At 34.7% G+C, this 54,397-nt stretch overlaps 1 protein-coding gene and 1 long non-coding RNA gene across 2 annotated transcripts; one reads left to right on the forward strand and one right to left on the reverse strand.

The window, feature by feature from the left end:
• On the forward strand, positions 16,034 to 32,693 carry LOC109710320 (cyclin-dependent kinase 17-like). Its single transcript, XM_020232834.1, has 7 exons — positions 16,034 to 17,397; positions 19,563 to 20,844; positions 21,323 to 21,602; positions 28,633 to 28,740; positions 28,854 to 29,132; positions 31,371 to 31,514; positions 31,852 to 32,693. The coding sequence occupies exons 1-7, from the start codon at positions 16,530 to 16,532 to the stop codon at positions 32,038 to 32,040; spliced, it is 3,150 nt and encodes a 1,049-aa protein (XP_020088423.1). The 5' UTR covers positions 16,034 to 16,529; the 3' UTR covers positions 32,041 to 32,693.
• Positions 37,247 to 40,337, reverse strand: LOC109707795. The gene is made up of 2 exons (XR_002215574.1): positions 39,906 to 40,337; positions 37,247 to 37,586 (listed from the first exon to the last, which is right to left on the reverse strand). It is a non-coding gene; the product is annotated as an uncharacterized LOC109707795 (long non-coding RNA).

Consider the following 54,397-nt stretch of genomic DNA (forward strand, 5'->3'; position numbering starts at 1 on the left):
ACAAAGCCAGGCTGGTGCCTCTAAGGAGCACCGGAAGGCCTCCGTGTCGCTGAGCCGTTTCGATGATTGAGGCTTCGAATCGACGATGGCGGGCCGACGAGTAACTGTGTGGCCGGGCGTGTGGATGTACTTCTATTCTATCTATGTTGTATTTCTACAAATATACATAATAGCTTTATATTAAGTCCGTGAATAACTTAGATTACTTACGCGGATATTAGGTAGTTTATCTAGAAATAATTTTTTTGACTTGATTTTTCCGGATATACATTTAGACATCTTACTTAGGTCAATTATATGAAATGCTAGGTGTTGAACATTATAATTATGTAATTTTAATTAAAAATATTTCAGATTACGATAATTAAAACAAAAAAGGATTCAAATCAATAATTTTTAATGGCTGAAAATAAAAATCCTATAAAAGTGGTGATATAGCACTAAAATTTTCGATCAGAAATGATAGATCTTGTTGTAGATAGTATAAAGATTTTCTATCAAAATTCATCTGATTTGAATACTTCTACACGTTAACTTGAAAACGTAGATATCAACCATTAAAAATTATAGATTTTGAATCCTTTCGATCACTAGGTAAATGATATCGAAAAATCGCAAAAATTATTTTCTAGAAACTTCAAATGCGCTAGATCAAGTCTAACAGAGCCGATCGTCAATTCGAAAATTCCATCATCGAAAACGCTCAGGAGCACAGAGGCCTCCGTGCTCCTGAGAGCACAGCAGCCCTGCTCTATTATATATTATAATATATATATATATATATATATATATATATATATAGAGAGAGAGAGAGAGAGAGAGAGAGAGAGAGAGTTAGGCTGGTATACTATCGTTGTCACGGAGGCCTCCGTGCTACCAAGTTGTTTACAATGATGTGCTTTCAAATCGACGATCGCTCTTTAGATTTGATCTACCTGTAAAAGGTATTTGGAAACAAATTTTATAATTTTTCAGTATCATTTACCTATCAAACTAGCAGTCTAAAATGAACGGCTGAGAATAAAAATCTCATAAAAATGATGATAAAAGACTTGAATTTAAGATCAAAGGTACTGATCTTACTCTAAACAGTCAAAGAATTTCTCTAGAAAAATTCATCAATTTTGATTGTTTTACAACCGTTAAATTCACAAATGCATCACATCTACCTTTAAATTGTCAATTTTGAGACCTTTTAATCACTAGCCAAATGATGTCGAAAAATTATGAATTTAGTTTTCAAATACTTTATAGTGTAGATCAAGTTTAACAGAGCCGATCGTCGATTTGAAACCGCATCATTGAAAACAATTTGGTACAGCGGAGGCCTCGTGCTACCGATAGTATACCAGCCTAACTCTATATATATATAATATATATATATATATATATATTATAATTATATATATATATAGATCCGTTCAGTACTTTCGAAAGTACGGGAGGCCCTGTGTGCTTGTAATCTGTTTTATGATAGGACGTCCGATTCGACGATCGGCTCCGTTAGGTATGATCTATCCTATTGGAACTATCTAGAAACCAAATTTTATTTTTTTGACATCATTTACTAAGCGATCAAAGGTCTAAAAATGACTATTTAACGGCCGATGTGGCATATTTTTAAGTTCAAACGGTTAGAAGTATCCAAATTACATGAAAATTTAATAGAAAATTCTACTTAACATCAGTACCAAGATTAATACTTCCGATTTAAAATTTGAATCGTTTATTACCGTTTTTATGAGATTTTTATATTTCAGCCGTTCATTTTAAGGCTACTTCGTTCACGTAGACAAAACGAAATCAAAAATTATGAAATTTGGTTTCTAGATAGTTCCAGTAGCGTAGATCAAGTTTAACGGAACCGATCGCCGAATCGAATGTCCCATCATCGAAAACAACTTACAAGCACGGGGCCTCCCGTACTTTCGAAAGCATAGGAGCCTAGCTCTATATAGCTAGATTGGAATACTATTGATAGCAAAAGGTCATTTTTGCTATCAAATTTTTAATCCTTGATAAGGAATCGTAGTATTAGGATGATATTAATCCTTAGCGTTGAGTGGTCCCCCTAGGGTTGAGTGGTCTCCACTGAGTTTTAATATTTAATCTAATGGTTAGAAATAATGAAAAGAATTAATCCAAAGACTAAAAATTTGATAGCAAAAAAGATTTTTTGCTATACCAGAATTTAACCAACTCCCTCTCTCTCTCTCTCTCTCTTCTCTCTCTCTCTTTCCATTATATATAATATATATATATATATATATATATATATATATATATATAAATTGAGTTCCTATACTTTTAAAAGTACCAAAGTTATTGATACTTGTAGATTTTTGGCCATTGATTAAGAGATGTGCGGTTAGGATGATGTGGCCCTTTAGGGTTGAGTGGGTGATTGATTGAATAGTATAATCTAACAGGTGAAAATGATCAAAAACGTAGATCTAATAGTAAAAAATTTATAAGCACCATAGCCGGACTATATATATATATATATATATATATAATATAATATATATTATATATATATATATAATACAAGTACCAAGTCATTAGTGCTTATAGGTTTTCGGTTTTTGGATAAAGATTTGTAGGTTTAGAATAATAATGGTCGAATATAACTCTAAGAATCTATTTGAAAAAAATTTGGAATGTTAAAAGGATATTTTTTATATTAACCTTTTAAATAGGGTAAATAAAAAAGTTCGAAACTTTTCGAGGATATATAATCAATTGCCTCTATATTATAATATCAAGTCAAACAAACATAACGTCTTGTTACAATCATGATGTAATTTGATTATGCACTAGATAATGAACTTGTGCTAATCCATTTGTATAAACAAATCCACACCTTCAAGTTAGGTAAAATTGATCACTATATTTTCTTTGAATCAAGTCACTAAACTTTAGTTTCCACTTCAATCAAATTATTTTATTAAGTTTCTCATAATTTTTTAAGAAAAATATTATCTGTACACCTATTAATAAGTATAGAAAAAACTTCAAATACCACCCTTGTGGTTTCACACTTTTTTACTTTAGTACCCTGTGGTTTAAAGTATATCAATTTAGTACCCTGTGGTTTCGCATTTTCTCACTTTAGTATCCTGTGGTTTAAAATGTATCAATCTAATACCCTGTGGTTTCATTTTTTCTCTTTTCGTTTGCCCTTCTGTTAATATTTCGTTAAATTATATACAAAATACTTTAGATACCCTACCTAGGTTTATCGAATATTTACTTTAGTACCATTTAGTTTTAACTTTATCAACTAATTTTTTTTAATTTCCTCTGTTAATATTTCGTTAAATTATTTTAAAAAAACTTCAGATATCCTATTTAGGTTTATCGAATATTCACTTTAGTACCCTTTAATTTTAACTCTGTCACTGATTTAGCGAAAAAATTATTGAAATAGATAATAAAAAGATTAAAATGAAATCACAGGGTACTAACTTGATACACTTTAAACCACAGGGTACTAAAGTGAGAAAGTGCGAAACCACAGGGGCTAACTTGATACACTTTAAACCATAAGGTAGTAAAGTGAGAAAGTGTGAAACCACGAGGGGTATTTGAAGTTTACCCATAAGTATAAATCTAACAACTCATTCATATTAATTAAGGTCCACAAAATCTGGTCATTTTTCAAAAAAATAAATAGTTCTTGGATGAGCGAGGTATAAAGTTTAAATCTAATCTAGGAGTGCATAAATAATATTAGATTAATTTCATACAGATCTCTGCAAATATAGTGAATGACAAATATATTCCTATAAATTTCAACTTTCATATCTTATTCCTGCAAAAGTCCTGATATTTACAAATATGTCCCTCTGATTTATTACCGTTAGAGAACTGTTTATATTTTTAATTTTGTCATCACAAATATGTCCCTCCAAAAGCCATAACAGTATAATATAAGAGGGGTAAAAATCTCACAAACTAATCAGGATTAAATATTTAACCTATGCTTAACTAAATTTTCTAACGGATACTAACACCAGGGACATATTTGAAAACATCAGGACTTTTGTCGGAACAACATATAAAAGTTGAACTTTGTAGGGACATATTTGTCATTAACTATATTTGCAGGAACTTGTATGAAATTAACCCGATAATATTATTCATTTTTCAAACATATATAATAGTAGTGATTTCATTTACCGCATCATACTTCATGTTTTACGGATAACCATTAATCTGTCACATAGAAATAATCTAACTACTAATTTAGCTATCAAAATATCTTCTCGAGATGATGTAACAATTAAACAATAGAAATATTGAGATAATTTAATAGCTAATTTGACTATCATTATCCTGTAATTTTGCAAATATTTCTATTATTACTTACATTAATAAAATGATGAAATTAAAGCCCAGGTGATCAAATTGAAATAAAAATAAAGTTCAATGACTAGATTGAAAATAAATAAATAAATAAATAATAAAGTTTAGTGGTCTAAATAAAATTTTATTTTATAATGTGTAAGTTAACAAAATGTACTCAGACCCCCTCAACTAATGCTGTTTTGAAATAATCTCCTCAACTTTACGGTTTTTTTCTTTTTTTTAAACCTCTACTTTTTTAACTTCTATTTTTTTTTTTCAGTTTGTATTAATATAATTAGTACAAGCTAAAAATTTATAATATTTAATGGTTCTACAGCTATAAATAGTCCATTATTTTTATTTTATTTGTTGAAAGATAATTAAGTTTATAAAATTTAATATAATTATTAATAAATTCATTAAAATATCTAATTAAGTTTTTTTAGATTAGTCGATTCAATAATATCAACAATTAAGAATATTTTAATAAAATAGTAAGGATAAACTTTAAATTGCCTCCCTGTTGTATAACTTATTTTTACTTTGTCATTCTGTTGTTCAAAAAGTTTCTGCTTGTGGTGTTTATCTCATTTTCGCTTTGCTACCCCGTTGTTTAAAAAGTATAACTTTGCCCTGCTATGGTTTAGCGCATTTTTTATTTTGCCATCCAATAATTTTTTTTAAAAAAAAAAATTTACTTTTCCGTCATTTTTCACATAAAGTTTTTTTTGGTGAAATAAAAAAATTAAATCACAGGGGTCAAAGTGAAATTTTTTGAACCACGGTATAGCAAAGTGAAAATAAGCAAAACCACAGGGGAAAATATGAAGTTTACTCATTAAAAAAATAATGTTGGACCTTGACTAATTTTTAGAAAAATTCTATATCAAGCTGCTAATAAATGGGCTGGGCTTACCAAAGCCCAACCCTTTATGGATGTAATTGCCTAATTTAGCCCAAACCCATTCACACTCTTAACGGGTCAAAAAATGGATCCGATTAGGATTCGGATCAAATAGTATTTAATAATCTGCAAATTTGCAGCATACAACCTATTAGTATAGTTTTGATTAACCAAAGAAAGAAAAAAAAAAATTTGAGAAAAAGGCAGCATGCGAATCGCTTTATTTATTATTTATTTAGGAATTGAACTAAACTACTGATTGAGGCAACTAGGCCTCATAGAGAGAGAGATGAAAAAAAGAAAAAGAAAAAGGAAATCTACTTAACACAGTAAAGATTCCATAGGTTTTTTATAGGGTGAATCTCCACCATCATTTGACTTGTGGTGTTCTTTTTTATTTTCTTGAAAATTCTTCTATTCCGGTCCAACTAAATAACCCAACGCAAAGAGGCAATTGTTGCTAACTTCCTACCCCCTAAGGCGCCACCTTTGAGTCTGTTCACTTTGTTGCTAACTTCCTACCCCCTAGGGCGCCACCTTTGAGTCCGTTCACTTTCCAAAACCTATTCACTTATATGCAATTATGAGAGACGTCTTACTAGGTAATTGGCCCTTCAACAATAGTCTAGTAGTTTCACAACCCACGGAAAGGTGGTGGACCGTCTCTGGCTCATCCATACAGAAAACACAAACCTCCTCACCACGCCAACCCTTTTTTAGAAAATTATCCACTATTAGTACCTTTCGTGTTAAACTATCTACACAACAATTTTAACTTGATCAGTGAGTTCTTATCTTCCAGAACAAAACTTATGTCAATGATTCCACCATCTTATAGAAAGTTATAGAGCAAGTTAATTGAAAACTTTTTGGATCGGGCCTATCTCCATCTAACTTCCTCCCTTCTATTAAACAACGTAATGTCATAAAGCGACTCTTTTAGCTTCAAGATCTGATCTCTATTGTGCTGTGAGCATGGGATGAAACCTGACAAAATCTTACGTCACTTCCACTCATTTCCTTCGAAATAATCCCTCACATTGCAAGTTTTACTCTCTACCTCACTAAGAATGCTACGGTAGGGAGGACCGGCCACTCCAGATGTTCGACCAAAGGCTCACTATTTGTCCGTCTCCAATCGAATAAGTAACTCCAGACTTAAAATGAGTCATAGTCGCTAAAACACACTCTGCAACAACTGTGAGTAAAGTCTAAAGGAGGCACCTTCTCTAAGCATCTTTCAGGAGTTGTAAAGACTTTCAATAAGAGAGCCCCACTGACGGATCTTATTTGAGAGAAACCTCTACTACCATTTCGCAAGTAGAGCTAGCTTTAAGTTTTTTAAATCCAAAAATACTAATCCTCCCTTCTTTTTACTTCTATAAACCGACTTTCAATGCACCAGACATTGTCCCCAACAACATAAGTCCCTCCTTTCCAGAAAAAGGCCCTCCGGAGAGCATCTATGCAACGTATAACCCATTTGGGCGCTCAAAAAATTGAGAAAAGGTATGGAGGCAGATTCGATAAAATAGAGTTCACTAGGGCTAGCCTGCTTCTCTGCGAAAGTAGCTTAGCTTTCTATCCTTCGATCCGTCTCTCAATTCTACCTATAATGGGCCACCAGTCTTCCTTTCGAAATTGTTTGCTTGTATGAGGTAATCCAATGTAGAGAATTGGGTAAGACCCCGGTTTGCACTCTATGATCTCAACAAGTGTCTCACCCTAATGGTCACCTCTACCCAGATAGAATAACTCAGACTTATTCCTATTTATCTTGAAACTAGACGCCCATTCATGAAGAGAAGGTTTCTCATTTGTCTTTTCTTAGCCTCATAAAAAAAGATTGTGCCATCTGCATATTGAATAATAGCAATCTTTATTTCTCAAAAAAAAAATAAATAATAGCAACCTTGCAATCCTCAATAGGTCCAACCCTTCTTAGTAGATTATTACTTTTTTTTTAGAGAAATGTAGCATGCTACTCGCTTCATTTATTTTTTTTAGAAATAACTTAGCTGAAAACGTGAATCAACTAGGATTCGAACTTAGGAGCTGAGATACCAACCATCAAGCCTTTTACTACTTGCGCTAGGGACAGTCGGTCTTAATAGATTATTGCTGATAGCTCTTCTCATCATTCTTGCCAGACCTTTCGCCACCAGAAAATAGAGATGTGGGGAAAAAGGATCACCTCGGAGTAGACTCTTTTTAGCTTTGATCCATTTAGAGAGAATCCCCTTAACCAAAATTGCAACTTTAGTGTTAGATATGCACTGCTCAATCCAACCACACCACTTGTTGTTCGCCCCAAGCACATCAAGATCTTTCTTAGTAAACCCTTAGCTCACTCTGTTACAAGCCTTCTCAAAATTAGCTTTAGTTCTAACACTTTCCACTCCTATCCTTGACCACCAACTAACAATCTTGCTAACAGTAGAAAAGGAGTTCAGAGTTATCCACCCTTTTAGGAAAGAAGCCTGAGAAAAGGAGATGATCTATAATTTCAAGTCTGTTTGTGAGTACCTTGGGTATGATCTTTTGAACACTGTTGATAAGATTGATAGGCGCTGAATCAATATCTAATTTAGCTCCCTTTTTCTTGGGAACTAGGCAAATTTAAGAGTAATCCATACGTCCAAAATTCATTCAATCATCATACAAGTCCCGAAGATATTAAATAGGTCTACTTTAACCACCTCTCAGAAGCTCTAATAAAACCTCAAGTTGAATCCATCCGATCCTAAGGCTTTTTTCTCGTCTAATTGAAAAGTTGCCTTTCTGATTTCTTCCATAAAAAAGGAAGAGGTGAGTTGCTCAAGACAAAAAATTGATCTACCCCTAAAAATATTACTTCAATCGCCTCAAACAATGCAACTTAGTTTCAAATAGTTGCAATCTAAGTCTCAAATAATACAATTTAGTCTAAAACAGTGCCTATTTTATATGGTACAATTTTATTTCAAATAGTTAAAAATGATGTAACTTTTTCTCAAACAATGCAGCTTAGCCTCAAATAGTGTAATTTTGTTTCAAACAATGCAACTTCTTTTTCTTTTTTCTTTTTCTCTGCTTCTTGGCATTTCTTATAGCGACCACGAAACATATTGACTTTTTCAGGAGAATAAAAAATATAATTTTCTTATTATTTTTATTTTATTCTTTCTTTCTTTCTTCTTCTTCTTCTTCTTCTTCTTCTTCATCCTCTACATTCTTTTCCGTTATCGCACCTCCTTTGTTGCTCTTTGCCACGGTTACTGACCCTGTCCTGATACGCTCTCCCTTCCTGTCATTCTCAAAGCCTGCGGCACCCTCATCGCCGTTGACGTCCATGACCATGCCCTTTGTCGCAGTCTTACCTTCACAATCTATGGCATGTCTGAGCCGACATCAATAGAAGCATAGGTGAGGTAAGAGAGAGGAGTGCAACATCGACGTCGGGGCAGTGGAGATGGAGGAGAAGAAGAAATAAGAGGAAGCAAGAGGAGGAAAAGAGAAAGAAATAGCAAGGAGGAAGGATATGAACCTGACAAAGAGACGAATGAGGAAAAAAGAGAGGGAGAAAAAATATAAGAGTATTTTAGTTAGTTTACTAAAAAATTCGGACCGAATTTGCAAAATCCAAAAAAAATAGCCCGTTATTGCAAAAACTAAAAATTGGTGGATTTTTTTATGCAAAAAGTTTAAGACATATAGCAATCAAATATCATTTAACTAATGTATTGTATAAAAAACTAAATTATTTAAAATATTTAATTAATTTTAAACATATTAAAAATATTTAATTAGCTTTCTATATTTATAAATAAATTAATAATTATATAGTGTATATTATTTCGCAGGACGAGTAGTATCCCCACCCCCTACCCCAACTAGGGGTGTAAACGGGCCGGGCGGCCAGTGGGCCGCGCGGTCGAGCATGACTGCGGGATGGGTCGTGGCCCGGCACGGGTACTATAGCACCCATGCCGGGCTGGCCCGTCCTAGCTCCATGGGTCATGTTGGGCTGAGCTACTACGGCCCGAAGGCCCGGGACAGCACGGCCCGTCCCGTGTTGGATTTGGGCCGTGCTGGGCCGACCTATTTTTTTTAAAAGTAGTAGGTTGTAGCCTACATGTAGGCTTGGCTGGCTTTTCTAGGGCCTATATTGCCTCGGACAGAATAATCGTTGGGTCCTCTTTTTTCTTTTTTTTTTCAAAATTTTTTTTTTATTATTAATTTTTTAAAAAAGGTTAAAAAATAAAAAAAAAAAGATTTTTTGATCAAAATGACCATAATGCCCTCATTAACATTCAAAAATTTGATTGTTAGAGAGGGCATTTTGGTCAAAAAATAAAAAATATTTTTATATATTTTTTTAAAAAAATTACATTTTTTTTAATCTATAACTGCTACTAAAAACATCTAAATTTATCATAACAAACAACTCTTCATTCATCTTCTTCTACAAAGATTAATTCTTCCTACTCTTACACTTTCAATTTTAATTTTTTTTCTCAACTTTCAAGTTTACTTTACAAATATTTTTAATTTTTTTCAACATTTTTTTTTACAAAATCTCTCCTCAATTTCACCACACAAAATTTCAATTTCAACACAATAATTAATCTCTTTTTTTTTATTTTTTTTATTTTTAAATATTTTTATTTAATTATTTTTAGTATTATTGTATTTATTTTTTATAACAATGTCGGATGAATTTTCTCATATAGATTTTTCTTATACTGATTATACTCATGAATATTATGTTAGTAATCAATCAGAAATTGTGTCACGCCCCGGATTACTCGTTTCCCCGGGCACGCCGACAAATCCGCCGTATACAAAAAAAATTTTCCTGTATACGAAGCGACAGCTGTACCTGTAATCAAACAATACTACAACCAATAGTATAGAGCTGTTAGAAGAAATGATATATATAAAACAGAAGTTCACTATACATACAACATCCTGGTGTACAAAACACTCGCTCCAGCGAGATACAACAAAAGTATGTATATGAACTCAAAAACTACCACTGCCTGTAGCTGATATACTCTAGCTCAGCAGCAACTGGGAAGGGATCTAACTCGCAACTCCCTTTCCACGGTTCGTATTAGCAGCAGCAGCAGCCGAAGAAGAAACCTCTGCAAAAGATTCCAACAACTGGGCGTGAGAACTACTACAAAAGTAGTCCTCAGTAGGTACCGCTACCGACTTCAACGGCTCACCTACTAAGTCTACAGATGTAAACAAGTATAGTAAGAAAACTGAAATAAATCTACAGCTATATGCACCTATACTATCTTGGTCGAACACCAACAATCTGTAGGAAATAGTAAAGCCTGACCCAATCTCACTAAGGACTGTGAACACACTCGTCCCGCCTGTCGAAGCTACACAATCTGACACCAAACCAAGTCGCCAATGAAAAGCAAGTCCAAGCAGGACTAAACGACACCAACGCAAAAGCATAAAGCCCGACTCCGGAGTGGCACTCGTGAGCGCTATCCAACCGAGTATGCAAGCGTATCTCTGTCGAGCTCAATCAAGCTCTCACAGGCTATAGTCAAGTAAACAGGGTCTAACAACTGAACTCACGTGCCCTCGGCACAATCTGATGCAAAAATAGCAATCTGGGTCTACCGTCAACCTCAACGACACCCGACAATCCGGAACAGCCTAAACACTGCTGTAAAAATACACTCGGCACCTCAGCACGAGCGTAAATATATTCTACACTATTCTGGGTATTCATCGCCCACAAACTGCGGCGATACTAACAAACTACTGCTCACAGAGCTAAATCTGGTAGTTTGTTCAAATGGCGGCGTAGAAGTGTCAGTTTTCTCCTAAGTCAAATCCAAGCCCAACATGCATATTTTAGCTAATTTTTTATGCTCCAATTCAAGTTCATAGGCATGAAATTTCAAGAATCGAGCTAAACAATATACCAAACAAAGCTAAAAATACATATTGTCAACACATATAGCATTAGGAGGAAACCCGTAGAATTCGGTAAGCATCACTTTAACCCACCACGAAAGCACGTCCAACAACGGCGAGAAGTCGAAAGAAGCGAAACCGCATGCTCGCCCGGCCTCCCCACGACGCTAGCATGACGAACGCACACTCGAACGGCACCGCGGCACGACATCGGCGACAATCTGACTCCACCCGAGCTCCTCCTTACGTACGGCTGAGCACAAGAGGAAGAGAGAGAGAGCACAGCAAAACCCCTCCTCAGCCTCTCTCTCCATCCTATATAGTGTAGAGGGGAAAAGGTGACACAAACGAGGCAAGAAAAGACCAAAAAGCCCCTTACCTACCCTAGTGTACCGGTACCACTCCAATGTTGTACCGGTACCCCGCAGCAGAATGGCCAACCCGAGAGCAGTCTGTGCAGAAAAAATGCACTGGGCACCGGTACGCCCTTGTGTGGTACCGGTACCAATTGCTGAAAATATGAAATTTGCAGATTGCAATGCTAACTCTCTGCTCTCGCGTCCCGCTGAGTCTACTTTGCGTCTATTTCGCGTCAACAGGACTCGGACTTTTTCCGACACTCTCTCTAGAGCCGTCGACAAGCCTCAGCTGCTGAATTCCAGGGTTACTACAAACTGCAACTGGTGGTTCTACACAAGATGACGACGGCTCGCAACCTAAACCAAATTTAGACGCAAGTTCTAAAAAAGCGTCTAAACAAAGAATAAGCGAAGTATGAAAGTACTTCAATATCAAAGAAATTGAAGGACAAGACATGCGAGCTGTTTGTACTATATATGGAGTTCATTATTCTTGTGATAGTTCCGATGAAACAGGTCATCTTAACAGGCATATTTAGAAACATCAGGTAAAAGAAAGTAAAGAAACAAAACTATCACAACTTGCTTTTACTTCTAGCGGAGTTAGTACATTTCAATCGAAGAGAACTTGCTTGTATATTGTAGGAGCTGAACAGCCATATAAATTTGCCGAATGTCCATATTTTTAACACTATGTGAAAATAGCTTTGAATCCCGCATACAAAAAAATTTCTCGAAATACTAGTCGCAAAGACTCAATAAAAGCATTTCTTGAATATAGACAAAATTTGATTTCAATTTTAGAAAATATGAATTCAAAAATTTCACTCACTTTCGATATTTGGACTTCAAGAAAAGAACGTAGTTTTATATGTATTACTGGACATTGGATTGATTCTAATTGGATATTACAAAAATGAATTATTGGTTTTCAAGAACTTGAGTTTCCATATACTGGTATTCATATTGCTCAGGCTATTGAAAATGTTTTGCAAATTTATAACATTAGCCAAAAAAAATTTTCAATTAGTTTTGATAATGCTAGCAATAATAGAACCGCAGTTCAAATTTTGAAAAATAATTTGCATCCTATCTTAAATGAAAAATTATTTCATAATAAATGTGCATGTCATATTATAAATTTGTGTGTATACGAGGGATTAAGAATAATTAGTCCACAAATAAAAAAAATAAAAGATTGTGTTATGTTTATTCATAGCTCCGGTCCAAGAAAATATGATTTTAAAAGTTTATGTAGATAATTGGGCCAAAAGTATAAAAAAATTTATTTTCAATGTTCAACACCGATGGAATTCCATATATAAAATGTTGCATTATTATTATGAGTATAGAAATATTTTATCTATTTTCTGTAATGAGAAAATACAGTATAATTTCATAACTAATGAAGAATGGGATATTGAACAAATTTTTATAATTTTTTGCAACCAGTTTATGAGTCAACCAAACTTTTGTCAAGAGTATATTATCCTACTTCATGTTATTTTCTTAATCAAATTTTACTTATGAGTAGTCATTTTGTTGAATATAGAAATTCTTTTCTTTTAGGTCAAATTGTTTTTATGATGGAATCTAAATTTAAAGAATATTGAGAAGAAATTCCTATTGTACCTCTTTTGGCCTCTATAATGGATCCTAAAATTAAATTAAATGGAGCATAAATTGCTCTTACTCAATATAATGAATTTTTAGAAATTAATTCAACAAATTATTCAAATAGAAAAAATATTTTTCAAATAGTAAATAGTATTTTATGTGTGTATGGTGTTTATGTAACTACTTCGGGTAGTAAACGACCATATTCTTCACAGTTATAAAGCAGCAGCAGTAGTAGTGGTAAAACTAGTAAAAATATAATTTTATCTTTAGTAAGAAAACAAAAACAAACGGATTTTAATGCACCTTCTTTTAATGAATTTTAGTTTTACTTACAAACCGATTTTTCAAATCTTTTTAATGAAGATGAATCAGAAAAGATATTTTAGCCTGGTGGAAAACACATGAAAGTACATATTCCATACTTTCTGCCATGGCACGTAATCTACTAACTGTGCACGTTTCAACAATGGCATCCGAGTTTGCTTTTAGTGCAGGTGGAAGAATATTGGATGATTATAGAATCCGGCTTAAGGAGGATGCAGTAGAGGTTTTAGTCTGCTTAAAAGATTCGTAAGCTACAAAATTAAGAATACAGAGTTCATGAGTTTACATTTTTAGATGAAACAGAATTAACTACCTAAAAATATACCAACACTTGTGGCATGCTAGAGTGCAATCGCCCCAATCTCCTCACTGTTGCTTATTAGTCTTTGCACCTCTTCTTTTTTATTTGGTACATCTCTTTAGTAGGTACCTCTTTTTTAGGTAAAAAAAATGATGTAATGAAGAACAAAATTATATTGAATTTTTTTCTCTATTGTTTGCTAATTGGTTGTATAAACAATGCCATTTTATTTTAAATATATTTTTGATTTTTTGGATTTTTATATTTTTCTCCAATGTAATTATATAATATGACTAATTCAAATACCAATTTTATTATTTGTGTTTTAATTTTTTAATTTTATAAAATTTTTAAATGANATTTTAAATATATTTTTGATTTTATAAATATTTGTACTTTCCTCCAATGTAATTATATAATATGATTAATTCAAATTTTACATATTTTTTGTGCTTTTTTTTTTTTCAAATATCAATTTCTCTTCAAATAATAAAAAATTATGAAAAAAAATTAATATTAATTTTATATTAAAAAGATAAATTTATTGTTTGTGTTATAATTTTTTTAAAATTTATAAAATTTTTGAAAGAGTTTTAAAAATGATGGGTATAATTGTGTAAATTAAAAACTATAAGTTAAAAAGTTATAATTTAAACTCTTTTTCTTAAAAAAATAATTTAAAATAAAATATAAAAAAAGCTGGAAAAAATGCCTATTGGCTATTACCGGGCTGGCCCGAAGCCCAGCCTAGGCCCGGCCCGGCCTATCTTGGGCAGGCCAGGTGTCGGGTCGGGCCGGGCTGAACCTTACACCCCCAACCCCAACCTAGGGATGTCAACGGGTCGTTAGGTCGGATTTTCAAAACCCGAACCGGACTCCAAACCCGAAACCCGAACCCGATGGATTTTAAAAATTCATATCCAAAGCTGAACTCGACCAAAACTCCGAAACTCGAACCCAAAAATTCGAATCCGAAATAATTATTTCTGTTTTCAATATTTCAAAATGTATTACATTAAATTTAAATTTTAAAAATACAAATTCAAATATAACATCAAAATTTCATATATATATTATATATAGTATAAAATAAATTCGGGTTCGGGTCGGGTTCGGTCAAAATCCATATCCATATCGGAATCCATATCCGTCGTTCTTTTGTTTTTGATATCTATATCCGAAACTATATCCATTTAGCATCGAGTAAATTGGTTCTGTTCGGATTCGAATTCAGATAAAATTTTGGATATCTGTACCCATTGACATCCCTACCCCCACCCTGTCTTCGCAAGTGGAAAATTCTTCTTCTTTTTTCCCGATTTATATTTTTGTTAGAGACAAAATTCTCCCCATCCGTGCCCTATAAGAGACAGATCGGTGTGAAAATATAGTTATGTGGAAAAAAGGGAAAAAGCTATGTGTACACCCAAGAATGAGTGTACATTCTAGACTCCACCCATCCAAGGGTGGGAAATCACTCGCTAGTCATATGATGTGATTTGTATAGTGAATGCCATCTTTTGATAGGATGTGTGTAAAGCTTACACCCACTTTTGGATGTATATCTAGTATTGCTCGGAAAAAATTGTCTTAATCCGTCTTAAACGAATTTTTTTTTTTATAAATAGTCTTCCTGAAAATTGTATTTATAAAAATAGGCCTCCTTCAAAATTTATTGTAAAAATAGTCTTCAAATAGGCCAGGTCAGCTCGTGGGGTATATAACGCATATATGCGGTGAATGGTTCACCGCATTCAGATATGCGGTGAACCATTCACTGCATTTGTGGGTCTAGGCACATCGCGCGGGAAAACCGAGAATGCGGTAAATGGTTTACACCCAACCGATGGGGGGAACAACATGAAGGCGGTGAATGTTTACCGCCTTTATAGGATTTTTAAATCCTTATGAAAGCGGTGAACAATTTACCGCTTTCACTTGAAAGCGATAAATGGTTCACCGCTTTTATCTTCTCCCGCCAGCTCACTGCCCACGTGACAGTTTTGAACCTATTTTCGTAAATAAAAGTTTGAGAGCCTGTATTGGAGGAGACTTGTTGGATAAAAATCCCGTCTTAAACCCCTACAAGGCCGGCCCATTACCAATACCAAGCCCACGAACAATTGACATAGAAATCATCGAGCTAAAAATATAATATAATATATAAAATATATGTATATTATTATTATTATTATTATTATTATTATTATATGTCTTAAGTACGAGATACGCTTTTGATCAACTCCCCTCCTCTCTCTCTCTCCCCCCTACGTTTATTCCACAGCAATGCTCCGTCGCAAACCAAAACAAAATCAAAACGAAGCCCACGCCCAAATCTGAAATCTCCAAGCGCAAAGCTTCTTCCCCCATTTCGTCCCCCAAAATCTCCTCCACCGCAGCCTCCGTCGCCGCCCCCTCGCCGGAACCCTAGCTCCCTCCGATCCGTAAGTAGTAGCCTCTCGTCCTCTCGTCCTCTCGTCCTCTCTCTCTCTCTCCCTCTCGATCTCCTCTCGTTCATGTCGCTCCTCTCCTCCCCCCCTCGCTCTCGGATAGCGAGCTAGGGCTTCGCTCGAACCCTCCTGGATTCGCCCTTCCATTAGGGCTTGTCGGCGAGGATCGGGTTAGGGTTTGCGCGCCGGTGGAATGAGAGGTCATGGAGCAAGAAGAGGAGCGGTTTTGATCGGTTCGTAGCTGGCGCAAAGGACTCCTCTTTGTATCGGGATTTGGGTGGTTTGTGGTGAATAGTATGGGGGATTCGGCTGATCTGGTGCTGGAGTTCTTGAGGAAGAACCGGTTCACGAAGGCCGAAGCCGCGCTTCGAGTCGAGCTGGACAGCCGCAGCGATTTGAATGGGGTTCTCGAGAAGCAGAATCCGGAAGCTGGGGAAGAGATTGGGGTAGCTAGTAGGGTTACTCATCATGGTACAAGCACGATGAGTGGTGGTGAGCTCTCGAATGAGTTCATTGTGAAGGAGATTTCAGAAACTAAGAAGGGTTTCGGTACGAATCGAGTTCAGCAAGAGAGTAGTTCCGGAGATCTTTACCCTCTAAATTTGCCTTCAAATTTGGGCAAGGACAATGGGAGCATCGAGGAGAAGTTTACGGAGCTATTGTTGTCTGAGGAACCAAAACATCGCCGTAATGGGAGGGGTAAAGTTAAAGGTGAGCTTGTGTTAGACATTAATCAGAACTCTGGTTTTACGGCTAACAATTCAGAGAAGGGTTGTTCAGTGAAGACGGTTTTCCCGTTTCCTGATGTAAGTGCGAGCGCCTCATCAAGTGACGATCAAGTCCTTGGTCATGGCGATGATAGAAATGATGTGAAGAAGAAAGAAGAGTTTAACGATATTAGGGAAGAGAGAAGCGAGCACCTAAATATTGCACAGAGTAATAATTTGCGGAGCTTTGATTTACCGCTCATCGGTGAGAGACAAAGGGAAGACCTTCCGAGGCTGCCGCCTGTGCGAATTAAGTCTGAAGACAAGCTAGTTAATATGCATTGGGAAGACAAGGTTGACCGGGATGGATCTGGAGTGAAGCTCTGTAGTGCGGACAATACCTTTATGATTGGGCCTTTTCTTGATGCTCCGGCTGGGCAAGATATGAGCGCTTCAGGTATGTTGGTAATTTAGCCCTCTGTAACTCTGTTATCCTTCGAGAGTTAAACGTATGCACATACCCTTTACTAGCTCACATTGTGACATAGTCTCTAAACTTTTCACTTAGACATTCAAGTTTCATCCATAACAGTAGAGAAGATTGAAGAATTTGGAGAAGATCGAAGAATTTTACCTTCTAGCTAGTCTCTAAACTTTTCAAGTTTCATCAAGTGACGATCAAGTCCTTTGGGTGCGCTTATTTTCCAGTGAAATCTTGTTAAATGGACAAGAAACTGAATGATAGGGATAATGGATAGATTCTCTTTTATCCTAGAAATGGAATTACTACTCATTGATAACTACCTTTCTTTGATTTGATGCCTTATTAGAAATGCATTCCAAGGAGCTTCTTGATCATGTGATTAATTTTAATTCTTGCCTTTTAAGGTTTTCTTCAGTAATCTTTACTAAGAGTAGCATTTACCACACTCATCATTGTAAAGATACTGACATTCTATTCTTGTATGAAGTTTTGAATTTTGGGAGGTTGCATAAGATTGTGGTTTTAAAGCTGGAAGATTCAATTGTAGGTTGTAACTTCTGATTTATTGTAGAGGCAAGTTAATTCGAGATCAAATTCAAGAAGAGTCTTTTAACTCTTGGTACATGCCTTGCTTTGATAAAAAGAGTGTGTTAACCCTCGGGACATGCCATGCTTTGATAAACACCTGATTATTTATTTGAAATTTTATCTCCAGAAATTACTTCAAATGATGAATTTCCAGAGACCAAGCAGCCAGGTTGTATCACTTTTTATATTTCAGATTATGATAGATTTGAACATCATATTTGTAGCATCTGATAAGAAATGAATTAAGTAAACATCATTTCTTCTAGGAATAATAGAATGTAAACAAAACTGCTTAAAATATCTCTAAAATAGATTTGGCTGTTAGTTGATTGTTGCAAGTTACAGCAACCTATTTCCTTGAGCAAAATGTTTTAAAAGTATACCTTTAATATTTCTCCCTGTTAGGCTGTCTAATTTGTCAAACTCCATTATGTGTCTAAGGTAAACAACTTGCTTCTCGTCTTTCACTTTTTTGCTGCTACTGCAAAAAATGGAAAAGGTTGAGGCAGTCATGAGGCCAGATTTTGCTAATACATTGAGATGTATATGCTTCCAAATTTTTCCTGAAATGGGGTGGTGCTGGTTGGGTCCATATTGAAATGAGCACTGTTTATTTAATTGCTATGTCTTGTAGAAGGAGATAACATAAGATGACTGTTGGGCATAACTTTGGTTGATATAAGGTTGACTAGATAAGAGATAAGAGGGCTGAAGGATGATAAAGTTGAAATCAAAGATTGCTTTGTTTGAAAAACAAAATGATATTTTCCTCTGTGGAGACAGAAATTTCTTGGTCGATTTTCACTTTGGTTTAAATTTTCTTTGGTCATTAAATAGATGATGTAACATAGATACGAAACTGGCTTGAGTGGTCATTTAATGCAAGGCATGTTGCTCAGTTAGTCCCATATAGTAAAAGCAATCTGAACTTGCAAAACTGAATTGCAGTCTGAAGTTGCAAAAGTGAAAATCTATCTTGCCATGCAAAACCCCTGTGGGGAGATGGGATGTATGTTACTTTGTGTTGTTGTTTGACTTCAAGCTCTAGCAGACAATTTAGCTTTTACTTGTTTATTCTTTCCTTTTTTCTTTCTTTCTTTCTTTCTTTCTTCTTTTTTTTTAAAATTTTTTTTGAGAAACCAATTTGGGGTTTATGTTCTTCCTGCTTTTTTTTTCTCTTATAAAGCCAAGTTGGCCTGCACCACTCTAGAACATAGTCCTTGTTGTTATTGAAATATCATCAGACTATCTAACAAGTTACATTATGATATTTAACAAAATCATATGTAATTCAATAATGCTATTTGTCCACTCTGCTACTTTCCGTGGTGTTTGTTTTCTGCATTTTTTAATGTGTAAAATGTTGATAACCTGCTGGATTTGTCATGATTTACATTTTACCTGCTCTGATAATTAAAATTTACATGTAACCCCTTGTTTAGGGGAGTAAAGGGCAAGTCACATATTTTTATGGTGGTGCCTGTGGTTTTAGCCTTAGTCAAATTTCAACTTTGTGTTTAAATCTTAATCTTTTTGATTTGTATCTTTAGGTGGGAAGCGAACAATTGGAACTAGTTGGTTGTCTGTGAGCCAAGGCATTGCTGAGGATACTTCAGATTTAGTATCTGGTTTTGCAACTGTTGGCGATGAATCAATTGACTATCCAAACGAGTACTGGGATTCTGATGAATATGATGATGATGAGGATATCGGATACACACGACAACCCATTGAGGATGAAGCATGGTTTTTGGCTCATGAGATTGACTATCCTAGCGATAATGAGAAGGGAACCGGTCATAGTAGCGGTTTCGAGCAACCAGATCGCCTCCAAACAAAAGATGAAGATGACGATCAATCTTTTGCAGAGGACTCTTACTTGTCAGGTGAACAATATTGTCGGGAAAAGAATATTGAACTAATGGCGTCTTCTGAGGTGCCAATAATAGATGAAAATTGTTTGATAGCTCAATATGATGGGCAACTTATGGACATCGAAGAGCTAACATTAATGCGGGGAGAACCAGTTTGGGAGGGTTTTGTTACACAAAGCGATGAACTAGTTTTGTTAGGAAATGGGAATGTTTTAGATGATTCTGAGCAGGCTCGGGTCAATGGTCCTTTGTTAGGAGGTGATCAACATGATTCAGTTCGGTCAATTGGCGTGGGCATGAATAGTGATGCTGCTGATATCAGCAGTGAGGCATGTGAAAGCTTGGTAGGAGGAGACATAGAATACGTTCATGATAGCAATGTTGGTAAAACTAGTAAGACCAATCTGAATAGTTCGAAGAAAGAAAATGTAAAGGTGACAAAACAGGACCAAGATAACTACATTTTGGCTTCTGAAAAGGGTATTTTTCCAACAGGAACAAGTAGTCTTGATGGTGGGTTTTCTTTCCTACCTCCATTAAGTACTGGAGACATAGCGAATGCGGACTCTGGTAAATCATTATGGTCTGAGGAAGGTAATGTTTTTGTCAGCGATGATGCTGATGAACATGCAAATGGAATGGGTACAGATGATATGCTTGCTGCATGGAGAAGAAAAAGTAGCGATTCTTCCCCTGTAAGGAGTTCAAGAGATGCAAAAACTTCTGATGTTAATAGATCAAGAGACTCAACTGCATCGTCTGCATCGGATTACGCCTTTGCTGAAACAAAGGATATTGAGAAGCTGAGAGATCACAAAATTGATGGTGCACAGGATGATGCTGTGGCAAATTTGGAGGATGAAGAAGTGGCTGCATTGCAGGAACAAGTAAGGCAGATAAAGGCTCAGGTGGAAGAGTTTGAAACCTTCAACCTTAAGATTGTGCATAGGAAAAACAGGTATATTCGGTTCTTATTCCACTTTTTATTTCATGAACGTGATTAATAAGGAATCCACCTATCCATTTTCTTTGTTAAAATAATTGGAGACCCTCCCAATTACATACTTTGGCTGGGGATTCAATTCAATTTGAGGAATTGCGGAATTGCTGCTAAAATTAACAGAATCTGCGAGTCAACTGACTAAAATAGCTTAAACAGAATCATCAAAATGTTGAAGGGGTGTCAGTTAAAAAAAAAGAGAGGAGAAAACAGACTTAAAGTGTCTATCTCCAAATGGCCTATATTTCAGGAGTGTTTGCACATTTTCTACTTTTTCTTTTTGCATGTGGCACTATCCTGGATTGTGTAATTCATGATATATAACTTCTTTTTTCCTCTTTCATATTACATCAAATAGTTAAACGGAGTTTTCTTCTCGTTATACATTTGATTTTTTATTGTTTTCCCTCTGTCGTTTTTGCTGATATTTTACCAGAACTGGCTTTGAAGAAGACAAGAATTTCCATGTTGTTTTGAACTCTGTTATTGCTGGGCGATATCATGTTACCGAGTATCTCGGGTCAGCTGCCTTCAGCAAAGCTATTCAGGCACATGACTTGCACACCGGAATGGATGTATGTGTGAAAATCATAAAGAACAATAAAGATTTTTTTGATCAAAGCCTTGATGAAATCAAGCTTTTGAAATATGTCAACAAGCATGATCCGGCGGACAAGTATCACATTCTGCGCTTGTATGATTACTTCTACTATCGGGTAAAAACTATCAAACTCTTTCATTTCTATTTTGAGTCTTATATTTCATTGAATTTTTTTTTCTGAAAGTTCATTAGTAGTGATTTTGGATTACAGCATGGTTAAGTGAAACGTGCTAAAATAATGGTAGATGTAAAGGAGAATAGAACACCTTTTGTACTACACTAGAGTTGCTCTAGAGCTTGTTTAATTTAGACAGTCCTCTTAAGCTCTTAGCCAGTGTTATAATGGCATCACCTTGAGAACCTTGATTATATCATGGCATTTCATATAATGGAGTGCACAGTCATCTCATTATCCTTGGGTCATATCGTTTTTATTTTTCTTTGATGTTGTCATGGAACTCGAAGATTTCATGATTTGCCTGTTGGACCTGAACTAGTCCAATTTAAATTTCTATGTTTAAGTCACAGTTCTATCATCCAGATCAAAACTTTGAAACAACATCCTTCCTGACATTTTTGACATTTTTGATTAAACTCAGGAATTTGGACAGGTTTAGTGCAAAACCTTTTTTTTTAAGAAAGTTACACACACATACACACACATATTTATATAGATATAGCTTGTTTAATTTAGAGAGTCCTCTTAAGCTCTTAGCCAGTGTTATAATGGCATCACCTTGAGAACCTTGATTATATCATGGCATTTTCATATAATGGAGTGCATAGTGATCTTATTATCCTTAGGTCATATTGTTTTTATTTTTCTTTTTTGTTGTCATGGAACTTGAAGATTTCATGATTTGCCTGTTGTACTTGAAGTAGTCCAATTTAAATTTCTATGTTTATATCACAGTTCTATTATCCAGATCAAAATTTTCAAAACAACATCCTTCCTGATATTCTTGACATTTTTTATTAAACTCGGGAAACTGGATAGTTTTAGTGCAAAGCCTTTTTTTTTTTCTAAAGAAGTTACACACACACACGCGCGCGCACACACACACACACACACACATATATTCTAGCTTGCTTCTCTTGTTAATGGCGAGCTTGCCCATTCTGTTTGCAGACCTAAATTTGTAGTCGATAAATCTGCTTTCAAATTGAAATTTCAGAGTCTACTGGGCAAACTAATATGCTTTAATGTCAGAAAGGTTTGGTTTGAAGCTGGCCAATTTGTAATCTTTTTCTTCAAACTGTGTCCCAGTGACCAAACTTGTACATTAGTAACTAGGTAATTTCTTTAACTTTAGCTTGCAGTAATTAGTGCAGTTCTAGTTACATGTCAAGTACCTAGTCTTGTGTGACTTTTAAGTACCGTGCAATTTATGTGCCTTTTCAACTGCCCAGTCATTTCTCTAGCATTACTTGCGCAAATAAAGCTTCTATCATGTCATATATGAACATGTTTAGTGAAGAATAGGAGTTGGTTCCTTCTGGGACTGTTAAACTATTCAATTCGCAACTTTTCTTTGGATACGAATAGGTATGGCTGCGCTGGTTGTCAATACTGACCGGAATAACCAGGTTGTAGCCTCTTTCATGGATTCAGAAGAAGTTTACAAACTTGTGTATATATATCTCTTGTGTAGCCAGTGGTGTGACAAATTAGCTAGTATAAATGCCCTGGTATGCTTCGAGTTACTTTTGTGTCCAAAACAAGAATGCAATTATGCAACACATCCTTAGCTGGAGATGGGTGATATAGTACGCAGCATCCTAGTTTGCCCTTGCTCATCTCTTAATCCTGTGATAGAACTGTACAGAGAACCACGAATTTTGGTGTGGTAAATGTCTTTATGCCGTAGCTTGACTTTGGTGTGTCAGTCATCTTCCTTATTATTGTCTGTTATCTAACATAACTGGTAATATTAGATGGCAATTGGCAAGCACTGATAGTTGCTTGATGCTCTTTCAACCTATTCGTCTTGTAACTTTTTGTAATTTAGTCTTTCCTCGGCCGTTGCTTGTTTCTTGACTTCTTAGAGTGCTGATGGTCTTCAATGACTGTAGTTTTAATCCAAAACCTGAAAGTGCACTATTTGATTATGGTGCTTAGCAGACAGCAACATGCACAAATAAGCGAGCAACGTCGTTTGGTAGGAGAAAGGTCATTTGGCGACAATACTGGTGGGGAGAGAGAGAGAGAGAGATAGAGAGGGCACTGTGGTACTGCTGTGTAGATTAGGGTTTGATTAATGTTAGCTAGAGCCATTATATAAAATGAATTGATTGTTGTGAGACAAATGGCAATTTGATTGAAGATCATTTTATCAGAAATTTCTAGGTAGGGCTTTATCAAGTATGTTGGGCAAGTCTAAAGAGCTTTTTTGGGAAACCAATGCTAAAAAACCTATCAGACAGGGCGTTATTTCTGCCTGGACTGGATACCAGCCCTATATATATTTAATGGTGCCTATAGACATTGATAGGACTCTAGCTGATGTTTCAGTTAATTATCTTTTTAAGCCATTGCCTTGTACATTAGATAACATAGGAGAAATTCTAAATTTATCTTCTAAGTTTGGAATCTTAAAGCCTACAGATAACATAGGAAAACTTTCTAAGTAATTGTAAGTTTGGCATCTTAATCAGAACGTGAAGATTAATAATGTCACATGCAACTTCTTAAGAATTTTAGGCTGTGGAATATTTTCATGCTGCCTTTTAGTTTTATGCCATTTCTCTATGATCCATTGTTAAGCGAAAAGATCTAGTTCGTTGGGTGTGAAAAAAAAAAAACAAGAGAAATGAGAAAAAGAGGAAAAATAAAGTATACAAATATTTATATGGTTCAACCACTGGCTTATGTTCACAGGCGAAGACGGAGCGTAGACTTTCATAAATAATCCAAGCACAGTACAAAAGATGACTCACAAAAACCCTGCCTTCAAAATACACCCTTGCTCTTTCTCATTTTCAGCCCCAAATCAATGGAATAAAAGATATATTTATATTGGTGCCTAAAATCCAATAAGACTGAATAATCTCAATAAGATTAGGCATATTCCTAGCTTAACTTAATAGGTTGTGAGGAATAGAATAGGGTTGGGAAACCTTGTGGTTCAAGAATTTGAGGCATATCGAGCTATCTCCACCTTGTCTTGAATTCTTCATCTTTTGCCAAAACCCCAATGGTTCCTCGAGTGCTACTGCACAGACAAATTGTCCATGGAATATTGAATTTGGTCATCAAAAGAGGCTTAATGAGCAAATCTGCTTGGTTCTTTAGAGAACCAATCTTCTTCCTCTCCAGTTAACGCCTTGTGCAACCTCATTGCATTAGAACGACTTACATCTAAACTTGTTGAATAGCGAAACTGCTGGAGCAATCACACTTCTTGATCTCAAATTTCATCAACATTTTAAACACCCACTTGAACAATCAGACTCTGATATTAGTTTCTTATGAATTCGCAACTTGCTTTGATACCAAAATTGCTTTGATACCAGTTTGTTACGATAAAAGCGGAAATGATTTAGTTCATCGGGTGCGAATATACAAATGAGAATCGAAAAGAAGAGAAGAAAAATAAAGAATACATATTTACGTGGTTCGATTACTCATCTAAGTCCATGGGCGAAGATGGAGCAGAGACTTTTATTATAAAGTCAAACACAGTACAAAAGATGCCTCTCACAAAAAATAAAATAAAATAGAGAACACTATTTACGTGGTTCGACCACTGGTCTACGTTCATGGGCGAAGATGGAGCAAAGACTTTAATTATAACCCAAATAAGTACAAAAGATGCCTCATAAAAAAACCCTAGCATCCAAAATGCACCTCTACTCCCTATCATCTGCCGCACCAAATCAACGAAATAAAGAATATATTTGTATTAGTGACTATAATTCAATAAGACTAGGAATACTCTTAATAAGATTAGGTATAATCCTAGCTTACAAGTTGAGAGAAATAGAATAGAGTTAGGAATTGTTGCGGTTCAAGAATACGAGACATATCTGACATCCATCAGTAGAAGCAAGAATTGTCTGCTGATAATGCTTTCATTTTTTTCCGCTGCTATTACAGCTATAGAGCTATATATTTCTATTTCTTTTTTACTTGGAACCAATATAATTCTTTATGTCCATTATATTAGTTGACAATTCTATATGTGGCATTTGTTTCTATTAGAAGGTTGTGTATCTTCATTCTTTTTGTCGAATAACTTCTCTCCTCGGATAAATATGCTATGATATTATATTATGGGCTTAGTTTACTAAATGGGAATATCGATAACAATCCCTTTTTGGAAGATGATCTATTATTGTGTTAATTGCACCATTGGTTCCTAAGCTTTTGCTCGAATTTTTGCTTTCCTGATCGTTTAATTTTTTCAATTGAGTCCCCAACATTTATTACTTTAGTCAACTAAGTCCCTGCAGTCAAAAAGCCCAGTAATTCCAATAGAAACTGTAATGTAGGACAGAATATAGGATCCTACAATTTAGAGGGCTCCAAAATATGATTTATAATTTTTTTGAAAGCTTTTGAATTTCTAAAATTTTCTGAATTTTTTGAATATTTTTCAACTTTTAAAAAATTTTCAGAATTAAAAAAAGAAATTATGAAAATCAATAATTAAGAAAAATAGGAAAAAATTCAGAAAAATGAAAAGGGAAGAAAAAAAAAAGAAAAAGTAATCAAGACTCACTCCTGAACCGAACTCGTTTCGGGATTGGACTTACTTTAGGGCGAGTGCATACACGAAAGGAAAAAAAGACATCATTGCCAAAGCATTTGTCTTCATTATAGATTTATAAATTCATATTCATCATCATACAACGAAGTCGTATGCCTTATTAATACTATCCTTAACCTTACTTATACATAACCTACTTAGGATTTTAACTTATCCTAAATAACTAAAATTTTTTTTTATCTAGAGATTAACTGAATAATAAAAATCTAAAAGTAAATACTAACTAAAAGATAAGATCAACTATTGTAATCTGATTTTAAAAAAACATTGAATTCAAGTGATTTAAATAGATCAACCAAATTGGGTCAGGCCAGTTTTGCATCATTCGCTTCTGTAGCACAGGGTTTCATCCTCAAGACTAGCTGGATTGTAAGGTGATAAAAAACAACCAAGTGTGTGGAATAAAGTAATGCGGTCCAACACTTGCATGTTGAACAACTTGTATCATCAAAGTCTCCAACTTGGTGTTGATGTAGGAATGACTAGTAAGTCGATGACGCTTTATAAAGATTGATATTATGGAGAAAAGTGGTTTTGGTGCAATTTGAAGCTCAAGTATGGAGGGCGGATATTGCTGGGGCAGTGAGGGTAAATCGATTTGTAGTCTTATCTCTTCAACGCACTCATCTACCTTGGCTGAATAACTGCGGATGCTCAAATTCTAACTCCGTCACATCTAGAACTTATTTGCAATCGGATGGTGCGAATGGACTGGATCAGAATTGTCATCTCCTGACTTGTGCTATGGGTGGCTTACTTTGTTGAGCAATTAGGGTTTCCAGTTGAACTTTTAGTTGGATCCATCAATACTCATCTCTTATCTTACTCATCATTAAAAATCATTTTCAACAATTTTAGCATCATCTTCAAAATCTTTCAACCTCCTTTTTTTCTTTGTCTGAAAAGTATTTTGTTAAAATCAAGATGAAATATTTGCTTTTGTCTATATCACCATCTCAAATTACCTTAGTATTTCCATTTGAATATCGTTTTTTTTTCCTCCCAAAGTATGACTTCTGATCATACAATCATTCATCAAACTCGACTCTTGTCATCTCACATATTTTTTTCACTGACTTTATATGAATCCTTTTTCTTCTGCTATACTTCCGGAAAACATTTTTTAAGACATTCTTTTGCATCCATGATGTTTTTTTTAACTACTTTTTCTCTATTTTTTTCTCCACACACTTTTCTTTCACCTTTTCTTTCACTCTACTTTTCTTTATTTTACTTTTTCTCACTTTTTTTTTTTATTTTCACCCTGTTTTCTTCCACAAGCCCCAAATTTTTGAGGAAACGGAATTGTCAAATAGCCTAAGCTCTGATGCCAAATCTGATATAGGATGGAATGTAGTACCCTGCACTTTGGAGGACTTCTAAATATGATTTACATTATTTTTGAAAGCTTTGGCATTTCTAAAAATTTTTGAAATATATATATTTTTTTTAAATTTCAGGAATTAAAAAAGAAGAAATTATGAAAAGTATGAAATTAAAGAAACAAGAATAAAATTCAGAAAAATAAAAAAAGAAAGGAAGAAAAGAAAATTAGAAAGAATAATCAGGACTCACTCCTGAACTGTACTCTCTTCTGGACTGAACTCACTCTAGAGCGATGCATTCGTGAAAGAAAATAAAAGACATTATTGCCAAAGCATTTGTCTTCATTATAGATCCATAAATTCGAGTTGAGCTAGTATACTATTAATGGTATATAAATAGTATTTACTATCTAATTTTCTGCTATTGGATTATTACTATACCACCTACCACCACTAAATCCTAGGCATCCGATGGCAAAAAAGTTGGTAGCAAACACTCTCAATAGTATAAATAGCATTTTAGCCCCACTATGTAAATTCATATCATTATCATACAAAGAAGTCTTTTGCCTTATTTATACTATCTATCCCCTTATACATAACCAAGTTAGGATTTAATTTTATCCTAAATAATGAACTAAACAAAACCTTATCTTGAGATTAACTGAATAATAACAATCTGAAATAAATACTACCTAAAAGATAAGATCAACTACTCTAATCTGATTTTTTTTTTCAAAATAAGCAATAAATTCAATCGATTTAAACTGATTGACCAAATCAGGTCGGCCCAGTTTTGCATCAATCTGCCACGTGGCAACCTCTGGCTTATTAAACAGGCTTATTGACAGCATAGACTTTAATTGAAACAAGTGACAAACTTTAGGGACTTGATCGAAACAATTAAAAAGTTTTGCAATTAAAATGAGAAATTGGGTAAAGTTTGGGCATCAACATAGCAGCTCACCCTCTATTATGTACTGTATCAAGTGTTCTATCTCAAGTGAGAAATCTGTTTAACTGTTCAACTAATTTGTGTTTTATTCTTTAGGAACACTTGCTGATAGTTTGTGAGCTTCTCAAGGCAAACTTATATGAATTTCACAAGTTCAATAGAGAATCTGGAGGGGAGGTTTACTTCACCATGCCGAGGTTGCAGGTTGTTTATTTATTTTGTTTCTTTAGGTTGTTTAAATTTCACCACCCCGTTGGCCCGCGTTTTGAACTTTTGTTGTTCAGGTTATTTCACATTTTTGCTAATTTCCTCTACAGTCAATAACTATTCAGTGTCTGGAGGCACTTCAGTTTTTGCACGGCCTTGGTCTTATTCATTGTGATTTGAAGCCTGAAAATATATTGGTGAAAAGCTACAGCAGGTGTGAAGTCAAAGTCATTGACCTTGGGAGTAGCTGCTTTGAGACCGACCATTTATGTTCGTATGTACAGTCACGATCGTACCGCGCACCTGAGGTTATATTGGGTCTTCCTTATGATAAAAAGATTGATATTTGGTCACTCGGATGCATCCTTGCTGAACTTTGTACCGGAAATGTAAGCTCTATTTTCTGTTTGCTATAATGTTTGAGAAATCATTTACCGACATATACGCCCGTGGAAATTTTAAAATTTCTTCAATGCCTTCAAAAACTTAATTTCTTATGTATGTACCCTTGTTCTTTCAAAAATATCCCTGTTTTGGAATCCACTTCCCCTCCATAGATTGGATGATTCCCACATTTGAAGGAAACTGCACTTTCAAGGGTACATATAGAAGTTCAGATTTTATGGGACTATATATGTATATAGTAAATAGGTTACTTTGCAGGTGTATACGTATATATATATATATATATATATATANATATACTTTTATCTCAAGTCTATTTTATCTAATAGCATCATATAGGCCTCAATACCAAACTAAGATTTGTTTTGTAATGATAGGTTAACTTGCAAAGCATCCTCACCCAATGACAGATGACAACTCTTAATTTTTAGAGAAAGTAAAACAACAAAAAATAACAAAAGAGGATACATTTAAATTTTTACCTTTGTAGTCAAATAAATATCTTAGATATACGCAATAACTACATGCAATATTCATCCTTCACTTCTACATCTTATTTTTATAAAACATTTATTTAAATAAATTAAAAAATGATGTCCCATAAAAACTTGGAATTTAGAAGACGAATTTCCAATGTTTATAACTTGGTTATTAATGGGCCATGTGTCTCAGCCTACGTACTTGAACAATAGGCCCAATGTATTTTCTCGAAAAAAAAAAGGCGCAATGTAAATCAATGATCGGGGCCATAAAAGGCCCAGGAAATCTCAGATTGGGCTCATAAAAGGCCCACAATGACCTTGAAGGATCTCCCAACCTTAGCTTTTATTATCACAATTTCACAAATCTAACTTGTGGAGCATTTATCTTTGTTTATTTTTTCTTTTTCTCTTAGTTTTAATTAATCTTTCTTTCAGAAAGCCCAGGCACACCTGTAACTCCAAAATTTACTATTTATTTTTATAAAATGTAAAATATAAAAATAAATGTTAAATAAGTTAGACTACTGGTATTAGATATAAATATTAATTTTATAATATTAAGCATTCACATATAAATTATACATTAAAAAATAAAATAAGATTGATGCAGTTTAAGTTAATTTTATATTTAACGAAAATTAATTGCAAGAATCGCAAACAATGAATTCTCTTCTCATTCACTAACTACTGGGGGATTACGATGCCTACTAAAATTATTTCACTAACTAATGGGAGACTACTATACCTACTAAAAATTTTTGATGTACTTATTGCATTATTTAAATTCTAAAATTAATTTTTATAACTAATTTTTAAAATTAAATTTTAAAATAACTACCCGCAGCATCGCACGGGTCCCATAACTAGTGTTTTTGCTAAATGGCTTCAGTTAATACCACCGCTTGATGCATGCTAGGTCAAAAGTGTGAGCCTCATTACAATAGCCTAGCTCAAGGTTAAGTATATATATAACTGTACTTTATGCAAAGAAAACTTTTGAAAGGTTTCTTTTTTCTTTTTTGCAATTTTTCCTTAACTTAATCACACTATATGTAATCTTATTAGAAACTCCCTTCATCATTTGATAAACAAATTAAAGAATTTAAAAGGAGCTCCTTGTAGATTCTATTTCTTTTCTTTTTCCCCTTTTTAATCCACATAGTTTCCACCTACTCCATTAGTTGGATTGTGACCACCACCACCTACGAGGGAGAGATATAACTAATATTGTGTAGGACGAATAGTAGGTTTCTGGAGCAAAAACATTATATGAGCTTCATCCCTATGATAATGCATGTGAATATGATGATGCAACACTTTGACCACGTGACTCGACCGTTTGGTTGGTGGTCACGTGCTCCGTTCGTTGCACCCACCCGTTGGTAAATCCCTCCGGTCAAAACCCTACTCCTCCCTCACCCACGTAAAAACTATTAAATGCATGCACCTGATTCGTGCACCCATTTACTTAGTACACCATCATAATTAGTCGTAATGCAACTACATATACGTTTTGGAACTATAGTTTTTGGAACAACTTTGATATTTTTCAAAAGATGTTTTTGGACATATATATATATATATATATATATATATATATATATATCTATATATATATATATATATATATATATATATATATATTAGATTCTTTATGACTTTAATTGACTGAATTTATCAGTCTTTTCCTCTCTCTCTCTCTCTCTCTCTCTCTCTCTAATATTATTATTATTTTTTCAGGTTCTTTTCCAGAATGATTCTCCTGCGACACTGCTTGCTCGAGTGATCGGAATTATAGGCCCCATTGAGCAAGGGATGCTCGCAAAGGGACGGGATACATACAAATACTTCACGAAGAACCATATGCTGTACGAAAGGAATCAGGTTAGAATTCTTCGCTCAAAATGTTGTGTTTCCTTTTAGCATTTCTTTCTTTCTCAATGCAATGAGCGTGTGTTGCATTTGATTATTGCAGTGACAAAATGAGTCCCAAATTTTTCTTCAAAAGTGGCTTATATTCTGAATTTGTAAACCCAGAATAGGCTGGCAAAATACGAAAAAAATCATGAGTTCAATGTAAAGAATAACTATTTGACATCAATTCATATACTGTCATCTACATACATCGCCTTCTCCAGTTGAAGTCCAAAATTGCATCTCATTTTGCCATCTTTGTATAATGAGATTCAAATAAGCTATTTAAACAGCTCTCCTTTTTCAGGAAACAAATAGGCTAGAATACTTGATCCCAAAGAAGACGTCCTTGCGGCACCGTCTTCCAATGGCCGATCAAGGGTTCATCGAGTTTGTCACATTTCTTCTCGAGATAAACCCCAAGAAGCGCCCGAGCGCATCAGAAGCACTGAAACATCCGTGGCTCTCCTACCCCTACGAACCAATATCCTCGTGAAGTTACTTCTCTGCGGACCAACTTACCCATTTAATACCTCGATTCCGTTCCAGTGCATACAAAACTGTATTGTTATTCCACCATGGATGAATGGGCTGTCAGATCGACGAAGTCGGTGCTTTGAAGTATTTAAGCAGCAGGGGATTTGCTTCTGAGGGTCTTCTCTGTAATGGGATGGTTGCCGCCACTTTCCTTCCCTTTTGTGGTGTGGCTTTGTTGTCGTAACCTTTAGTTTTTGTTCATTGTATGCCAGATTATCATCTATAACTGGGGGTGGGGTGGTAAAAGGACAATGTATGTCCTGTTGTATATTAATTATCTCATTGTTATTGTTAATGTGGATGCGGGGTTGTAGGGAGCTGCATCGCTGCATCGCCGACCCGCCGCCTGATGCCAAATAGTGCTTCGGGCTACCGCCTTAATGGTTAGTTGTTAAGCAATTTTTCGTTCCTGGATTTTAACCCTTGCTTCAAAGGAAGATCTTTGTGGTTGGCCTCAAATTGTATCTTTGCGGAGTTTTTGCGTTTATAGACGCACATTTATGGGCTAGATAATTTTTGTATCATCTTTCTCTAGCCGTTTTGAAAGCCAGATCTTTGCATTTCTCATTGGATTCTGAGCATTTACTTGTTAGTAGAAGTTTAATTTGTTAATTCATTTTCGTTTTGTTATTACCTGAATGAAAATTTAATTACTCGGCAAAATTTTAATTAGTTTTATTTGAGTTTTACTATGCTGACGTACAATTTCGTGTACACAAAGTTTATGCCATTTGTCCGATTCCAGTAAGTTGCTGTGGGATTCATGCGGATAAGGATGGGCTGTGGGGAGATTGTGTGGATCGGGGTGAACGCTGTGAGTTTCATATCGTTTTAGCTTAATATTTTTATTATTTTTTATTTTTTTATTATTATTTTTGTTTTTCCTAATTCTATGCGCACGTACATTTAAGGAAACGTAGTACTTCGCATTTTATATTTGGATGGGTTTGGATGGGGAATAGATTTTCTCTGGATATTTTAGCACTAATAATTTGCTAGTACTAGTACTAATTTGATTGATCCTTATAAAAATAAGATAAGAAGATACAGAATTTATTTGAACTATGAACCATTTTAAATTAGTCGCCCAGCCTTTTAAAATTTTAATTTTACTATCCAATATTTCAATTTTTTTGATTTGAGTGGCACTTTAACTTAAAATTTGAATATTTTATTTATTTTTACAAATTTACTTAATATATACCTCACGGAGTTTTTGTAACTATAAATTCGGTAAAGTAATTAACTTAAATTTTAAAGTTAAAATAACATCGACCGACTCAAATCAAATAAATTAAAAAATTAGATAATAAAATTTAAAAATTTAAAAAACTAAATAAATAATTCAAAATGATCCACACAGTTTAGATAAGTTTTATATGTTTTTATCTAATTATAAATCTACTAGAAAGAAATCACGCAAGGCTAGCAAATAAGAAAAGAGACTTCAAATCTTTCAAAAAAGTCTCTAATATTTTGATTGTTGCAATATTTGAGCCCTAAAATAGTATTCGGCAATGAAAGCATGCATATTTTTAAAAAATAAATATGGAGAGAGCGCCGCACGAAATTTATTATGTAGGCAGCTATGTTACGTGATCTATATATATCCAGCCAACCACATCATTTTATTAGAGAGAAAATTACAATAAAAATAGTTTTTAAAAATTTATAATAGGATAGATAAATCACGTGAGAGCGATTTGATTTGATTACTCGAAGAATACCACATCAGCAATGCATTGATATAACGATCTTAGGCAGTGACCAGTGAGTGAGTGAATGAATCGTTTTAGAACAAACCAACCAACCAACCAACCAACCAATCTTGAAAAAACAATCGACTATGTACGCAACAGTACTAATTAAGCATCCGATCATCTTAAAGATCACGACAGTTGATCGAGCAATTAAAACGAAGGGATCGAAAAGAGCCATACGAACGATGATCGGATGATCCAGATCTCGCTATAACATTCTCAGGATGATGTATATATCGAACCACTAACAGCTCACGAGGGCGGCACGCGGGGGATCGCGGCCGCCGTCGGGCCCGACCAGCAGGGGCCGACAGCCGGGGCAGCAGGGCCGGCAGCCGCGGGGGGCGGCGGAGCAGCGGGCGATGGCGTCGGCCCGGCAGTCGCAGTCGCAGTCGCCGTCGGCGGCGGCATCGCGGCAGCCGGAGGGCGGGGCGGACGAAGGAGCGGCGCCGCCGGCCGCCGGCGACGATGCGGTGGATGTAGCGGCTGCCGGACGTGGGCGGTGGCGGGCGGCGCGCTGGAGGAGGAGGAGGAGGACGAGGTAGAGGAGGAGATAGTGGAAGGTCGTGGAGTTCGCCATTAATTTCTTGTTTCTTATAATTGGATTAGAGAGAGAGAGAGAGAGAGAGAGAGAGAGAGAGAGAAACTAGAGAGATGAGAAATGTATTAGAGAGGGGGTGAAGGAAAAAGGCTTTATATATATAAAAGATAATACATGGAGGGAGAGCTCCGGCGGTTATGCGACAGTTATACGATCTGTAGAGAATATTTTAATATATAAATCTATGTAATTAAATACGAAAAAAAAAAAAAAAAGCTTCAAATACCATGCCTATAATTTCATACATTTTTTACTTTAGTATCCTATGTGTGCTTGAAAGTGTGTCAATTTAGTACTCCGTGATTTTATTTTATTTTATTTTTATTACCACTTCTATTAATTTTTTTCGTTAAATTAGTAACAAAGTTTAAACTAAGAGGTAGTAAAGTGAATATTCAATAAATCTAGGTAGCGTATTTGAAGTTTTTTTGTATATAATTTAATAAAATGTTAATGGACGAGCTAAAAAAAAAGAGAAATGAAATTACAGGATACTAAAGTGAGAAAGTGCAAACTCAACCCTAAAAAGACCATTCAACCCTAATATCATCCTAACCCCACAATAATTTTTCATCCAAAGGTTAAAACTTTGGTAGCAAAAGGGACCAAATACCATTAATAGTATTCCAGCCCAACTTGCATAATTCTATATATATTTATATAGAGTACGGCTAGTAGCATAATTCTATATATATATATATATATATATATATATATATATATATATATGTAGTTGAGCTAGAATACTATCGATAGCAAACGGGCTCCGTTGCCACCCATTTGTTTTCGATGATGGAGCCTCCAAATTGACGATCGGCACTGTTGAACATGATCTATACTACTTGAAGCATCTAGAAATCAAATTTCATACTTTTTCGATATTGTTCTCTTGTCGATCAAGTGGGCACAAAATGAACGGCTAAAAATGAATATTCTTTAAAAAGTGATGATAGGGATCTTATGATCAAAATCGAGAGTATAGATCTTGTTCTAAATAGTTTAAAGAATTTTCTAACCAAAATTCAATTGATTTGGATATCTTTACACCGTTAAACGAGAAAGTGCTTCATATCGATCATTAAAATTATAAATTTTGAAACCCTTTAATCATTAGGTTAAAAATATCGAAAAGATTTGAAATTTGGTTTCTAGATACTTCAAGTGGTATAGATCACGTTCAATCGTGCCGATCGTCGACTTGGAGGCTCCATCATCGAAAACAAATGGGCGACAATAGAGCCCGTTTGCTACCGATAGTATTCTAGCTCAACTCTATATATAGAGTGAGGCTACTATGCTATCGGAAGCACGGAGCCTTCCGTGCTTCCAGTTTGTTTTCGATGTTGCGACTTTCGAATCGTCGATCGGCTCCGTTAAATTTGATCTAGAGTATTTGGAGTACCTAGAAAATAAATTTTATTATTTTGCGATATCATTTGCCTAGTAATCGAATGGGCTCAAAATCAACAAATTTCAATGGCCGTAGTGAGCCGTTTGCAAGTTTAACGGTGTGGAAATATCCAAATCATGTGAAATTTTGATAGAAAATTCTTTATACTATATAAAACAAGATCAATATCTTTGATTTAAAATTTTAATGTCATATTATTACATTTTGTAAGATTTTTATTTTCAGCCGTTGATTTTGAGCCCCTTCGTTCACTAGGCAAATGATATCGTAAAATCATAAAATTTATTTTCTAAGTACTTCAATTACTCAGATAAGGTTTAACGGAGAACCGAATCGACGAGGGTTTTTTCGAATAATTCGAAACATCGAAAACGAGCTAGAGACGAGACTCCGTGATTTTCGATAGGTATGTGCCTACTCCTCCTTATACTATATATATATATATATATATATATATATATATTATATATATATATATTATATATATATATATACTCTGAATAAATACTTTTATTTTTCATAAAATATAAGATAATATTATTTCTTGATTTTCAAGATTACATGGGCTTACATGTTTTCACTAGGTCATCAATTTCCATTATATTTCACATAAAATTTCCACTAGTTTTGTGCTTTTGCAAATCCGGCTCGTTTTTTTTTTTTTTTTTCCTTTTTTAAACTTTGTATATTCGATCATATTTTTTATTCTAAAGAATTGAGCAAATTACCACTTTGCCCGAAATAGGCATATAGTGCACATATTAAACCTATTTGTAACTCTTGCTCTCTTACCAACCGTCCCTAGAGCAAGTGACAAAAGGCTTGATGATTGGTATCCGAGACCTAAGTTCGAATCCTAGTTGATTCACATTTCTAGCTAAGTTTATTTCTAAATGAAATAAACGAAGCGGGTAGCGTGCTATCTATCTCTCAAAAAAAAACTCTTGCTCTCTTCTCCTTTGTTCTGTGCAGTCCTACTTCGTCTCCTTCCTCTCATGAAAAAATTGTAAAATATTAACGTCCTCAACTTATTAAATAGATTCTTTTGAATTAATCCATCACATCATAATTATAAAAAAAAAAAAATCTATTGTACTTTTTTTTAAAAAGAGAGACATAATTAACGTATTATTCCTGATGTGGTGCAATTATGAAACAATAGACTTTTTCCCTCTCATCTCCCTTATTCTGGATGTGCGCATCCCCCTTGCATGGCGCCTTGGGCCGATTGCATGTGTGTTCTACGAAGCTTGCATCGCATTGGAGGATGTCTATATTATAACACTCACACCACATTATCTATCCTCAAGGCGCCAATCACATCTCCTCTTTTGAGAGCAAAGTAGAATAAAATTATTATTTTAATAACCAGGATAGAATGGGCGAACCAAAATAAAAAAAAAAATCTGATTGATTGAAGATGCCGTAACAGCAGCAATATAACTAATACATTTTAGACTTCATGATACTGGGGAGCGGTGGTGAGAAAGTGCAAAACCACGGGACATTAACTTGATACACTTTAAACCACAAGATACTAAAGTGAGAAAGTGCGAAACTACAGAAATAGTATTTGAAGTTTACCCCAAAAATTATGGCCCGAGGCTCCAAACAAAATCAATGCTTTGCCAGAAGCAGTTCCACATAAACTCAAGCTCATTCAAGTTGATAGTTTCTGCAGAAGTATTGTCTGAATCGAATTGTTCAAACAAAGCCAATAGAACAGATTTCAACTGCAAGTAGAAACAGATGAGATTGAGACAAGAATTCTAAAAAAGTAGACTATCTTTCGCATCTTAGAAAACAAAGAGTCCGCTGCTAACTGACAGAGCATGCAGTGCAACTTAAAAATTGTCGAGCAACGATTTCTCATTGATAATATATAACAATTGAAATCAAATGGCATAGCCTAGTTATAGTATGAGTCATTCCCCGCGCATTAAGTTTCCAGAAAAATACAGCAAAAAAGGGGGAGATAGCTCACGAATAACTTGAACTTGTCAATTGTGTTATCCCTGTCATTATACATTTAATCAACTACAGGTATTCCCAAATCTAAAACCCAACAGAAAATCAACTTTGTTATAAATTAGCCCGATAACCAAGAAATAAAGAGGAAGTTATCATGACAAAATTTATCCCGAACCGAAGAATAGCAGATATGAGTATCATGCACAACGAAAAATTTAGCCGCAATTTTCAAGTCGAAATATCAATGAGATTACATATCGCATACCCTGGATAAAATAAGGCCTATAACTAGGACACTCTCGGCTTGAATCACTTGTGATGTTAAAAAGAATCTCCAAGTGTAGAAGATTTAAGTCATGTTTGAAGCTTGAGAGAAGGCCGGCCAGAAACATAGCAAATGAGAAAGGTGTCATGCTAAGTCTTCGGATGGCAATTTGTTACATTTTGTAAAGCATATATAACAATTTACAATCCAAGCTTTATTAGGATTTCTCATTGTTTGGTTGAATCTCTTTTGTATCCGAAACTGAATATTTGACATGGATATTATAGAAATTAGCTCCAAATTCCCTCTGACGCGGGCTTAAAAGCAGCGTTGGAAGGAAAGAAGCACAAGACGAATAACACAATTTCTCGACAAAGATGGAAATATTATTAATCAACTCTAAAAACTAATTACATTAACCAAACGCTACGTATACATATAGGATCGATACCGGGATCCTACTATAAGTGATGATAATAAATTGTAATAATCTCTAAACCTAAACCGATCAGAAATAACCAAATAATAGGACTCAAAATAAGATAAAAAATACAAAAACTTCCCGAAAATAACTTAAAAATGTAAAAACGGAGGCCTAAACAATTGAATTTGCATCCCAAACTCGGCAGGAATGGTTTTGCTGATCAACTCGTAAATCTCGAAAAATATTTTCCGAATTAGAGTTGCATGCTGAAAACGGACACTCGAGTGAAAACTTAAGGCCGTTAAAAGATTTTTCTCACCGATTGTAAAAGTTGCTGAACTCAGCAGGATTTCTAGCCCAGCTTGGTTGAGGCACGCTTTCCCTCCCTTTCTTTTTTTTTTTTTTTTGATTGATAAAACGTGACTCTTGGATAAAAGGGAGGTGCAATATCATAATTTTTCTATATACGCACCAGTGAGGTCGAAACGACAATTACCCATGAACATATTCTCTCATCTTTAAGCAAATTCATTTCTAGCATTAAAGTATTTACATGAACAATGTCATCACAAAGTCACAACTTGTTTCGAAATTTATATGGCTGATACAAAATTTCCCAAGGCTAAAATAATAATCAAAATATAACTCTTTTATGATTTATACATCAATCCATGTGAAAAACTACAATCTGCGACTAGGATCACTGAAATTCACAAAACTAAAACACTCCTATTGGTAAACAATCCTTTTGTTTACATGAACAATGTCATCACAAAGTCACAACTTGTTTCGAAATTTATATGGCTGATACAAAATTTCCCAAGGCTAAAATAATAATCAAAATATAACTCTTTTATGATTTATACATCAATCCATGTGAAAAACTACAATCTGCGACTAGGATCACTGAAATTCACAAAACTAAAACACTCCTATTGGTAAACAATCCTTTTGTTTACATGAACAATGTCATCACAAAGTCACAACTTGTTTCGAAATTTATATGGCTGATACAAAATTCCCCAACGCTAAAACAGCAATTATAATATAACTCTCTTATGATTTATACATCAATTCATGTGAAAAACTACAATTTGCGACTAGGATCACTAAAATTCACAAAACTAAAACACTCCTATTGCTTTCCAACGGGAAGGATGTTAATGATTTCAAATGTCCGCGATGAGATATTCAGAGGAAAACTAATATTAAGTGCATCACATACAACACTTGTAAACAAAAGGATCAGAGCAAGTAGGCAGGAACATTGCAAGAATAAAAATTAGGTTTCAATAATGGCGATCAAATTGTGCAGATAAGCTTCTCTACTGTAGCAAGAGATCAAAAACATCTCAGAAATTCTAATCCAACAAAAAAAAAAAATCCATTTACCTCAAAAATTTTTCAATGTTACGCCGCAAATTCTTAGATCCTAATCCGAAAAGCCCATAAAGTTCATCTTTTCCCTATCTCTTCTCCTTCTTCTTCTTCTTCTTTCTCCTCGCATCCCCCAAATCCCCAACGCCCCGACCACCATCGAAACCGCTCCTTTCCCCATCCACCTCCTCTCTCTTCCGCTTCTTCTTCTTCCTCATCCCCCTCGTCTCCTCTGACCCCAAAACCCTAGCGCCCACATCCCCAACCTCTCCCTTAACCCCGCCACTAGGGTTTTCCACTTCGCCACCCCCGTGAGGATCGATCTCGCGGTGGAGGCGCACGAGCTCGTCGAGGGCGGATCTGAAGCGGCGGATGTAGGCGGCGATGTCGGGGCGCAGTCCTCCTCGCCGCCGGCGGCGAAGCGCGGCGAGGACGCCGCCTCCACGAGCGACGGCGCCTTCGACCCGCCACCACTCTCTCACCGCCCTCATCCACGGCGAGATAGGAGGTGCAGGGCAGCGAGAGAGAGAGTAGAGAGAGAGTGCAAAGGGTAAATCGGCGACTTTGCAGGAGCTTCGGCGAAGGGAGGAGAATTAGCGGTTGTATTGACGGGTTTTGTGGTAGGGGTGGAATCGGAGCCGGCGATAACGAAACGCCTGCCCGTAACCGTTAGGCCGCCAGTATGCTAACGGGCCTCGCTCCGTTTTTTTATGAGGTCGGGTGGAATTTGCCCCCCCCCCCCCCCCCCCCCCCCCCCCACCCCCCCCACATTACCACTCCATTCTAAATTGATCGAAACGGGTCTTAGGGATGTCAATAAATATGGATATTCAAAATTTTATTTGAACTCGAATATGAACGGAGCGGATTTATTTGATGTTAAGTGGATATAATTTTGGATAAAGATATAAACAAACAAAAACTCGAGGGATTTTGATTCAGATATGGATTTTGTCCTAACAAAATCCGAAGCCTGACTCATTCCTAATCCAAATTAATATTATATATAAATATTTTATGTTATATTTGAATTTGTATTTTAATAATATTATATATTTTGAAATATGGTAAAGAGAAATAATTTGGGTTCGGGTTCGAATTCGGATTTTCGGGCTTTTGGTCGGATTCAGATTTGGACATAGATTTTTAAAATCCGTCGGATTTGAATTTAGGTTTGAGTTTCGAATTTGAATGTGTCCAAGCCTTGCCCAGATTTAGCCTGAAAACCTAATGCATTAGTTACCATTAATTATTAACCAAATATTTAGTTATATACATTTATCTATGTAAGAAATTACGAATATACCTATAATATATTATAGAGAAAATATCTACTGTGCCTTTTAAAATTTTAAAAATTTTCTATTTTGCCTTGATTGACCAAAGTTTTTTTCTTTTTATTACAAAAATTTGTTCAAATTTTAGCCTCACCGGAATAGAATTTTAAAAAAGCATTCCAAAAAGAACAATACTATCCGTACACACCACAGTGAGTGTACATATTATATTTTTACCAAAAATCAATTAAATTTTTGTGATCCTTAGAATGAAGGGTATAAAATCTACACCCTATACAAGTACAATATTTCTTTAAGAAAAAGAAAAGTAAATTTAAAAGTTTTGAATGGTAATAAACCGCATATAAGCAAAAACCCCTGTATTATATACATAGTAGTATTTTAAAGCCCTAAATAATTTAATTAGACATTATTTGTTCCTTGGACTTAATTTTTCTAAAAGAAATGGATAAAAAAGGTTGACGCGAAGCCCAACATTATTTTTTGGACCGATTTTGGGTATAGTATGACCAGACCCGAATCCGGCGCAGTTCCAACCTTATAAATTAAGGCCCCGTTTGGTTGGGGGGATAAGCGGGGATAACGAAAGTTATTCCCGCTATTCCGCCAAACGGGGTGAAATTTGGTCGGAATATTTTATCCCGGTCAAACCTTGCTATTCCCGGTTATCCCGGAATAGCAAGGGATTTGCTATTCCACCATTTTGGTGGAATAGCACTATTCCAATGCTTTATTTCAAACTTAATTAAAATTATAAATTGAATTAAAACTAAATTATATAAATATAATATGTTATATATTATATATTATAATACAATATTTTTATTATAAAATTATTAATTGTACTATATTAATACATATTATTTATATTTAAATATTATAATAAAATTTATAATAAATTATATTTAAATATTATAATAAATTCTTTTTATTAAATTTAAATTTAAGTAGAATTTTTAAAAAATTTATAAATTTATTATAATAAATTATTTTTATTAATTGTTCCCACCACTATTCTTATTTTAAAATTTTAAAAATTAAAAATTTAAATTTTTAAAATTTATAATTTATAATCTCAAAATTAAAGTTTAAAATTTAAATTATAAATTTTAAATTTTAAATTTAAATTTTGATATTTTAAATTTTTGAAATTTAAAATTTGATATTTTATATTTTTTTAAATTTAAATATGATCTTAAATTTAAAGTTTGAAATTTAAAATTTAAAATTTTGAATTTAAAATTTGAGATTTTAAATTTCAAAATTTGAAATTTCAAAGTTAAAATTTTAAATTTAAAAATATATATTTAAAATTTTAAAAATTTAAATTCAAATATAATAAGAGGATAATATGATTATTTTTTATTTATAAAACTCACTATCTTTCTTATTCCATCTTACCTAACCAAACGTTATTTTTTTTATTCACAGGAATAACCCAATTTTCATCCAAACGCAAAATTGATCTAATCCTCGCTTATATCTCAATTTATACCTATCCTTGGAATAGCCACTTTTTCCTTATTCTCGAACCAAACGATACCTTAGAGAGACAAAATTTTGGTTGGGATAATTTCCAATGTGAGACAAAATTTTAGTTTTTTTCGTTGTTTTTTGTTGAGTTGCAATTTCAGTCTAAAAGCTTTTAATGTACTTTTCATATTATTAAATTCAATCAAATATGGTTATATCATTCCGTTTTAGTTTACATTTATATATATGTGTTTATTTAATCTGTATATTTTTGCTAAAAAATTTCTATTCATTCGCATCGTGAGGGTCCCTACACTGGTATATATAAAGATGAACAAAAAACTTTTAGTTGTGATGGAATCCTAAATAGAATCATATATGTTTGAAAAATAAATTGGTTTAAAAATACCTATCAAATCAATGATTGTTTAAATTCAAATAACAGATCCAAAATTAACTTTAAATTTTGAGTATCATTCATAAATTTAATCTAAATTCAAACTTTAACTTAATTATGGAATCAATTTAAATTTTTAAATTTTGAGTATTTGTTAAAAAACAATGGTATGTAATGAACACATAAAAAATATTTACGGCATAACTAAATTGGGAGCATACGTAGAAACAAAACAAATTTAAAAAATAAATCAATTAGAAATAGACTCATGTCACCCATAGCCATTTTAATTCAAAATACATATTCAAAATTTATTTTAACTTTAATTTTATTTTAAATTTAATTTAATTTATAATATTATCTGCATCGCACATGTATTATAACTAGTGTGTATATGTATTGCGGTCCCATGGCCCCCATAAATTATAGACCATTTAGAAATATGTTCTCAAAATTTTGCATTTTTGGCCTGAGCAANAGAGAGAGAGAGAGAGAGAGAGCAGGGCTGCTGTGCTCTCAGGAGCACGAAGGCCTTCGTGCTCCTGAGTCGTTTTCGATGATGGAATTTTCGAATCGACGATCAGCTCCGTTAGACTTGATCTAGTGCATTTGAAGTTTCTAGAAAATAATTTTTGCGATTTTTTGATATCATTTACCTAGTGATCGAAAGGATTCAAAATTCATAATTTTTAATGGTTGATATCTGCCGTTTTCAAGTTTAACGGTGTAGAATTATTCAAATTAGATGAAATTTTGATACAAAATTTTTTATACTATCTATAATAAAATCAATATTTATGATCGAAAATTTTAGTGCTATATAACTACTTTTTTTAGGATTTTTATTTTCAGCCGTTAAAAATTATTGATTTTGATCCTTTTGATTGCTAGGTAAATGATATCGAAAAATCGCAAAAATTATTTTCTAGAAACTTCAAATATGCTAGATCAAGTTTAACGGAGCCGATCGTCGATTTGGAAACTCCATCATCGAAAACGGCTCAGGAGCACGGAGGCCTCCGTGCTCCTAAGAGCACCGCAGCCCTGCTCTATATATATATTTAAGAAATTATATATTCGTATTCGTATTTTTTACGAAATTATATTTTCTTAAAAAATACGATTGTATTATTTAAGAAATTATATTCGTATTCGTATTTTTTTTATTTTTTGAATGGGAATTCATATACGAATATGTGTGAAATACTAAATTTTTAAAATTCAGCTTTCAGTTTCAGTTTGGTTTAATTAAACATATTTTTTTAACTAAATTGAACTGAAAAACCTAATAGTAATATTTTTTACACTTTCTATCGTAACTAGTTATTGAAATTTTATATTTGTAATAAAATCTTGATTGTATATTAATACATTTTTCAAAATTTTACACATCCATAATTAATTTTTTTATACGTTTATAATTAATTTTATACGGTTATAATCTCATATGATTTAATTTTGAATCTTAAATTATAATTAGTTCGCAAAAAAAATAGAAAATCTAAGAATTAATTGCAAAATCGAACCAAGCAAACTCAAAGCAAATCAAATTAATTATTCAGTTTTGATTTGGATCAGTTCTGAATATATAAATCGATTTGATTTAGTTTTAAATTTTTTTAACCAAAAAATTTAGCTTGGTTTCTCTTTCTTAATAGCCGAGTTAAACTTACTTTTATTTTTGGATAAAATTATTATTCTCTCTTTAAATAGTAGAAAAATACTACGTGTACTCGTCTTTGGGAATATATTGTATCCCTCACTCATTCTGGGAGAAGAATCTTTTCACTAGTCATATTGATGTAGCTAGTAAATACACCTTTCATCCTAATATGGATATTTTTGGGTGTATACATAGTGTTGCTCTATAAAGTATATTTAATAACATTGACCGTACTTCGTGCATTGGCTCGAGGCGTAGGCTTTGTTTGGGATTGCAGGGAGATTGCGTTACGTGCGGCGAGAAAGTATGTTGGAAAAATATTCTGTTTATTTCCGTACGTAATATTCTGTTCCGCATATCGCGATGAGTCCGTTACGATATATTTTTTGCTGTCCCACCGGAGAACGCAGAAATATATTCCTATATGCTTTTTCTTGAACACCATTTTATCTAATAGTGTTAGATAGACCTCAATACCAAACTAAGCCTTAATAGTTGGAGACAACTTCAGCGGGAAGCTCCCTAAGGATGCCTTATTGCCTTATTGGGAAGCTCAGATTCGCTGTCACATGTTAATTTCATCTCTATCTAAAAATTTGTTGGATATTTTCTTTATTGCAAAAATTCAAAAAATAAAATATAAAAAATTTTAATAGTAGAGAAAACTGATTATAACTTTAGATTAGAGACAAAACTGATATGCGACAGCAAATCAATAGCTCCTCAACAATGCATCATTGGGAAGCTCACCATTGATTATTTATTTATTTATTTATTTATGATTGGTATATAAAGTTCTAAGTTTGAAGTCTAACTGTTTTATATTTTTAGCTGATTATATTTAAAAAATAAAAAAATAGTTTGTTATCTTCTTCTCTTAAAAAATGAAAAAGTTAGCATACCGAGGCAAATTTACCTAAAGTTAAATTCTGTAGTGAATTATTAGGAACAACCATTATCTTTGTTAAATTATTATTTTATTTTTTCAAATATATCTTTTACTATCATTAATTTTTCTCATTTGTCTTTGAAGCTAGTGGCATAAAAAGTATTTTGAATTTTTATCTTTTCTAATATTCCCTTCTACTGTTATCAACTTTTTTTATTTGTCCTTTAGTTAGGGACAAAGAAGGTATTTTGACTTCTGTATAACTCTGATAGAAATTTAATTCGGTTTTAACCCATGATGACCTAAAGATTACTAATTATGGGGTTATTTTTGTGTAACGGAGAGATATACGGGGGTATATTTGAAATATAAAAAGTAAAAATATATAAGATATTTTAAAAGTTTCGAATGATATATAAGTAATTATCCTAATTTATAATTTTAGAACTTTGCATGGACACATATAATTAAATGCAATGTCCCGAATCATCTTACCAAAATATTAAATTTTAGTTGACCAGAAGAAGTGAGTGGAAAATGGAAATATATATAATATAATATTCCATTTAATAATTTTGGATATTCTTTTGCACCTACTTTATTCTTCAATAATAATAAAATAAATTCCCAACGTGTCAAACATGCTCTTACAGTTGGTCAAAGGTTTGCATGAGAATTTTTTCTTAAAAAAAAAGAAAAAAATAAAATAATTCAATTAATAAGAACTTAATCTTTTTTTTTTTTTAATTAACACCCGGTAGAGTTTAGTTTGTGGTATTTCTGTGATTCTAATCATCTAAAATAATAATTCAATTAAATTAAACAAGCTTTGGTTTATATGTAAAAAAAATAACTGGATTATTAAATTTGAAAAACATTTAATTTATTTAACTAAGATTATTTAATTTAGAAAAGACAAAAGCTAGAAACATATTAATAAAAAAAAAAAGATAAACTTCCAACACCCCTCTATAATTCACCACATTGATTTGTCACCCTATCTATTTATATATCTGTAGAATATCATGAATTGAGAGTTCAATTGAGAGTTCTTAATCCACATGTCACTATATCGACGGAATGGGCTGGGTGGGGTGGGAAGCAGGGCGGGCGCGGGGGTGGGAGTTTTTTTTTTTTTCTTTATTTTTCTACCATTTCTCTTTTTCTCTACTAATTTAGAGATAGATTGAATTTTTTTATATAACTCATTATAATTTTTTATTTTTATTATAATATTTTTTTTTCATTATAAAAATTTAAAATAAACCTTCGGGAGGGATAATATGAATGAAATACTAGAGTTTAAAATATTAGATATTTATTTTAAAAGTTTGGGAGTACAGTAAAACTCCGCTAAGAGCTCAAGAAATAATAGTGCAATTTACCCATATTTTAGTCCTCGGCAGTTACTGCTCCTATAAATATAATTTATTTTTTTTATTTTTTTTATATTCTTCTTATATTTTTATTCTTATACTTTTACTGCAATAGCTGCTGCTTCTTCTTCAGTTTCTCTTATTTTTTTTTTATTTTTGACTCTTCTTTTTTTATTATTTTTTTAAATTTTATTTATTTATTATTTTTGCGATATCGACCCGCTACAATGCGCAAGTTCCTTCACTAGTGGTTCTAAATGTTTTGATTTTGCTATATTATAATTTTGTCTTTATTTTATTGTACGGACCTGGTGTTAAAAAAAAATACTAAATAAAATATTGTACAAGTCCTAGGATAGATGGCAGCCTACAAATTATATGCTACTAATTTACTACTTTATTTTGACATTTGTGATTTGTAAATATATTACTTTACTATAAGTTTGTCACGATACAGCACAGAAGCTAAATCGCGCGTGCGCACAGAGTCACCGTATTGATAGAATCTTCTTTGTATGTCAAAAGTGTTTAGAGTACAAATCACCTATCAGTTTTCACATTTAGAAAGCAAACAACCCATAAATGTAAACTTTTTTTGATGCCCTAACTTCCCAGCGGGTCAGCCATCTTAGAACTACTCCCGTCCTAGCACGCTTAACTCTTTCAACATCTTTGAAGCCACCACCCAAAATATTTAAGTCAGGTTAAGAGTATTAACCCTATTATATCATATATATAGGACTATATGGGGTCTCACATTATTCCCCTATTATATCATATATATAGGACTATATGGGGTCTCACATAAGTCCCCCCTTGTAGCCCTTATGTCCTCGTTAGGCTTAGATGCACAAGTATCAGGTGATGTAAGACTCGTCTTGCTAGCCTTAACCGACATTGTGGTAAGATGCGTTCCACGCACAACAGTCAACAGCATGAGAGTCTCGCTCTCCCCGCTGTATAATTCTGGCTCAGCCGAGACTCAGCTCACGCTTCCGACTAGTAATTGGCTCTGATACCAACAGTGACGCCCTAACTTCTCAGGGGTCATTCATCCTAGGATTACTCCCGTTCTAGCACGCTTAACTCTCTTAACCTCTTAAATCTAGCTACCGCACAAAATACTTAAGCCGGATTAAAAGTTTTAAACTTATTATATTATATATATAAGACTACCTAGGTTCTCACAACTTTTAAAACAATATCGATCGAAAGTGTTTACAAAAACCATCCAAGTTTTCAAAATGACAAATCCTTCTATCACAAATTTCTTGTCAAAATAGAATAGTGTTGTGTTTCCAAACTACACGAGTTCCAAATATAACTTCCAACTAATAGGGTTTATTTACAACATTCTTTTTTTCAAAATAAAACCAAAGGTGTAGCTATGTGAGTGAGGAACTATCGAATGCATGGTCCTTACAAAGCGCCTCACTCCGCCATGTTCGATATACGTACCTAAAAAAACGAGAGGGTGAGAAACTATAAAAAGTTTTCTAATAGGTACGGCAAGCCAACAAGAGTAAGCTTGCATGGATTGAACAATATGATAACAACATCAAGATTAACTGAGAGGTACAACATGTAAGGATATGAATAACTATATATGCAATTATCATCAACTGACGATATCCAATAGATGTCATTTATGAATCGTCATACAAAGGTACGAACTATGTATGGCTATTACCAAGCAACTATATCCAAGTAGATGGCAACTAAGAGTAGTTATGCATCAATGCTACATACCAAATAGGTGATCCTGCTGACCTGTGCTAGAGCCGAATTGTAGCTGCTACGACTCAATGTTGAATTGTGGCATAACGGCCGAATCGAGACCAAATGTCACCAAATCGCGTGCACTCTTCTAGAAGAGCTTTTCCTACCACAATTGATTAGACAACTATGTTGGCGGTAGGAGAGCAAGTAACATGGAAAATCTTTATAATGATGATCAATGTCAACTGTAACAATAAAGGAAAGAGTATGCCCAACATGTCTCAACTGTGTCGACCCACAACAACAAAAGGCCATTCTGGTCAATTATAAGTATTATTGCTACTACTAGTCTCTATGTCATCATCTATGTGATATGGTTCAATTAGAATTCTTTGTAGATGGCGATTGAATACAATAACAAGTATATAAGAAAAGTATGCAACTACTAATGTCTATTATGAAGAATAAGTAATACAATATCTAAGTTATCGTGAATAAAGATGTGTGAGCTCCTCTACTATGTGAATCCCATGAATAAACGAATAATCAAAGAGGGGGTGAAGAAGATAGAATCGAGTCACTAGGGGTTTCGCTAAACCTATTTCGTATTGAAGCACCTACCTATGCATAGTACCATGAGTCCTTAATCCAACCACGATCCACTAGGTGCCACCCGGGCTCCTATTCACTAGTTAAAGAAGTGACCATTAAGGACATAAATAGAACCTATACGTCACAATCAACCCGTACAAATATTATGACCAATATATTAAGTTGGAACATTATTTTTGCCAACCGATGCTTGAAACTGATACATCAGTTACCAAACTATTGACTTATCATCAATTCAGACCTATAAAGTTTCGAACTTGCCATTGGAGGTGTCAGAACAAGGATCTTGAGTTAGTGCTTGACTATGAAAGAGTTAGGCCATCACGCTCGTTTGTGTCAAAACCGATAACACAAGTTGTGCACCGCCGAAACACGTGAAACAACACCAAACAGCATGTTTGAAACATTTACAATACAATTGGAATATGACACGACCATTTACAAGGTGTTCAACATGTTTATTCCACTAATCGATTTCCAAATTGACTCCGAACATAGTCCCACTCATCAAACCGTCACTTTAGCCCCTTGGGTCCTGAGACCCAATTTTTGGCGTCGAGATAGGAACTGTAACATAGCAAATTCTTCGTAGGCAAGAGAAATGCTGAAAGTTTTGCAAAGCTTCAACGATAATAAAGTTTCTTTCCAAATAAAGCTTTGGATTACTATATTTACACTACATCAAAAAAAAGTTTGCAAAAAAAATTTCATAAAAATCATAGGCATCTATACATTCTTTGCAGGATATCAATATTTTGAAGCATTTACAACAAAAGGAAATGGGATTACATACAAAACAATAAAGTAGCAGAGGTGTACTACTTTTTACGAGCCCTATTTACCAAAAAACAAAAGACTTGAAAAATATATCACACACATCTCTAGTCAGGAGTCCCTAGGAGATCTGTGGTGAGAAAATAGTGTGCCCTATCTACCAAGGGTGGTCGACTCTGACTAGAGACAATATACGGCAGATACAGATAGTCTTTCTTCGCAGGACATCAATAACTTAGGAGCATTTACAACAAAAAGAGATGGGCCTATACACAAAACAACAGAGTAGCACACGAGCACTATTTTTTACAAGCCCTATTTACCAAAAACCAAAAGCCTTACTTGAAAATATGTCACACATACCTCTAATGTAGGAGTCCTTCCTTAATCTTGATGTTTCTCCACTTATATTTAAAATCGCCATACTACTTTTGTGAAAAACACCACAAACATACTCCAAAATTGCCCTCTATGGAATATTCCCACCATCCTTCGAAACAAATCTCTGCATCCCCTCCTGCAATAATAAGATAACACCCCAGTGTGATTTTAAATGCTAAACTATACATCATTCATTAAAGAGTCTTATCAGTCTCATAGCTTTTCTTTTTCCTTTTTTCTTTTCGTAAGCACAAATTCTATGCGGTTAGATAGTGACTCACCATACTATATCACATAGAATTTGTATTTGAAAAAAAAAGGAAAAGAAAAATGACAGTAGGCACCAAATATAGCATGGAGTTTGTGTTTAAAAAATAAAAAATAGCAACAGGTATCAAAAAAGACCTATTTTTGCCCTACGAAAAGGGAGAAAGAATAAGAGACAAGGAAAAAGGAGAAAGGCAATTCAAAAGATACATCATTACAAGCAACACAAGAAGCATAATTTTCAAACAGACAGCCACTCAATTAATGCTCGATTATGAGGACCATGGCTATGATGCTCGGCCACATAAGGCTTAGAACCGCACCCATTTGTGCTCAGAATCGGAACACAAATCGAATACATAGACCAAAAACATGGCTACCTAAATAGCTCCACTACAAAGAAAGGTCGCATGATGGCTCGGCCATTGAGGTTGTGGCCAATATGGCATGACCATTGAGGCTGCTAAAGTATGCGGCCACGCCAAGAGCTTGGCCACCATAGACAACCACAAAGAGGAGCCGCAAGGATCGACCTTGGGAGGCACGACCATATCGGCTGGGATTGACATGGATCGGCCCTAGTCCGGTGCTCCGACGACACCTTGATATAGAACGACCCCTGACTGAACCCAGTGTGCGATAATAATAGAACAAACTTAGGCTTCAAGAACTTACCCTCAAATTTTTCCTCCGATGACGATTTGTTGGCTGTAGGGAGCGAAGAAAGTGGCCGAAGAGAGGAAGAAGGCTACAGCTTAGAGTGAGAAGGCAACAATGGCCTCAAGAGGTGAGGGAAGGCGCATGCACTATTAGGAGAACAAGAAAGTATACATGACTATTACGTACCTGACTCTACGCAACCCGTCGATGATGATAATTCGCTGAGACGAGGATGGCGTCGAGGATGATGGTCTTAACAGATCAACATCACAATGCTTTACCTTATCCAAACATGCATGACAGATCAAAGAATAAGAATGAGAAGATGAGATTGAGAAAAGAGAGAGAAGGATAGAGAGAATAGAAGGGGATATTGAATCAGAGAAGAGGAGAAGGAAGAAGATGAGAATAATGGGAGATAACAATTTCCATAATAATCTGTGAGTTTAGTTACAATCTGCCTATTTATTCCCTTATACGATGGACTAAATTGCAATTTGCTAAACTGAATAGTACTAAAATGAGAATTGAAATACAAGAAGGGCTCTAATTCCGCGTGGGCTGACTTCGATGGAATATGGGCTAATGTGGCTGGTTCGTTCCAAGAACGCTTGTTACTTGGGTAATCTGTCATTGGTTCACTCTTCTCGGCCCAACCCGGAGTCGGCCCGCCCGATCCACTTGTATGCGAACAAGCGGGCGCCGGATCGTCCATCTCCGCACTATCCACAGTCTGGCGGTTCTTGGGTTCGCCTTTTCCTCCGCTTCGAAAATTTGGGACTCCGACCCGAAGCCTAACCCTACTTCGAGCTTCCACTTCCTCCATTCGCTCCACTTCCTTCACCGCTCCTTGTTTACTCCGCTCGTCGACGAAGCTGATCACCATGACCGATCTCTTCTCCCAGATTCGAAGCTTCACAAGGAAAATCTAAGCTCTCCTCTTTCCTCTTCTCTTATTGACTCTCTTGGTGACTCTGCTCCTACTTCTACCTCTAATGTTATTCCTTTTATTTGTGCAGATGTAACACTCCCCCTCTCTTAAGCTAATCCTTGTCCTCAAGGATCGAAAGAAGGAAATTGGCTCTTGAGGACTCCGTAATCCTCCCAAGTCGCGTGCTCTTCGGGAAGATTCATCCACTTAACTCGCACTTCTGTCGCAGCTCGGTTACCCCGTTTAACCATTCTCTTTTCCAAAATCTTTTCAGGTTCTGTCAGTAATTCCTCATTCTCATCCAAAATAGGTACGCTCGGAGAAGCTTGGGTTGCTGCTGGAGGGCTTTTCTTTAAGAGTGATACATGAAATACCGGATGCACCCTCGACCCTTCAGGTAGCTGTAATTTGTAAGCAACTGGTTCGATGCACTCTAAAATTTGGAAAGGTCCGTAAAATTTTGCAGTAAGCTTTATGTTCTTCCTTATAGCCACCGTGATTTGCCTATATGGCTGTAACTTGAGGTACACCCAATCTCCCACTTCATATTCCTTCTCTTTCCTGTGTTGATCTACCTGTTGCTTCATCCTACTTTGAGCTAATTGTAAATGACCCCGCAACTCGTGAGTAGATTTTTCCTTCCTTCAGCTCACTCCTTAATTGCCGGAGAATTAGCCGAGTCCAATGCAGTCGTCAGATAGTTCGGAGGGGGGTATCCATATAACGCTTCATATGGGGTCATACCTATTGAAGAGTGAAAATTGATTTTGTACCACCATTCTGCTAGGGCTAGCCAGGAATGCCATTTCTTTGGATGCTAGAAACACAAACATCGTAAATATGTTTCGAGGCATTTGTTAACTCTTTCAGTTTAACCGTCAGTTTCCGGATGATAAGCTGAACTCATAAGTAACTTAGTTCCCATAGATTGGAAGAGCTCTTTCTAGAATTGACTGATAAATATCTTATCTTGATTTGAAACTATACTCTTTGGGCACCCATGCAGTTTACAAATTGTTTTCATAAATACCTTCGCTACTTCAGGGGCTGAAAAAGGGTGTTTTAACAACATAAAATGAGCGTATTTCGTAAGTCTATCTACCATAACCATAATTGTATCCCGTCTTTCGAACCTCGGTAGTGATTCAATAAAATCCATATTCACATCCTCCCAAACTTGGTGTGGTATAGGTAAAGGCTGCAGCAAGCCTGCGTAGGGCGTTCCATCCACCTTGTTCTGAGCACATATGGTACATCCTTTTACCCACTCCTCCATTTCTCTCTTTAACCCCTGCCAGTAGAAATATTGTTTGACTCTTCGGTAAGTGTTCTGTATCCCAGAATGACCTCCCAAAGCGGAGTTATGCATCTGGTCGAGAATTCTTTTCCTTAGTGGTCCTGTTCCCCCAATGTACAGTTTCCCATTATATCGCAGTAGCTCATGGCTATATGAGTAACCCTCATGGAGGTCTGACTGTAATGCTAACTCACCTATCATTTTCTCGCAATGGGGATCCCCTTTATAGCTCTCCGACACCTCTCGAACCCACGTTGGTATAGCTGCTGTTATAGCTAGCGTACTGCCCTCTTCTCTAACTATCCTTGATAATGCATCTCTTTTTATACTGAATTGTGTAGTTAAGGCCCATTAACTTCATCATACCCTTTTGTTGCATTGGAGTCAATATTCGTTGTTCCAAAAGATGTTTTAAACTTTCATGATCCATCTTGATTATGAAGGTGCTCATGCTTAAGTAATGTTTCCATTTTTGCACGGCCATAAGTATAGCTAGAAATTCCTTTTCATACGTTGACAACCCACTATGTTTCCCCCCGATCGCCTTACTTAAGTAAGCGATTAGTTTCCCTTCTTGGGACATTACAGCTCCGATTTCCGTGTCACATGCATCAACCTCTATGGTAAAAAGTAGATCAAAGTTGGGCATAGCTAACACCGGAGCCTTAGTCATGGCTGTCTTCAACCCTTCAAATGCTAGTTGGGCGTCGTCGTTCCACCAGAATTGATCCTTTTTTAGTTGTTCAGTCAAGGGCTTACTAAGCTGTCCA

This window comes from Ananas comosus, linkage group 1 (genome assembly GCF_001540865.1).
Source record: "Ananas comosus cultivar F153 linkage group 1, ASM154086v1, whole genome shotgun sequence".
Classification (NCBI taxonomy): domain Eukaryota; kingdom Viridiplantae; phylum Streptophyta; class Magnoliopsida; order Poales; family Bromeliaceae; genus Ananas; species Ananas comosus.

Excerpts from the sequence above, each read along its gene's own strand:
- LOC109710320 (XM_020232834.1), top strand. The coding sequence starts at position 16,530 with ATGGGGGATTCGGCTGATCTGGTGCTGGAGTTCTTGAGGAAGAACCGG. Across the intron at positions 17,398-19,562 it reads GCAAGATATGAGCGCTTCAG|GTGGGAAGCGAACAATTGGA; the intron begins GTATGTTGGTAA and ends TTGTATCTTTAG. Across the intron at positions 20,845-21,322 it reads ATTGTGCATAGGAAAAACAG|AACTGGCTTTGAAGAAGACA; the intron begins GTATATTCGGTT and ends ATATTTTACCAG.